Source organism: Vombatus ursinus, unplaced genomic scaffold (genome assembly GCF_900497805.2).
Source record: "Vombatus ursinus unplaced genomic scaffold, bare-nosed wombat genome assembly UNPS02011700.1, whole genome shotgun sequence".
Lineage (NCBI taxonomy): Eukaryota > Metazoa > Chordata > Mammalia > Diprotodontia > Vombatidae > Vombatus > Vombatus ursinus.
The window spans coordinates 1,575,589-1,647,677 of NW_020951478.1; the positions used below are offsets into that span (position 1 = coordinate 1,575,589).

Below are 72,089 nucleotides of genomic sequence, written 5' to 3' on the forward strand. Positions count from 1 at the left end.
AAGGAAGGTTCTATTATCACCATTTTACAGTTGAGGAAACTGAGGCAAACAGAACTCAGGTGCTTTCTTGTCACAAAACTAATAAATGTCTGAGGCCAGATTTTGAACTCAGGTCTTCTTGACTTCAGGCCCAGAGCTATAACTAGCTGTTATAGTTTTAAGATTAAAGTCCTTAAGCATGTTAGTGTCAAGAGCATTTGCCTCTTTGTTGGAAATACTTATAAGCCTTAGAGAATGGGGTAAGGTAGCAGTGAAGGGCTTGGAATCTGTCAGGTAAAGTTGTGAGATCTCTCTACCAGTAGATCCTACTTCAACATGTGGGACCTCTGTTGTAGTTGATGTGGTGTTAAAGGTGTTTGCAAATTTTCTTCTAAAAAGTTCATGCTTGTAGAGAAATAATTACCAATAGCTCTCCAAGGTTATTCAGACTTCTCCTTTACAGGATACAAGTTTGATTAAGGCTAGTCCCCTGGTATTTTATGTTCAACAATGGAATGAAACGAGGTGCTTCTAGATCATCAGCAGTCAACAAAAGGAGATTTACTTAACCATAGCAGGAGAAGAATACTTATTAAGGTTCTGCATGGAAAATATCTCTAGTTGTTTCAGATGAGGGAAACTCCCTTGCCTAAAATGTCCATTGTTTTCTACATGTCAAACATAAGAACTGATTGTTGTGACTGCTTTGTATTAAATGACCAGGAATTGATGTCAACAGCCAATGCTTTTAGTCCCTATGCTAACCAAATTTCAAGGATAGTTTCAATACTTATAAGGAAAACCTAGCCTAATTTGCGTAGGAGAAGAGGTTAGGATATTATTGTCACCTAGAAGCAAAACGCTTACTTTATGTTTTCTTCTGGTCTCCATTAAGTTGTTACTTGAAAAGGGAAAACAACTTGCTAATGACTAGAATTATCCAAAAGTGCTATGTGCTGACTCAGGAGATACTAAGTTCACTGAGAGATCTTCAAAAGGAAACTGGATGACCACTTGTTGGTAATGTTAAAAAGAGAATTCCTTCAAATATAGGCTTGACAGAAATGATGAATACATTTCAAGTATATTGGACAGATCAGCATGTCTAATTTTTAAAAGACCCCTGAAGTTCCATAGTTGTCCTTGGCAACCCATTATTCTGAGGGACAGCACCAACCACCAGGTTCATATACAGAGAAATAGATAGAGATAGATGTATCAATATATCACTCTCTGAAACATTTCCTTCTAAAGTCTTTCTTCCTCTAATCTCTTTGTTCAAAATTACCTTGTGTTCATTTAGCATGTACATATATTATGTATTTATATGTTCGTACATATATGTATATATACAGACATCTATACATATACATGCATATATATGCATATATACACTCTCTATGCTGAGAGAATATAAAGTCGTGAAGGCAGATATTACTTCATTTCTGTCTTTGTATCCCAGCAGCTTAGTACAATGTCTGGTGCATAGTGAATACCTAGCAAATACTTATTGATTAAGAAAGCCCATCCACTGGCCATATAGAGGATTTTGGGTACTTAAGAGACAGTAATGGAAAATTCAAGGTTTGTTTGGTTTTTTTTAAATCAACTTATGAACAAATAGGGAGTAGTTCTTCTGGTGTTAGAGTGGCCTCCTAGAGGTCAAAGGGAGAAAGAATATCAAAATTTGTAGATACTATTTTTTTTTGTGGAACAGGTGAAATATTAAGCTTTATTAATGTAACATAATATTACAACATCATAAGGAATGATAAATATGAAAAATTCAGAGAAACATAGGAAGACTTGGATGAAATGAGGTAGATTAAAGAAAGCAAAACCACTCATTAGGAAGATTGTATTTGCTAACTTTGACCTTTTTGTCCTCTTCACAACTATCATATTCCAAGTGCAGACATTATTTTAAACTTGGAGTTGGTGACAGGGACTGTTTTTGAAAATGGAGAGCAACACAGTCCTATTCACTGGGCATTATCATGTGAAACCTTAGGGCAGATGGAGAATGGCTTTGGTAAGGGGAGGTTTTCAGTCCATTTTCAAATCACAGGAAGAGTAATATATGGATAACTGTATCTCTGGCAAGACAGCAAAAACACTGGAGAACATTCTTTCTGCAACTGCCAAGAATGCTACCAATAAAAGATAAATATAACCTGGAAGAAAGTTTCTTCTTGACTGGGATTAATGTCTAGAGGTGCCCCCAGCAACGTCTGCAGACCTGTGGATGGTTGCTGAGGAACCATATAGAGATCAATGCCTGAATGGTGTGCTGTGGATAATGTGGAAGCATAGAAAATGTTTTGATGGACAATAAAACTTGATGTTACTCACTTACTTGGAACTCTAGGAGTTGGTTGTGACAACTGGAGAGAAGAGAAAAGAGTGTGAACAGACTTCATTATTTGTAACTTTAATGACTGAGAAAGAAATTATGTATTTGTGTAAATTTAACAGATTTCTCAAGTTATTCTTGAGGAAAAGATAGAGAGTTGGAAGCTATATAATCATAGAGTTAGATGGATTTGGAACTCATTCAATGTCTAAACTCTAAACTCCAAGAATGGTAATTAATGGCATGCTGACAATTTTAATGGTCTAAAATTTATTAATTTAAGAGACATCAAATACTCCACACATAAAGAACATAAAAAGCAAATTGCATATGAAACTACAAGCCTCTATTGTATATTATGTTTTTAAATTAGATTTTTGTCAATATCTTTTGTTTTTAAGTCCTCTAAATTTCATTGTATATCTGTTCTCATCTCACTCTCTCTTATAGAAAACCATCCTTCATTAAAAAGACTTAAAAAATAAAAAAAAAGGATTCATCAAAACCAACTAATCAATTGAAAAATCTGATATTATATACAAAAGCCTGCGCCTATGGCTTCCCCACCTCTACAGAAGAATGGGGGAGGTATCTTCTAATATCTTTTCTTTGGGCCCAAGCCTGGTCTTCACAATTTTGCAAAATTCATTTTTGATTGTTTTGTGTAGTAACTGTGTACTTAAATCACACCTTCTTGGAAGAACTGAGAGCTTGCAGACTCCTAGAACTAGTTCTGAAAAGAGCAGCATAGAAAACCCGAAGCTTGAGACAGTGTCCCCTCCACCTCAGGAACAGAGTTCAATTTTAACATAAAGTTAAAAATCAAGAAATAAGCTGGGGAAATGAGCAATCAACAACCTTTTTTTTTTTCTATCAGCCCCATACTTTTTGAGCCTGGGGCACAGGGGCACTGTCCCAAGTTTCTTGTGCTGGGGGCCAGGGACCTGGTCACTGGCTTTGTGCGCTAGGGCCTCAGGTGCTTGTAGCTTGCTCATTGCACTGAGGTGGCCCAGCCTGACAGGGCTGGAGGCCTCATGGCTGGCCTTCTGTGCCACTGGCCTGCTGAGTCAGCACTGAGTGGCTTCAGTTGATGATCTGTACTGGCAAAGAACCTCCCACTGGCTTGCCTAGAAACCACCTGTACCAGGCTCCACTCCCCTTTTACTCAAGTGAGACAGACCTTTCATAATGTCCTTCTAATTTATCTTAAGTTGGGAAGTTGGTTCACTTCATCTTTTTGTAGGTTCTGTCACTCCAGAATCCATTTAGATGCTTGATTTAATGTTGTTTCTAAGGGAAACTGAGAAGAGCTCAGGCAACATCCTGGCTTCTCTGTCATCTTGGTTCCACTAATATTATTATCATTTTTATTTTTATAAGAGAGACACTTGAAGCAGAGAGACACAAATGGAGTAAAAATAAGGGGCTGGAGCAGAACCAATGATGCTGCAGTTGAAATAAAAAAAAGGCAGGGGGAAGGTAGCAATCATGATCTCAGACAAAGTATAAGCAAAAATCGATCCAATTAAAGGAGATAACCAGGGAAACTATGTTTTGCTAAAAAGTACAAAAAATAATGAAGTAATATTAATACTAGACATACATATGCACCGAATGGTATAGCCTCCAAACTCTTAAAGCAAAAGTTGAATGAGTTGTAGGAGGAAATAGACAGTAAAATTATACTAGTGAGGGACTCCAACTTTCCCCTCTTAGCACTAGATAAATCTAACAAAAAAAAATAAACAAGAAGTTAAGGAAAGAAATAGAAATTTAGAAAAGCTAGATCTGATAGAACTCTAAAGAAAATTGAATGAGAATAGAAAGGAACATACTTTTTTTCTTAGTTGTACATGGAACCTACAAACAAATTGACCGTGCATGAGGACAATAAAAATCTCACACCTAGATGCAGAAAATCAAAGAAAAATTAACTGCATGCTTTTCAGGCCATAATGCAATAAAATTACATTCAATAAAGGGCTGTAGAAACATATTAAAATTATTTGGAAACTAAATAATCTAATTCTAAAGAATTAGTGGGTCAAAGAACAAATCCTGGAAATAATAAATAACTTTATTAAAGAGAATGATTACAATGAGACAACAAAAAAAATTTATGGGATGCAGCCAAAGCAGTACTTATGGGAAATTTAGTATCTCTAAACAGTTGCATCAATAAAATGGAGAGAGAACAGATCAATGACATTGACATACAACTAAAAAAAAAACAGAAAAAAGACAAATTATAAATCCGCAAGTAAATACCAAATCAGAAATCCTGAAAATCAAAGGAGAGATTAGTAAAATTGAAAGTAAGAAAACAGTTAAACCAATAAATAAAACTAGAAGCTGATTTTATGAAAAACCCAATGAAATAGATAAACATTTGGTAAAGTTGATTAAAAAAAGAAATAAGAAAAACAAATTATCAGTATCAAAAATGAAAATGCACAACCAATGAAGATGAAATTAAAGCAACTTTTAGGATCTATTTTGTCTAATTATATGCCAAAAAAATCTAACAACCTAAGTGAAAGGAGAGAATATTTACAAAAATAAAAATTGCCTAGATTAAAAAAAGAGGAGATAGAAAAATTATCCTATTTTAGAAAATGAAATTGAACTAGCCATCAATGGGCTCTTTAAGAAAAAATCACCAGGACCAGATGGATTCACAAGTGGATTCTACCAAACATTTAAAGAGCAATTAGTTCCAATACCATATAAATTATTTGAAAGAATAGGCAAAGGAGTTCTTATCAAATTCCTTTTACAATACAAATACGGTATTGATAACTAAACCAAGAAGAACAAAAACAGAGAAAGAAAACTGTAGACCCATTTCCTTAATGAATATCATTGCAAAAAATTTAAATAAGATACTAGCAATGAGATTACAACAATATATCACAAACATCAAACACTATGACCAGTTCATATAGCAAAAATGCAAGACTGCATCAATATTAGGAATTAAGATAATTGACCATATATATAAAAAAACCAACAAAAATCATATTATTATCTCAACAGTAGCAGGAAAAGCTTTTGACAAAATACAATACTCATTCCTATTAAAAATATTAGAAAGCATAGGAATGAATGGATCTTTCCTTAAAATGATAACTAGAAGCTACCAGAACCATCAGTAAGCATTATCTTTAATGGGGATAAGCTAAAATCCTTCCCAATAAGGTCAAGGGTGAAGTAAGGATGCCCATGATTACCACTATTATTCAATATTGTACTAGACATGTTAGAGAAGAAAAGTACATTGAAGGAATTAGAATAGACAATGAGGAAATTTAACTATTGCTCTGCAGATATGATGGTATACTTAGCAAATCATCTAAAAAACTCATTGAGAAATTTGATTCAAGTGTTTGTTCATTTCCCTTCTTATCTTAGATGCATTAATTTTATGAAAAATATTTTCTATTTTATGTAATCATAATGATCTACATTATTTTTTGTAATTGTCTCTAACACTTATTTGGTTAAAAATTCTCTTCTAGCTGGGAAAAGCATATGATTTGCTTCTCATTTACCCTTTCTATAGTATCATCTTCAATATTTATGAGACTTACCTATTTTAAATTCATTGTGATACTGAAGCCTTCTTTAAATATTAAAAAATATATTTAAACATTAAGTGTATTAAATATCTGAATATCTATCTATCTATTTATATCTATCTATCTACCTATCTATCTATCTATCTATCTACCTACCTATCTATCTATCTAAAGTACTTTTTAGTTCTTACCTGAGAGAAAGAAACTTATTCAAGGTTCTCAGGAATTGATGCCCTTCATGAAAATCCTTTCCCTTATATCTCTGAGGTTTAACCCCTTTCTTTTAGGAAAGTGTATGAAAGGATAAGAATAAAATGGATAGATATAGAACATATATATGTAATATATGTGTAACATATATATAATATGTAATAATATATAATAAGTGTATGTATATAGAGAGAGAAACAGAGAGAGAGAGAATAAAATGGATTAAGATTCATAATTAATTTAGAAGGAGAAATACCTTAAGTCTGGTAGATGATACTGCTTTTCCCTACTCCAAAAGGTATTAAGAAAATGATCTAGCAAACAGAAGGAAGGAGCCTCCTGAAATTTTCCTAGAGGGACTGGGTGGTTTAGTACAATGTTTCTCCAAGATTAAGTGATTATTTTTCTAGACTGATGAAGTAAAATGTCTATTTTTACCTTAATCTGAGGTGAATAACTACGTTCTATCATATTACAATGTTTTCCTTGTTAAATATATGTATAAATGTTATTCTAGAGAGAGGTATGACTGAGAGCAAGAAGGCACTGTCAATTTGGGCATGTAGAACATATCCATGTAAAACAGTGGTTTGACTCAGAATAATGATGAATTAGTGGAAAAAATTCTGGAAGGCTTATCCCTATAATACAAAGTATCACACCAATATTTTATGATTGTCAGCCTTGGTGTAAGATGTGAGTCTAGGCCTAATTTTTGCCACAATGTTTTCTAATTTCCCCGCCAGTCTTATCAAACAGGCAGTTCTTTCCTCAGTAATCTATATTTTCTGGTTTATTGAAACATTAGGTAATTAAATTCTATTATTTCTGGTTGTCTCTTGTCTGATCTGTTCCACTGAACTCTGTTTTTAAATACAGTACCAGTTTTTTTTTTATGATTGCTGTTATAGTAAAGGTTAAGGGTAGCATCTAATTTTGTAAAGTGTAAATTAAATTTACCATGATGGTACCAACATTGTCCTCTTTATCTTTGTCCTTTTCTGAACATCTTTCTACTCTGCTCTGTGTATTAAACACACACAGGCGCGTGCGCACACACACACACACACACACACACACACACAACATTGATTCTCTTTTCTTCTTTTTTTCATTGCCATCATTCCTCCTTCCACCCTGTCCATACAACTCCCTCAACCCAACATGAAAGCTCTGAATTGTAACAAATAAATATCATAAAGAAAAACTTCACACACACATTGGTCATGTCCTAAATGGATGTCTCATTTTTGTACTTACAGTTCTTTATTTCTATTGGAAAGGGGTGGGAAGTATGCTTCATTATCAGTCTTTTGGAGCTATGGTTGACCATTTCCTTGATCAGAATTCTTAAGTTTTTCAAAGTTATTTTCCCTTACAATGTATATGTATATGCACATGCAAAATTACATATGCATATATGTATATAATACTACTATATGTTTAGATATATACATACTCATTTATCTATGTGTACATACACACATGTATAGTATATATATATACTCTCTCTATATATATTCTATTCATCTATGCTATGTGTATGTATATTATGTATATGTGTACACTATGCATTTATATGTATATATGTATACTATAGACATGCACATATATCTTTATATTGTATTGTCAACAGGTAATCACAACTTCACAAAACTTATGTGAAAATTCAGTTTCTTACAAGAGGAATGAACATGCATGTGGAACCCAAACAGTTTATAATCCATACAGAAGTCTGAATATTTATGACAGTACAAAAAAGGAAGGAGGAGAAAACAAGAATCTCCACCTAAAGGGATGTGATATCGGAAGGGGAAAGGTGCAGTAAAGATGCGAAAAGGACAAAACCCCTCCCAAAGGGGAGGAGCAAGGCAATGGCAAAAGCCCATTTTTTTCTCTTGGGAATTAATAGACTATGAAGATAGGATGGTCCACATATCTGCAAGGGTCTGAGCTGCAGAAGCAATTTCTCAGGGTAGTGCAGACTGACTGATGCCTGTCTTGACTTTCAAGAATACACAGGGAGTCCAGTTTGTGATGCAAACAACAACTTATGTCAGCTGGGGTTGGGGGGAGGGAGAGTCTTTATCCTTGACACATTCAGGACTTCCTGTATACTCTGGGCCAAGTGTTTCTGGAAACTATGGCAACTCAGAAAGACAAGTTCAGGGGATGTCTTAACACTCCTTAATAGTATGTGTGTATGTATGTATGTATGCTTGTGTGTATATATGTAAAAATGTATATATATATATATATACATACACATACATACATGTGCATATACAGAGAATGCACTTACTATGTATATATGTTGTTATATTTGAACTTTTTGACAATATATGTGTGTATATGCACATACATTTTGTTCTAAATTTTCTTATTTCACTTTGCACCAGTTCATAAAAATATTCATAAAAAGAAAGAGTCTTCTTTCTCTCCATTCTTGTCTTTATTTGTTATGGAGCAAAAAAAAAATATTCCATTATGTTCACATATGTACAACTTGTTTATCCACTTCTCAGTTGGTGCGTGCCTACTTTATTTCCATTTCTTTGCTTCAATGAAACCTGTTACTACAAATATTTTTGTACATATGGATCCTTTCTCTCTGTCTTTGATCTTTTTGAATCATATGTCTGGCTTGGGTGGATTAAGTCAAGTCAAGAAGTATTTATTAAGATCTTACTATGTAGCAGGATTCTGCTAATTGCTGAGAATACAAATACAAGCAGAAAGAAAGACAATCTCTCCCCACAAGGAGATGTGAATGATTTTCTATTTGTCTGAAAACAAAAAAACAAAAAACAAGATTCAGCAGCATAATAAGTCCTCCACAAGGTCCTTCTTGATCCTCCCATATGTTAATGCTTATCCTCTAAAGAAACCACTTTTTATTTATTTTGTATGCATATTTACTTATCTGTGTACATATCATATCTCTCTATTAGACTGCAGCTCTTTTTGGTTAGGAACTGTCTGACTTTTGTCTTTGAATCCACAGGACCTAGCATAGCACTGTTTAATAAATCCTTGAGAAATTGGTAAACAAAATGAAAGTTATACAGGAGAATTATGAAAAAAGAGTCAACAGTTTGGAAAAAGAAGCACAAAAATTGACTGAAGAAAATAATTCTTTAAAAAATAGAATAGGCCAAATGGAAAAAAAAAGTCCACTGAAGAAAACAACTCCTTTAGAAGTAGAATTGGCCAAACAGAAGAGGAGGTACAAAAGGTAACTGAAGAAAATAATGTGTTAAAAATCAGACTTGGGCAAATGAAAACTAGTGACTCTATGAGGCATCAAGAATCAGTCAAATAAAATCAAAAGAATGAAAAGAAATAGATGAAAATGTAAAATACCCCATTGGAAAAACAACTGACCTGGAAAATAGATCCAAAATTTAAGAATTTTTGGACTACCTGAAAACCATGATCAATAAAAAGAGTCTGGAAAGCATCTTTAGATAAATTATCAGGGAAATCTGTTTTGATACCCTAAACTAGAGAAAAAAATATTCATTGAAAGAATCCAATGAACACCTCCTGAAAGAAATATCAAAATGAAAACTCCAAGGAATAATGTAGCCAAATTCTAGAACTATCAGGTCAAGGAGAAAATACTGTAAGCAACCAGAAAGAAACATTATCATCACTATTATTCAATATTGTACTAGAAATATTAGTGTAGCAATTAGAGAAGAAAAAGAAATTGGAGGGATTAGAATATGCAATGAAGAAACAAAACTATCACTTTTTGTAGATGATATATTGGTCTGCTTAGAGAATCCTAGGGAATAAACTAAAAAAGTACTTGAAATAATTAATAACTTTAGCAAAGTTGCAGGATATAAAATGAACACACATAAATTATTAGCATTTCTATTTATTACCAACAAAGCTCAGCAGCAGTAGACAGAAAGAGAAATTCCATTTAAAATAATTGTAGACTTTATAAAATATTTGGGAGTCTAATTGCCAAGGCAAACTCAGGAGGTATATAAACAGAATTACAAAACACTTTTAGCACAAATAAAGTCAGATCTAAACAATTGGAAAAATATCAATTATTCAAGGATAGGCCAAGTAATATAGTAAAAATGAGAATTCTACTGAAACTAATTTACTTATTCAATGTCATCCCAATCAAACTACCAAAAATTATTTTATAGAGCTAGAAAAATAATAATAAAATTCATCTGGAAAAACAAAAGATCAAGAATAGCGAGGAAATTAATGAAAAAATGCAAAGGAAGGTAGCTTAAGTATACTAGATCTAAAACTATATTATAAAGCAGCAATCATCAAAACTATTTGGTAATGCCTAAGAAATGGAGTGGTGGATTAATGGAATGTATTAGGTAAACAAGACACAGTAGTAAATGACTATATTAATCTACTGTTTCATAAACCCAAAGACTCCAGCTTCTGGGATGAGAACTCACTGTATGATGAAAACTACTGAAAAACTGGAAAATAGCATGGCAGAAACTAGACATAAATCAACATCTTACACTATATACCAAGATAAGGTCAAAATGGGTAACATGATTTAGACATAAAGGGTGATACCATAAGCAATTAGGAGAGCAAGGAATAATTTACTTGTCAGATCTATGGAGAAGGGAAGAATTTATGACAAAACAAGAGATATAGGACATTATGAAATATAAATTGGATAATTTTATAACATCAAATTAAAAAGTTTTTGCACAAACAAAACCAATGCAACCAAGATTAAAAAGGAAAGTAGAGCTGGGCAACAATCTTTATAGCAAGTGCCTCTAATAAAAGCCTCATTTCTCAAACATATCAAGAATTCAGTCAAATTTATGTGAAGACAAGCCATTCTCCAATTGATAAATGGTCAAAGGCAGTTTTCAGATGAAAAAATTAAAGGTATCTATAATCATATGAAAAATGTTCTAAACTGCTATGGGAAGAAATGCAAATTAAAACAAGTATGACGTACCACCTCACACCTATAAGATTGACTAATATGACAAAAAAGGGAAATGATAAATGTTGTAGAAAATAGGGGAAAATTGAGACACTAATGCCTTGGTGGTGGAGTTCTGAACTGATCCAAACACTCTGGAGAGCAATTTGGAACTATGCCCAAAGGGTTATAAAATGGTGCATACCCTTTGATTCAGCAATACCACTACTGGGTCTGTATCCCAAAGAGATGATAAAATTAGGAAAAGTACCTACATGTACAAAAATATTTATAGCAGCTCTTTTTGTGGTGGCAAAGAATTGGAAGTTAAGGGAATGCCTATCAATTGGGAAATGGCTAAACAAGTTGAGGTATATGAATGTAATGATGGTGTTATAAGAAATTATGAGCAAGCAGATTTTAGAAAAACCTGGAAAGACTTACATGAACTGATGCTGAGTGAAGTGAACAGAACCAGGACAACATTGTATACAGTAACAGCAACACTGTGTGATGATCAACTATGATTGACTTAGCTCTTCTGAACAATTTGATGATCCAAGATAATTCCAAAAGATTCATGATGGAAAATGCTATCCACATCCAGAGAAAGAACTGTGGAGTCTGAATGCAGATTGAAGCATACTATTTTCACTTGTGTGTGTGTATGTGTGTGTGTGTGTGTATGTGTGTATCTTTTCCCTTTTGTTCTATTTCTTCTTTTACTATATGACTAATGAGGAAATATATTTACATGGTTGCATATGTATAACCTGTATCATACTGCTTGCTATCTTGGGGAGGGAAGTTGGGAGGGAAGGACAAAAAAATTGGAATTCAAAATATCATTAAAAAATGAATGTTGAAAACTATCTTCCATGTAATTGGGGAAAAATGTTAAAGAAAATAATTATCTTCCATGATCATTACAGGGAAAATTCCTAGAGGAAATATTCTGCCCACCCCAAATTAATGCAGACACTAAATTCCTTTCAATATGAGTATCTTTGTGGTCTCCATATTCTGTGTGTAAGAGAGAGACAGAGAGACAGAGAGAGAGGCAGGAATAGAGAGACAGAGAGACAGAGAAAAACAGAGACAGAGACAGAGACAGAGAGAGACTCAGAGACAGAGACAGATATAGAGAGACAGAGACAGAGAGTGAGAGAGACAGAGAGAGGGACAGAGGGACAGAGAGAGACAGAGAGACAGTGAGACTGAGACAGAGAAAGAGAGAGGGAGGGAAGGAGAGAGAGCTCTTAACTTATTGATGGTAAGTAGCACAACCATTTTGATTTACTTTTCATGAACACTGACATTTTTACTGATCCTTCATTACATGTTTAATGCTTCTTCTGACTAGTATCCTATATAGTTGCAGACTCTATGGTAATGGACAGAGATGTGAATATGGTATGATATAGAATCAGATGACCTCCATTCAAGTCCTGATTCTCTCCACTTATTAACTGTGGGACCATAGGGAAATCATTTTATTTCTCTGAGCCTCAAGTTCTTTATCTCTAAAACAGGAGTAATATTGGAAAGGGTTCTTACAATGATCAAATGAGGGTGAGGACCTTATAACCTTTAAAGTGCTATATCTATCCACAAATATTATGATATAGATTTTAACTGTTATTAACCTATTCAAGATGACTTTCGCCAGCAAAGGATGCTGACTGTGAATGCAAAATAGACTTAATATTACTGATGCATGTGACTAAGGAATCCATACCTTTAGACTTCTAAACTCAGTATAAATAATTTACCCTACCAGTCACAAAGAGAATACCACTGCAGAGGAAACTAGATGTAATAGAGTATAGAGTCTTGGACTTGGAGTTAGCAAGGGGTTCAAAAACTGCTTCAGATTTGTACTAAGCTATATCACCTTGGGTAAGTCACTGAATCTTTCTCACACTCTGTTTTCCCACGTGCAAAATAGGAATAATAACAGCACTATAAGGTTATTGGGAGGATCAAATGAGATACTGTATGTAAATTGCTTTGTGAACCTTACTACTCTATATAAATGCTAGCTACTGTGGCTATTTTTATATAGGCAGAAGGATTCACGAGGCTAATCTTTTTTGATGATTAAGGAAAAAGTATAAAATTCAGGGCCTGAAATCTCTCAAAATTTGATATTGTTACCTTTATTTTTGATGACAAAACACTGTAGAAACAGGTAGTTAAGTGTCTATTTAACTGGCAAAATGAGAGATTCAAAATACATTCTTTTAAAGCACAATAAGCATTTTTATATATCATTTTATATTTGTTTGGTGATTTGGTATTTTTTCAAACTATCCAACTATTATTTATGTTAATGAATTCATAATTTTTTAATGTTGGAAGGGACATTTAAGACCATCTAGTACAACTCCTTAATTTTAATGATGACAAAAGTGAGGTATTTATAAATGAAGTGACTTGTCCAAGGTTATTCAACTGTTTAGTAGTAATGTTTTGACTGGGCCCCTGTTCTCTTAATTTTTACTCTATTGAACTTTCCACCATAGCACGTCACTTTTGATTCATAGATACTCCTGAAGGATGAGAACACCTGGACACACTCAATATGCTCTATTTATGTCTCCATTCTGATCACAGCCTTGTCAATACAAGGGACACTGAATTTAGTAAATTTCCTTTAATGAATATTTGTTTCAAATAGAGGTATAAAGTCATGTTCCCAACCCCAAACCACCTATTAAATTAAATCCTTGTAACTTCAAAACATTTTGAAGTAACTTCATTTGGACTTGACACATGGCTATATTGCAACATTCGAGATTAAAAATATACATATATATTGCAAGAAGCAAATGACAAACATTTCATGAGTACAAAACTAGCTATAAAAATGACATCATTTACAAATAAATCCACATTAGTATCAGAAATGAGCAAAGCATTTTTGATATAAAAATTTCCATATCAAGCACCTTTTTTTTGCAATTTAATTACCCATGCAGAGGTAAAATGTTTTCATGCATTCTGTATCTCCCTTACATGTGATTTATGACTCAAGCTTTTTAAAGGGATAACATTTCAAGATTCTAAGATTTACATTGAATTGAATTGGCTTCATTTGGCAAATACTTATGTTGTATGGTGTCTGAAATAAAGAGCTAACCAACACATTCACTTTGCAAATGAATTTTAGAAACTTCACCTGTAGTGCCAAAATATCCTAATCATCCAAATTTTCAGGAAATAGAAGAACATGATGGTGGCATTGGCATTTACCCACTATGCTGGATGCTGTTGGCATTAAGACCTGACAAAAATTTGCAAAGTTTGAAGATGCAATGAACTCTGCTAAACTGCATGTGCAAAGTACATACAGTTCATTTCCCTCTCACTATCCACATCCTTCCACAAACACAACTATTCATTCTTTTTTTAAAAAAACAATCTAATTTCATTTATATTTCTCATTTACAAGAAATAGTAAAATTTACATTCTGAATTGTTCCCTGCTTATTCTGCATGGGCTCATGGTTCAGTTTGTAAAGGGTTCTAAAATCAAAGTGGCTTTCACAATTTTTTCCTCAAAAGTTCAACTGTTGATTTAGAGTTGTATGAAGTCCGGTTTTTGGAGTATCACTGAGGACGGCCTTCTCTTGACCTTCTTCTTGTTCCTGAATGAGAGAAACAAAAGGTACTTTGTAAATCTGCACAAGTCAGCTAACTCTAATCATACGATAACCCATTTGTAACAAATCATTCTGAAGTGACAGGAAATCATTTCCATAGGAGAGAACATCAAGGTGTATGTTCTAGGGAATGAGTCATATTAATAATCAGAGCAAATAAATGAAGATGTATTCATGAGCTTTGTTTTAGAAATGTTTTGTATAAATTTTTTTCTTAGTAATTTGATTCATTTACATTCTAGAAGCTGGTGATTAAAAATAATTCTATGGTAAATTTTTTGGCAAGACTAGGGCTCCACAATATCCATTTTATTAGATCTTTTGGGTGCATATAAATGGTCAATTTTTAGGCAAGTCATATCAGTCTTGGAAAAATAAGCATTAGATTTGATTGGGTAGCTCTTAGAAACTTTAAAATTATATTACATTGCTTCTCCCCTCTTCATTTTTCTATTCTATCCTTCCTAACCCTAGTCTCTGGCCCTTCCAGTGTTAATATTTATAAAGCAATGAGAAGGTAAGTTTGCTGAAAAGGAGAATCTGAAAAATGTATATTTTTTTGTATGGTTGGGAGGTAATTCTAGGGTATTTGTCTTAAATTTAATATATGTATGTATGCATACACACACTTCATTAAATCATGATCTTTCTGAATAGTTACAATAAAATTTTTGCCTTAGCATATGCATAGCATTATGACTCATCATTATTTGTGCTTATTGAACAACTAATCCTAAGCATCTGAACTGACATTTATAGTTTGTCCTAGTTACAAGATTCTTAAAGGCTGTCAGCAAAGTTACACTTGCTTTGCTCTCTCTTCTTTACTTTAAGATTTATGAATTGATACTTGAACTCAATAAATGAAGGACAGACCAGTGACTAGATATTGTCTCCTGCTAGTTGCTACCTAATTGCTTTTCCTTAGATATTTGTATTTTTCGGTTCCCAATAATTTTACAGAAAACGATTAACATTATTTTTGTTTCACATGAAATTTTCTACTAAAAATCTCTCTTTTCAGGACTTATGCAAACTTTATGCTATGTAAAAGGCTAACATAGTAGACTACCTGGAGCTTCATTTTCTGTGATTACTGACAACTAAATAAAAATTTAAATGCTTACTATACATTAGACATCAAAATTTCTCAAGAAACTCAAATGTTTTGTTTTTGAAAGGATATACATATTTTTAATATGTTGTACCTTGTGTCCTTTTGTTGGCTGGTACTTTTCTGATTGGTCGGTCTAAAAATAAATAGTAATAGTTAGATATATTCCAAAAGTGTGCTTGGATGCAAAGTGGAGTACCTAGTTAAATGAGACCATACAAATCTTTGGTAGTAGACATTATGCTTTCACGACAGGAGCTTTAACAGTGGTAAATTTGTTAATGTGAATACCTAAAACAAAGAAGTTTTCATTCACAAAAAGAAACTATCACTTAATTCACAAATTAATATAAATGTTCATTACATGAATCATATGATGTTCCATTATGTGATTTAGAACACATCATAATGTCCCAACGGCTATATACATAGCATGGCCCCCCACTTCCCCTACCCTTTGCTATAGATGACATTGATTTGCGTTGCAAAGAGATAGCTGCTAAGTGGTATCCAATGTTTAGGAAAAGTAAATTATCACAGAGTTATTAAGTAGATATTCCCATATATAAAACCATTTTCTTTTCCAGTGCTAATATAAGGGACCTCTTTAAATCTCTGTAATATTTTTAGCTTTGACAATAAAGTTAAAAGCTATGTAACAATGATTGAGTATTGACTGGAAATTCCCAGGAGCAAAAAAACAAAGGAATTAAAAAACAAACAACTCTATATCTCTATGCCCAAGCATACTTTCCCAAGTCAACATGACTGCGTCCCCCAAATATTCTTGTACTTTTTTTAAAATTTGGCTTTTGCTAAAGTCCTCCTCTGATCCCTGAGTATGGCATAGATATGACCTTTGCTCTGAAAGGTCATGCCTATGAATAATAAGCTGTAGCTCAGAAGTTCTTAAGTTTTTTTTTATGTCATGAATCTTTTGCACTGTCTGGTGAAGCCTATGGACCCATTTTTTCAGAATAGTATTACAGTCAGTTAGTTGATAAACATTTACTAAGCACCTACTGAGTTCCAGGCTCTGAGCGAAGCAATGGGGATGAAAAGAAAGGAAAAAGAGAGTGAAATGGGGAAGACAACAAGCAGCAACTATGTACAAATAATCTACAGAATAAATTAGAAATAATCAATTAAGGGAAGGCACCAGAAATAAACAAATTAAAAATAAATAAGGAAAGGTTAAATTTCACTTAAAGATTTGTAAAAATGAAGTTGTTGGTTGTCCACCCAAGTTTATGGACCCCCTGAAATCTATCCATGATCTCCTTGGAAGACAATGGACCTCAGGTTAAGAACTGGTGCTCTAGAAGGTACTAACACATAGTAAAAGGCTTTAAATATAGGCTAAATGACACAGTTGTCTAAGGACCAAACTAGTTAAATCAGATAACTTCATCTCTAGGAAACTGCATAGTACATATCTTATATGAGCATAGTTGTTTGCATGTTGTCTCCCCCATTAGACAATGAGCTCCTAGAGGGTAAGAATCATGTTTTTGCTTTTCTTTGTGACCCCAGTGCTTAGCACAGGTCCTGACACATAGTGAGGACTTAATAAATGCTTGTTGTTGTTGATGAAGACTGGTCATCATCTGAAGGGCACTCACAGGAACAAAGGACCAGACTTACTCTGTTTGGATTCAGAGTGAATGAGGAGCCATAAATAGGTGTTACAAAAAGATCAAATTAGACTTTATGTCAGGAGAAATTTCTTAGCAACAAGAGCTGTCCAAAAGAGGAATGAGTTTGCTTAGGGAGGTGGTGGGTTTCTCCTTCCTGGAGATCTTCAAGTAGAGCAGGTTAACCATTTGTCAAGTACATAGAAGTTTGGTTTTCTTTGGTATAAAGGCAGGACTAGAAGGCAACAGAGGTCTCTTCCACTTCTCAAATTCTGTGATTCTGTGCTAGTTTGATTAGAAGCAATTTACTTTGGATCATGTTTGTATGCTGGATCATATTTTAATATTTCTGGCTTCTCTCCTCATTTTGAACTCATTTGATATCTCTACACATGGAAGCACTATCAAGTGGGAGCACAGCTTTTGGCCACCAATAAGTCAATATTTTCAATCTTTTTTTTTTTTTAACAGTATTTCTGGGAGTGTAGATCTGAAAAGAAAAATCGGTTTCTATACAAACACTACTTCCTGTTCTAGTTCATTCCCTAGAAAAATCGGAGTTTGTTGTCATTCATAATATCTTTATAGCTAGTGACCAAATGAACATTTCTCAATCTGGTTTGTGTTTTTTCCTAGTTTTTTGAAATAGCATAATTAATAGGGTTTGTGGCATTCATTCAGAGTCATTTATGGATTTTTCTCTTGGAGCTACAGAAATAGAACAGTTATATGGTTTGGGTTAATTCAATTTCCTATCATACACAGCACTATTCCAAAATGTCTTCCATTTAAGTACGAATAGTGGGCCATACATAATCATAGCATTACAATAAATTGCAGAAATACAGTGAAACCTCATTAATTTAGACTAAACCCAATGGATAGATAAAGTGCTTCCTGCCTCTGAATCTCATCCACAGGACAAAGAGATTGAAATAGAGGTTCTTCAAGTTTTCTTCTAACTCAAAGAATCTTTGATTTTGCATTTTACTTATAGACCATTTTCAAATAAATGCATTGTTCATTATTGTCAAGCACATAGTGCAGTGGCAAGGACATTGTTTTGTAAGTCTTTGGATCATAGATGTAGAGCTGAAATAGACCTCAGAGGCTATGTATTCTAACCCTTAATTTAAAATTTTAGGTAGAGGATCTAGGTTCCAATCCTATTTCTGTCACTTACAAATTATGTGACACTCGGCAAAACAATTCATCTTTCTGGAACTCATTTTTTTCCCTCTGTAAAAGGATCAGTTTGGACTACAATGACCTATTTCTCAATCACATAGTACTACTCAATAACACCAACACATGGCTAACAAAGAATTGCCAAGAAGAGATGATGACCTATTTTTAATAATAGCCAAGGATTACTAACAGGTTGTGCTTAAAGTGGAGAAAAATAGATTGTTGTCTTAACTAGTTTAAACATTTTCTCTGTAACATTATTTACCCATTTAATTTGCTAAATAAGAACAGAGACTGGGATAAGGATTGAACCTGTGTTTTCACTGATATTAGGAACTCCCTGGTGAAGAAATACTCTCTACCAGTGCAGGCTGCCATCTTCTTTGCAATTTACAGTCTTAATGAATTGCCTAGAGTACAAGTTACCTGCACATGATCACACAACCAATAAGGGTCACAGATGAGACTTGAACCCAGGTTTTCCTGTCTTCAAAGTCAGATATCTAGTCTTTACTACATGAAATCTTTCTATTTGCTAAGCATTTTAAAATAAATATGTGTAATAGGGAACTTATTTACTCCAACTCCAAATTCAATCCAATTAATGACAAATGAAGAATACATGAAGTCTGAATTAATGAAGTTTCAGTGAGTTATTAATTCATGATTTAGAAATTTGATAATGTGAAAATATGAAAGTAACTATTATGAAAGGTACAATATTATTTTAAATATTATTTCTAAACTTAAGGATACTCTCTGCCACTCAAAATGAAGGACCATTATGTTTGACCATGTTTGTAGATGTGAACTGAATGGATATTAAAAAATATTATCTGGATGCTCATAACCATAACATATTTTTGTTTGAAGCATTCACAATTGGAAGGTCCTAAACTGAATACATAAATTCAATCAATTTCTTCATGTGTGAACAACCTCCACTAAATTTCTACCCAGTGCTTCATCATGTCATTAAAGTGACCTTGAATTCTCAAGGGTTCTACTCATGGAAACAGAGTTCAGGAAAATCTAACCATGCCAGAGTGATGGGGACAGACATTCTGTCCTCTGAGGACCACCCTCACTATTGTTCCAGATTAGCTTCCATTGCAGCAGAAACATCCACTGAGTTTTAAAGGGGTTGCATGAAATCTGCTTCTGTGAAAGCTATTATCCAATAAAAGAAAAACAAATACTTGAAGTATTGATAGATGAATGATTTTAGGAAATACTGTTGACATTTCTAAAACCAAAACTATTTGACAGCAACTGAAGATAGGAACCTCAGGGCTATTAGAGGCAGAGACAAACTAACCTGCCTGGAGGACTTTCTTGGTTTCCGTTTCGATAATCTGGGGTTCACTCTCAATTACTTTAGTGAACTTGGTGTACTCAGTTCCAGCTAAGATAAGCATTAGAAACAAGTGATCACAGTTGTATAATTCAATATCAATTTTGAGAGAGCATTTCCTTGGGTGATGGAATTGGGGACATTTCAGAGGCGAGTGGTTGTGAGATATCATTACATAAAAAATGATGTATACTTTGTAAATCAAAGTATATAGGGTTAAACAATAGTAATTCAGAATATGGCAGTCTAGCACAACTAAGGCCTAAAGGTATCCATTAGGTTAGAATGAAATCCATTAGGTTTATCTACAGTCAAATTTTATAGACTTAATTCCTTCAATTATCTTATAAGTGTGTCTTTCTCAAAAACCAGGAAAGGGATTATGGGTGTCTTAGAGCAACAACGATGGGCTGCATGGTCATAAAATTAATCCATTGGCCTGTCAACAAGTTAAATATTGTACTTTGCAGTACAAATGAAAAGCAGCCTAGAAAAAAATATGTTTCAAAATGTACAGAATATAGTAATAGAAAATTAGACTTTATAGAAATACAGGACAAGTACATTTTGGTGAATAGACTCAAATCAGAGTCAAATCCCTTAAGGGAAGGATTCCATTTACTAGGGAAAAATAGAACATTATCATAACTAATAAAGAAGCCCATAAAATTCCATATACACATCTTGCCTTGGGCATGGATGTGGAGAGGAAAAGAAAAAATGATCAGAAGCTTAAAATTCCAATGAGATAATGTCTGCAAAGTGTGTTATGATCATAAATGCCATATAAATCATCAGTTAATAATAGGTTCTAAAGTTGGAATGGATCTTAGAAATGTTCTAGTCTAACCCACTTCTCCTTTTCACAGAGAAGGAAACTGAAGCTCCATGTAAGCTATTCATCTTAATAAATACATGAACAAATCAATAAATAAGAAATCTTACATTTGCATGATGAACTATTAGGAAATTATATCGTAAAATTTTATAAAACATACAAAACAACAGCAATAGTAAGGCTAAATGAATTAAAGCATTACAACAAGATGCAGCTACAAATTGATTCATTCTTTAATAAAGCAGTACTATTCTACAAAGCTGCCTATCATGGAATGGAAGAAAAAGGAATTCAAATAATATTTCACAACATAACTATCAGGTGTATAAGGACGTAATATACTTGGACTTGTTCTGTATTTGAAGACATTAGACTTTCACTATTATTAAACTTGGACCAAATTGTCCTCTATAGTCATCTCCTTCCAGGGAGATGGTTTTCCTGAACTCCCAAGCTACTTCATTGAAATTATGCTCACCTTGAGGAAAAATGTAGTTAATTCATTTTTAATATTTCAAAGTTGTCAACGAGTTTTTGAGGTAAGGATGAAAATAAGTAAGATCAAAGGATAAATAATAGCAAAAATCATCCAAAACAGATAAGTACACACCCTATGGGAAAGATAGGCATAGGACTAAAATATACATTACTTAAAACAGCTTGGAATAATTATTTTAAGCAAGACAGGCAACATTTTCTAGGGTATAGAGAGCTTGCCTTAAAACCAGGAAGACCTGAGTTCAGTTCCTATCTCTAACACATAGTGCCTATGTGACTTTGACCTAGTCACATACCTTTCAGTACATCTAGGCATAGACTCTAGTGAAAGTACTGACCTGCATTAGCAAAGGAAATTTCATCATCTGAAAGTTCCTTTTACCAGGGAAATAATTTTAGTCCCTATTCCACTTCTAATTCTAAGTCAATGACTAATTTCTCTTTCTATTTTTATAGGTTTGATTTTAGTTATTTAAAGTTTATTATATATATATATAATATATATACATATGTATTTAAATCAATCATTTTCAGTAATAATTTTTATAAAGAATAATCTTTCTGGATAAATTTGAGTTTATTTAGGCATAATTAAAAAAGGTTATGAAAATAGTATACCTGACCTAATTAGAAACACTCATGTTGGCTATGTATCTTGCTATGAGCTAACCAGTATTTAAAACTTAGATGATGGAACTTGAATTCCTTTTTTTTCCTCACACTGCTACCACAGGCAGTTCTACTTAATGCAACAAGCAGAAAACATTCCATATTGTTTTAGATTGGGATTAATTTCATGTGCAAAAATCATCTACACCCCCTACTACGGTTAGAAGAAATAGATATCACCATTCTCAAGAATGTAGCTTTGGAAAAGAAAGTTATCAAAGCATCAATTCTTGCTATTTCTATGCATATAAAGATTCTATTAACATGCTTGCTGCCCTGGAAGCAGTGAATACTCATTTCAGGCTGCTTGAAGAGTATGCTCTGTAGAATCTCTTTAAATTTTCAAATTTACCTGTTTTACAGTTTTTAAATGGAAAAAAAAAGTCTTTATATGTGAGTGAAAAAAAGTATTCATTGCTCCCCATGCTTTGTTCTAGGAAACCTTTTAAAGACTGTTGAAGCTGTTCATCATTTGGTCATTTTCATTTTGATTCACCAAAGCAAACCAATTGGTCTGTTAGAACAATCCATGGAGCTGCTTATAAAAATAAATATTAATCTGAAACTCATTCAGTCTTTAAAAAGCTGAGAGAAAATGTATTGTGAGAACTTGTCTCCAGTACCTGTTAAAAAGGTTAGTCATTACCCATTTACTAACCTCCCTGAAGCAGCCTTTTGATTTCTTCATCTTCAAGCAAATGAGCATCACCACCTTCAATGAATTTGGTGACCTTGGTGACCTCTGAGTGGATACATGTTCATAGCAGAAATTGGTTTATTCAAGATAATCACACAAAAATCAATTTCCTGAATACTTAAACAGTAATAATTTTGGGACCAACATTCTTTTTTTCTGTTACAAGACAATACAAGATGGTTTTGTTTTACCAAACAAATAAAACCAATATGACTGCTAAGTGATAGAAGACCAAATCTGTGATCCTTTTTGTTAAGGTGGGAGGGAACCTAAAGCAAAAAGAGAATTGCAGCAGAATGGACTTAAAAGCTTCAAGATTTTCATAAAAATGACTGATCTTGAGAGACCCGGATTCTTATTAGTGTAAAGATACATACCTTCCTGGAGCAACTTCTTTAATGTTTCTTCTGTCTCTCCAACATTACCAGAAGAAATTCTGGTATATTTTATTTCAGGACCTGAAGGAAAGAAAGAATTGGAATATAATATTTTAAACCTGGACTAATCCATTCAACTCAACAAGCACTTAGGCACTTAATATGTCTTTGTTGACTGAATCAATGCAAGATAAGAACAGGGGCTAGGGAGTAACCACAGTCAGGAAACTTAAAAATGTGATTATTAAAATACTCATACTAGATTTAAAAATACCAAATGGCATAATACGTAAACAGAAAGATCTTTCTCTGGGAACCTATATTAAAATATTCATACTAGATTAAAAAATACCAAATGCCCCAATACATAAACAGAAAGATCTTTCTCTGGGAACCTAATTTCTTTGTATTTACTCTTTTTATTTATTTATTTATTTTTTTAGGCAATTGGGGTTAAGTGACTTGCCCAGGGTCACACAGCTAGTAAGTGGTGTGAGGCGAGATTTGAACTCAGGTCCTCCTGACTTCAGGGTCAGTACTCTTTCCACTGTGCTACCTAGCTGCCCCTTGTATTTATTCTTTATAGACTCTTTTGTCTCTACTCATCTGTGTTCATGTTGTTTACTCCTAATAGAATGGAAACTCATTGAGAGCAAAGATCATTTCATCTTTTGTTTTTGCATCCCTAACACTTCACACATAGTAGGTACTTAATATATTCTTGTTGACTGAATCAATGAAAGATAATAACAAGGGGCAGGGAGTAGCTACAGTTAGGAAACTTGTGAATACATTTATTAAGCTTCTCATATTAAACTAAAAAATACCAAATTACTCAACATTCAATATGTAACTAGAGAAACCTTTCTCTGGAAAACTAAACTGAATATCTTCTAAATAATTCAGTTATTACTGTTTATTCATAATAGGGAAAATAAAGCCTCTTCATTTTGTACTAATGTAGTTCATATGAGATTAATATGCTCTTAAAATCATATAGCACAGTTCTATCTAATGGGAAGTATTTATATGGTGAACATTAAATTCCTTCTATTGCTGCTGTGGTACTAAGAAATACCTATTTAAATAGTTGTTTCCTGATTTAGAGGGGCAATATGACTGTGGATAGAGTTGACTTTGGAGTTAGGATGATGTGGGTTCAATGAAGTCCCACTTCTATTACACATTGGCTCTGTGAACCTGGGTAGGATCCCTTCATATAATTTTCTAAGACTAAAAGTTGCAGAAGAGATACTGAGAAGTTCCTCTCACCAATAAAATCACAGGTCTACACACATACACAGAGAGAGAGAGAGAGAGAGAGAGAGAAAGAGAGAGAGAAAGCGAGAGCATGAGTTTACTGGCCAGTGTATTTTGTTTGCCTTAACTAGTTTTTTTGCTACTAAGGACTACTTTCTCTCCATTGACAAAAATACATTGTAATGATAAATATTTCACTGTGCAGTGAAGATGTTGGCCATGTACAGAAATATCATTTACCTTTAATAATTCTTTCCTCTGTTGTCTCTTTTTCAGTTATTTCTACTGGTCTCCCACCAATAATTTTGGTATATTTTTTAATAATGGGCTCTGAAATGGATAAAAAAGACCAATAAATCCCTCAGTGGGTATTAGAATACTATTCACAAGGCAGTTGAATGTTTCAGTTTCTCACTGAAAACAATATCATTTAGACATTTAATCCAAAGATGAGCTTTATTAATAAACCAGCATTCTCCCTGATGTAAGTCCAGATCTACTTAGCATCAAGTTATGACAATGTTATCATGGATTTTGGGCAGTGGGAAAGACCAAACTAAACAACTGCTAGCACCTTGTTTTACTTTTTGACGACTAGATTTCTTATAAGTCTATTTATGAATTCCAATGAACCATACTAGATTCTATCTTGTACCTTAGAATAAGTTCTAAAGAAAGTTATGTCTTCATAGAAATAGTACCATGCAGGTACAGATTTGCCTGTTATTTGTTATTATAATAATCTTTATTATTTTTATCATGTAGTCTAAAATTTTCATTTCAGCTACAAAATGAAAGTTGAGTTTGGTACCCAAAGCAATCAATTATATGGAAGCTGTTAATTTCATTACCAATCTGGTTCAACTGTAGCCATTGACTGAGTCGCTTTCCCTAAGAGCTTCTCCCTATATACTTTCTGTGCAGTATGATCTCCTTAAGAGTTCTTACACCAGGACAAAAGAATCATATTTTTGAGCAGTTATCAAGCTATATATGATAAAATAATTCCAGTTTTCTTAAAAAGTAGGCCAAAAAAAACAACAGAAATAATGTCACTCTGAATTTCAAAGATGTTTCTAAAATAAGCCCAATGAAAATATTAAATCATGTTTAAAACACTCACCTCCATGAATCACTTGAGTTATTGTTTCACCCTCCTTAATCACTTGGAATTCAGAATCACCTTCAATTGTCATTGAAGGTCCTGAAAAATTGTTTTAAGACAAAGGGCCATATAAAAACTTTTCTTTATATGATTTTTTAATACCATCTGAAAGCCTGTTAGTCTAATATGAAGGGAAAATGTATTTCAAAACTAAATATATATTATTCAAACCTTTAGTTTTTGAAATTATCTCTAAGAACTCGTTTTGTGTAGATGGAGCTTTATTTTGGCATATGACTTAGGTAATGTGTTAACTCTTATTTCTTTACTCAAATCTGAAGATTAAATGGAAAAACAAACCAATCATATGCAAACATTTTTTATTTTATCTTGGCCTAGTGGCAAGATCACTGACTCTAGTGTCAAAGGATCTGAGTTCAAATCCTACCTGGAATGCTTACTAGCTGTGAGAACTTACTAGCTATGCAAGTCACTTAACTTCCCAAGGCCACAGTTTCTCCCTCCATAAAACGAGGGAGTTGACCTAGATGACCTTTGAGATTACCTCAAGGGCTAGATCTATGCATTTGTATATACATGAACATTGATAGAACTTGCTTTACAACACTATCTTGTTTGCTGCCTTTTTTTTCCCTAAATGATACAAAAGCCTCATAATCCACTTTACTTATTTAGTTTTTTATTCATGCATAGGATTGAGTGAAAAATCATAACTGTCACTGCTTTGGAACTACAGAAGGTGTGTGTGTGTGTTTGTGTGTATAATAATTATATGTAATAATACTCACCTGCTGCAGGAAGATGATAAATAGATTAGCTAATTAATTAGTGATCCCATTCCCCTTTAAAATACCAAAGGAAATGCCCAGGTATAGTTTACTTGCAAAATGTCTTTGCTTCATAAGCAAAGCATTTTGAATGTTAGGAAGTTGATTACTGCATTAGTTCACCAAAAATATCTCAGAGAGGAAGAAAGAAGGTTCAGTACATTTAACTCATACTATAAAACCTGATAATAGTAAAATGTGACTGCATCTTTTGTATTTGCACACTTTTTTTCCAGAAATTATCATTCCAAATCATTGCCTGGCTTTTAATTTTCTCAAACACTTGTGGAGCATAATCCCACAGAAACTAAAACCACACAGCAATGAAATTTAAATTAGAGGAAGAACTTAAGAAATATGGAAATGGACATTACAAATTGGTATATTATTTAATGTTTTAAAGTCTGCAAGAGGAGAAGGAAGCAAACTAATTTCAGATAAAAAACAATCAAATAAATAAACAAGTCCTCATTCCTATGCTGTTTTTAAAAGAGGGAAATGAGATTATATGAGACTAATTCTCATGTAAAGAATCCTCACATCACGGTTTTCTTTTAATCTACAGCTTGATAAAATATCATTAAGTTAGGAAATTATTGTTACTGTTTGGAAGGTTCTAAATACATGAGAGACAGTCATCAGATTTATGAAAGTGTGAAGTGTGGTATTTAAGATAAGACTGGAAGAACATCAGCAAAAGGAGATCAATACAAAGATCCATATCCCTTCGAATCATTGTTTTTGTTTCTCCATCTCACTGCAGGGACAGTGGTTGCTGCTGTTTTGAATTGATGAGTCAGATAAAGAAATTACTTGGCTTTGTGTTTCCATATGGATTTCCCATTTCATAAGTGCCACCCAACTATAGAATGAAGATCTTCTCCCCCTTAGCACAACATACATGAAGAAAAATTGTACCAGGGCAGAGTATTTCTAGCAGAGGTAGGAGGGTAAGATGGACAGCTAGAATGAAAAGAATGGTCATTGGAAGAATGGAGAAGACCCTTAGTACAGAAAATAAAGAGTTCCAAAGTGTGGTTTCAGATATAAGATGATGAAATATGTTTGAACTCTACCATGAATAATCAGGTTTTTTTCTTAATAATAAAAGAAATAATATTGACTTATGATTAAGGTTTGTTTGGACATTTTCAATGAAAATAGTAAACACTTTCTCAGTGAAAGGTTTCTGAAAGATAATTGTATACTACATAGACCCCTATTCCTTTTAGACAAAGGATGAAAACAATCAAATCATTACCAACACAATACTTAAAAGAATTGTGAGATGGGCAAATTTAGAGACATCTCCACTCCAAATGTTCATATGGACTATTTGTGCCTGACCTATGGTAGAGCCTTCTGAGTTCATATTGATCTGATCAGGCACAGTTGGGCACACTGTACCTTGACCTGAACACAGTGACGTCATTTTGGTCCTCTTCAAGAATGAAGAAAAATAACCAACCAACTTAAGAGAATAGGACCAGACATTTTCTCAGAACATTCAATAACTAGAAAATAACTTTACAATGAAGACAGTTAATTATTTATAAATATGACTTTCTCCCTTTATTACAAATGTTAATTTTTAATATAAGACTTAAGAGGAATAGAGAAAAGCTACTAGGCAACCCTTCACCTAATTTCATAGTATCTGAAACTAGCTACCAGAGAAGAGTAGAATATTTAAAATAACATCAAGAAGTTAAAAGCATATTTTGTGGAAGACTATGCTTCTGACCTGTATGTTTTATATGTTGTTCTTTCTTAAGTGAAAAAAAAAACATATCTCTTTAGAAAACGGTCTTTTCAAAAAGATCATTCATCACATTTGAGTACCTATAGGAGAAATTTCCTTTGAATATCAGAAATCCTAGAATGATGCCCTTCCAAGAAAAATAGTGAAAAGGAAAAATAATATAAAGGGCTACACTTGAAGATGATTTAAACAGGCAATAACAAGAACCTGTCTCATATAATTCTATCAATGGAGGAAAATGAAGAAATAAAAGTGATTGCTCGTATTAGAGCCTTTAATGTCCACCAAAGTCTAGCCTCTCTTTTCTCAAATCATGGTGCTCAAGGATCTTCAATGAAAGAGACCAATGATTTAGCAAATAGCTCTAACAGAGGTCAAAAGGGATGAATTTCAAGAAATGAACAAAGAGATTACATTTTTAAAAATAATTATAATTCATCAAAGAAATTTGAATTACAAAAATGCATAGGATTTGATTGCTTGATGAATGACTGGGTGCCAGAGCAGAGGCAGTGGTCACTTGAGTTTATTTTAAACTTAGCACAAGTAAATGTACTGAAGGGGTTAAGAACACATCATCCATTTACTATGCTACAGATTTTACATGTTGCATTCTGCGATCATAGCATCATGCCATTGGTTTAAAAGAATTTAGCATGTTAGTTTCAAAGAATGTAGTAACATTCATAGAAATCAATCTATTACGTAGATATTTTTCAAAATAAAAAGGAACCATCTATTAACAGATTGATTTTTACCTTCACTTTTGACAATAGGCTGAAGACTGCTTTCAATCACTTTAATTTTGGGTTCCACAACTTTTGTAATAATTTTAGTTGCTGAAAGTGTAGAAAGTGGAATATGAATCATGTATATATTAAAAAAAATAGCCAGAACATTGTCCTTTTAAGAATGGCCTTTAAATAGTTTTGAACAATCATATATAGTTCAAGTCCAGGGACTTAAAATTAAGGAATGTTAATGGTGTCAGATTAAGTATCTTCAGAAATCCAGATGTTGAAGACTTTGAATTTTCCTTGATATAATTGTGATCCGATTTAATTTCATATTCATTAAAGAACTTTTATATAGAGAACTAAGATTTTTAATTGCACCACTAAGCTCTTTCCCTTTGATTGTACTTCTTGAAAATAGGGGCTGCATGGTAATGGAAAATAAATAAACATAATTAAACTTATGCAATTTACCATATTTCAAATTGCATTCTTGGTTTTCATCCCTCTCAGGTAAAAGGAAAAAAATGAAAGAAAAAGGCTATGAAACATTTTTCATGCATTTGATTATAGTGACAGGAAAGAAAGATCAAGAAAAAAAAAGTTCAGTATATCTAAGAATCCAAATTAAACCTCAGCCAGTCAGATGTGGGCTCTATGCAACAAAATATTATATGTTGAGTATTTCAAACTGCAAAGTCAATGTCTTTGATTTTTCAACAATATCACAAACAAATATTACAAGTCCTAATAGTATTTCTTTTCTTGGTTCTAGAATTAAAATTATATTTAAGAACAATAATAAAAGATAAAAATATATTTTTTGCCTATGTAAACCAAAGTGGATTTGGGGAGTGGTAGAGATGCAATATCTAATAAAATTTTACCAAATTAGAAAACCAAGCTGTACAATTCAACACTGCCATCTCCAATCCCAAAATGGGATTTTGATGTAGCTTTCCTGGTTTGACTTCCTCAAATAACCTAGAAAATGACTAGCTCTCCCTTTCACTTTCTGCTACATAGGCCCAGCTACTGTTTCCTCCATTTCCTCATTACGGTATTAGAAAGATGGCTTCATTCAGTGATGTGCTAATGTTTACAATAAATCTGCCTGTGTATACATAGCATGGACATGTCAACACTAGAAAATCCAGCTGTTAGCATCGCCTGGTGGCTTTTCAGATTCTCACTTCTAATTCCCAAGAACTTTGACTGTGTAAACTGAGAGGCTGTATAGAGGAGTGTTGGGGTGGTGAAGGAGTATTGGCAGGATGAAGGAGTCTTAGTTAATATCTAGATTAAGCCACATTCCATTTTTTATGTCATGAAGACATGCTATGAAGCTCATCACATGTCACAATCAATCATGCTTGTGCCTATATACATTGTCCTGCCATGGAACAATTTGTTCCAATTAAAGAACAGACGTTCAGGGTTGTCTATCAGTTTTCATCATTTTAAGTTAACCATTTTGCATCAATTCCCACATCTTAAAAACAAAGAACTAAAACTTTTCTTCTTTGGATATTGTATATAGTCTTCAAATAAGAACAAATTGAATGGTGAGGGTAAAAGTGAATAAAGTGGTCACTTCTTTTCAAATCTTATACATCTTAACTAATAGAATCTATAAAAGATATTTTCAACACAATTTATAATTCAGGGGATATTTGAGGAAGCAAATTTCCTACAAGATAAATCAAGGGAATTAGATGATTTTGTTAGATAAAGGCAATAGACAAAGTTATACAGAATAATAAAGACAATACATTATTGATTTGAGTTGGACTTATATTTGAATTTTTTCAGTTATGTTTTCATCTTCATTTGAAATGATGCTGTTGAATAATAATATACTTATTTTGTGAGTGGTAACAGCAACATTGTTTATGAACACATGGGAAGAAGCTTGATGTAGTGGATAGAATATTGGACTAAAGACCAGAAGACTTAGATTCCTTATAATATTGTCTCATAAAAGTATTTGAAAGATGGACTCATTCAAATTGCAATAAATCTACCCATATACACATTGCATAGACTGTATCAGCATGAACAAATTCAATAATGAAAATAACCTCCTTTCTTTTTATGATCTCAATTCTAATTCCTAAAACATTTGGCTGAGTACATTAGAACTTGGCTTCATAGTACTATTGAGAGAGGTAAGGTAAGCCATTTAATGTGATTTTCTTCCTTTGTAAAATGAGGATAATGGTAACTACTCTGTATGCCTCTTGATAATATGAAATTCAAATGAGGTAACTTTGAAGAACTTTGGACATTGTAAAGCACCATACAAGGGTGCAGCATTACAATGATTACATCCCAGGAAGATCTAAGAATGGATAACCAATTTTTAAAAGTTTTTTTGATGTCATAAAATGGAGCTTATGTTTGGGATCTAAGGAATTGGGTTTTCTAAAAAACAAATGGTGAAAATAAGGACACTACTATAATACTATATGTTCATTAGCTTATCCTAAGCACGATATTGCATCGAATTATTTAGGAAATCTTTGATGAACTAATATTGAATAAATCAGAAAGATGAGTAAAAATCATGCAGATCTTTATAATGGGTAAAGGTCATATAACATTTCTGATGAATAGAGCCCATAAAGACTTCTTTCATAAGATGAATTAAACAATAATGAATACCTCTAGAACAGAATTCATAACATTGAAGAATTTTACCCTTCCTTTAGAATCCTTAAGTATAATGTTGAGCTGGACTGAGTTATATGACTTTATAAGTGACTATTTTATTTCTTATTTAAGTTAAATCAGGCAGAGCAACAGACATTTTGTTTCGCTTCTGATGCTGAACTTATTCCATTAAAATTTTGGAGGAGTTTAGAAAGAGTTACACTGTTCAAATCATTGAAAAATCAGGACTTGGAGTAATTTTTCTAGCAAAAATAACTGTGCAAATTGAATTTCATATTTTTTGCTACAGATATATTTTGTGGGTTTATTTGTAAAGCCAAACAAAATGAAAATCTTCTGCTCCTAAAAGCTCTGGTGAAAGGAAGAATAAAAAAAAGTAGAATAAGATATAAAGAAGAAAAAGAAACCTTTCCCATTACAACCTATACTTACACACTAGCAGTATAATCTAGAGGTATCTTTCTTTAAGGGATGCAATTAGAATGCTTACAGTTTGGCCAGATTGGAATTAAACATTCTGAGATTTGGGAATCAGTCATTCTTAGAAGTGGCAGCCAAGCTTTGCAGCTGCACATGTAGAGAATGGCAAATAAACCAGGAACTGTCAAACACTGGTTTACTTGGTTTTGTTTGTTTTCATATTTGTTTTTGTTTGTTATTTCTGTTCTTGGGACAGCTCAGTGTTGAGATGGGAAGGAGTGTTGAAGAGTAGTCACTCCTGAAAGCACTCACTGCTTCAGAGTGTCCTCTTGGGCTCCTTCTAGTTTGTCCAGCTCACCTCCACTTTCCCAGTCCCACCTTTTTTTGCCATTTTTCCCACTCTTTATACTTTCCCCTTCAAAGCCCAAAGTGGTAGATGAATGAGGAATATGAATGGATCTAAAAGGTGCAATCAGGAAGAAGTGATTTTCTCCACACTCTTCTTAACCCTGGAGTGACTGAGAAGTGATTTGCCTGCCAGTGTTTGAGAGTTCGAGTACCAAATCACCAATGATTTGTGGCTCAGACCAAAACAAAACCACCTAATTTTCTTTTCTCATCAATATTTCCCCCTATGTTTGAAAAGGTTCACAGTGTACTTACTATAAACGGTTACAGGGATTTCTTTGAAGGTGCTGCCACGGACAAACTAAAAATCATAAATGTTTAAATTTAGTAGAAGGAAATATGGTACCTTTGCCAACAAAATCAAACATTGCCATCATTCTCACTAACCTATTAGCCTAACAGAAGGGAACATTCCTCACATTTCTTAGAAGTAGAAGGAGGTTCCCAGAGAGCTTGTATCTTTAACTCCCTGCTAAGCAGGCCAGATTATACCAAAAGTATTCATGAAGTGCAGAAAGAGATGTTTTAAATGGAATAGGATCATCAACAGTTTCTATTCACATAGAATTGTTCAGGTTGGAAGAGGACTTAGACATTATTTAGCACCTCTTATAAAGGGGAGGAATGTATTCCAGCAAGGTCAAATGACTCACTTCCTGAAACAAGGTGATATGATATTTTACAATAAAATAGTTTGTATTTTTCTACTGTCTATAAATAACATGCTAAATAATAGAAAACATAAATCTTGTTGGTTTTATGACAACTTTATAGGTCAGCCATTTAGAAGATCGTTGAAGAGTTAAATCCAATTCTTTCGGTATTTGATTGCTCGTGCAGACATTTTAGGGCGTGTCTTCTAAATCATAAGCTTTTGCCAAGCATATTAAAAAGAAAGGCATTAAAACCAAGTATTTTTACCTTAATTTGAATGTATTTAATCAATTTATTGAGGATCTCCAGCAGCTGATCATTTCCAACAGGTATGTCTATAAAGAAGAACACAGTTAGGAATCAGAAGTAGTTAAGAATTTATAGGCAGTTTTAAATTAAAGATCCTCAAGTATATACTTAAAGGGAACCTGATCCTTTTATTTTTTTTTTAATTTAAAAACGTCATAAATCAACGCAGAGAAGACTGTATGTGCTTCATTTCTTTATAAATTAAACTTAGGTCTCAGATCAACAATTCTTAGCTGGAAAAGAATTGTATTTTAAATGCTTAGGCAAGTATCAAGTGTAATAATTCCCTCTGAATTAAACATTTCACTCAGATTCAATTAATTAATTTCTTAAATTAAATAGCATGAATTTCTATTGGAAAGGAATCATCCATAAAATTAATTCTAAGAAGAAAACTTTACAAAGCATTATTGCATATTTTCTCATAATTGAAATTTCAGGGAATACCTTTCCCCCCCTTAAAAAGCTTATGTTCAATAGATTAGATTAAGTCATTTATCATAGCTGTGGATATACTAACTAACCTGCAGGGTAGAGCAGTTTGTCTACAACATGAATGACACCATTAGTTGTCATGACATCAGATTCTTTCGATTTTACTTCATTCACCAGAAGTGTATTATTTACCTATAAGGGTGAAAAAGGGGGAAATGAAAGATCATGGTATTGGTTTTGATGAAAGCTATACATAAAATCTCCAAATTTAATTATAATATGAATTTATTTCAAATCACTATTGGAAACTATGAAATGAAGGACTTACGCCTTTCAGGAAGATTTTGCTTCCTTGTGTCGTCTTAAGAATGTTTGTGACTCCAGGTTCAAATCCTTTTCCAATGAAAACTCCTGGTGTCAAGTGATAAAGGATAATGTTCTGAAGAGCATTTTTGTCCCCTAGGGAAAATATGAAAGATATTCAAGAAATGTCATTGGAAGGTCATTGTAAGTTGTATTTTCTAAACTCTAACACCATAAGTGGAATTGTCATAACAGAACCTTTCTGTGCTCTTTAAATGGGGTTCAAGTATGTGTCTTTTTGTACAGTACCACTGTATCATAATCAATACTCAAACCCAGTCAGTATTATGAATTTTTTTTCCTAAAATATCATCCCACTGTGTTGGACTTGGATGTGCAAAACAGGAGTAAACTCTCCCCAAAGCAATATTATAGCATATTATACCAAACCACAGTCAAGTAACAAAATTTATGGGAGGGACATTAAGGTCAGTTCAATTCACTTGAATATATGCATATATTATATACACAAATGCATAATAAAATGTATATATGGCCACATTATATATAGATATTCACATGTATATATGTGTATGTATTTGAGTGTATTTCCAGAGGCAGCATGGTGCAGTAGATAGAGAATTGACTTTGAAGCCAGGAAAAACTGGGTTCAAGTCCTGCCTATGATATATACTAACTATATGACCCAGGGTACGTCATTTACCTCTCAGTTCCCTTGGCAATACTGTAAGATTTTAAGTTGCCATGAAAGTATTGACTCATACGATAGAGTTTCTTCACCTAGCAGTTTCCAATACTAATTAAATCAATAGTTCTGACACTACAAATATAAAAGATCCTATACTCATTGAATTTTTATTGCTGAGCAGCAAATGTAGACTGTTATCTGCTCTGATGAACCATGGTGGTGAATTAAAAAACAAACAAACAAACAAACAAGCAAGTTTGAAAAAAATAGACTCTTCCACTCTTAACTTTTGTCCTCTTCCTCACCATTCTGCTACTTTAAAGAAAAAAGAGAAAAGGAAATTGAAGTCAAATCAAATAAAGTCAAGTTCCTATAGGTGAGGAAAACATTAAAGCTGGAAATTAACATGAAAAATGTTGAATACTTCATTGGACTTTTGAAAATGCTATAATTTTAAATCACTTAAAATTGAAGAATAATATGAAAAAGTCAGAAGTAGACAGAAAACAAATGGTGTAATATTTGGCATTCTATAAATTATAGTAATTTTATTCATAGTATATTTGAAAACTGGTCATATTTGATGCTTAAAGTTAACTTATGGCCAGAATCCAGGTGAACACAGGGGGAGGATAAGGTTTGGTATAATTAAAAGGACACACTGGGTTATTAGTCTAGAGAACTGGGTTTTTGTTTCAGTACTCCTATGACCTGGCTTTCTGACATTGGACAGGGTCATTTCCTTATATGCAAAATAAGTGCAAGTATATTTTCCATCTCTAAAATTCCATTTTTACAAAATTGCTAACTATGTTAAAGAGTGATAAAGAATTTCTAATTGTAGAAGTGGAGGACTATATAGGAAGGGAGTAAAAGACTCAAAGGACTCACTGTAGGCAACATGGTTTATTGAGAAGAGTCAAATGAACTGGTCTGAATATTTGACTCTCCTATTCACTAACAATATGTCTGACCTTGGACAAGTCCTTATACTTCTCTGATATTCAATATCCTCATCTCTAAAATGAGATGAGGTGCATTAAGTTAACTTCTAGTTCATTTTAACTTTAAACTGATGCGTATTTGCCCACAACACTGTTTTACATTCTCTAACACACTCTACTAACCATTTAGTTATCTGTGTAAGTATTATATCCCTTAATAATTATACACACCATGGCTATGACTGTTTTATCTAACCATTATATTTTCTGTACAGTAGGTTTTTAAATAAATACTTGCTGAATCAAGGAGTTCTTAAACTTGAGAAGCTCTATCATGAAAAGTTCATTTTTTTTATACTCACGGATCAGTATTTCTTTTTCTTCATTTGTCAGTCCCTTAAAAGCATCATTGGTTGGCACAAACAAGGTCCATTCTCCTGGTTGTGTCAGAATATCTTTCAAATCTGCAGCTTCAAGTAGGTTGAGGAAAATGCTAAAGTAAAAGAAAAATACATATCCTCAAGTTCTGATTTACTAAGATTTAGTAATGCTCATTAAACAATGCATTTATTCATACAAAATCTTTTATCAAAAGAAGCATCAGAGTCTTTCATGCAATTTTATGTTTATGATATAAGACTTGGGTAATACTTAAGTTGTTTAGGGAAGGGTAGTGGCTATGTATACTATAAATCTTTTTTGGTTTTGAACTTCTTTTCCTATAAAATTTGGTCAGTTAATAACCTTACAAAATGAAAACATGTTGGCTCTTTACAAAGGAACTATTTGCCAACATTTCTTGCCATTATTGACTTAACCATAATAAAAATGAGGAGAAATTGGCTGAAGTGCATTTGCTAGTTTTCTCTTTCATCTTCTCCAATCATTCTGTTCTGAGAAAATAAAAGAATACTAGAAGACTCATTTCACTTTGAAAACATTTTCATAGATTCCTCATTTTTAGCTCAGCAGGAGGCTGATGGTTTTTTGAGTAATAATATGAATGTCAAGGCTGAATACTCACCCTTTGAGGAGGTAATGTTAATAACCTCTTACCTAAAGCGCTTATCCTGTTTCAATGTTTCATGCAGGGATTTTTCAGCGGGTTTGATAATCTCTTGGAATACATGAATTGCACCATTCCTTCCTTGTTTACTTCCTCGAAGCATACATGCATTTTCAATGCAGATGGCCTGACAATGAAATGAAAAACAAATGTTAACCAAACTTCTCTGAAAATTTCAATTTGAAAACTTTTGAGGTGATTTGATTTCTGGATTAACCTTCATAAAGTTACATAAAACCAAGACCAGGAACAAAAATTTCCATCTTACTTCCTTTATTTCTTTCTTTAAAAACTATTTTCTATCTTCTAAAAACTATTTTTACATGACCTTCATTTCCAAGTATATGCCTCTTCTCTCCCCTACCCAGCAAGCCATTCCTAATAAGAAACATCTGAAAAGGGGGGGAGGAGTAGTTCAGCAAAACTCAAAATATCCATTTTGTATGGTGACATTTGATATATTCTGTACCCAGGGTTCCAGAGTCTGCTCCCACCATCTCCTACCTCTTCAAAAAGAAAAGGAAACTCATTCCTTACTTTCTAAGTTATCCACAAACTGGCTCCAACTTGCTTGTCTGATTTAATTAGTTATCCTTCCTCAAGTGATATCTCAAATTCCAGATTCACTCACTGAAGCATTCAGATGAAGGTATGAGCCTTCACACATCTTTCTACTCTTGTCCCTCCAATTAGGAGCATTTATTAGCAGAGTCTCAATTATAATCTCTACACAAATGTATTCATATTTATATATTCTGCCCTAATACCTCCCCAGAACTCTAGCTCTGCATCATCAAGGGCTTATTAAATATCTCCACGTGAATGTTACATACCTCTATCTCAAACCCAATGTGTCCAAAAGAGAACTAATCATCTTCCTCCTATACCTTCTTCACACTTCCCTATTTCTGTTGAGGGCATCAACACTCTTTCAGTCACCCAAGTTCTTAAGTTTAGGGTCATACGACACTCTTTTCTTTCACTACTGGTATTTAATCATTTGTGAACTCCTTTTCATTCCTCCTCTATAACTTATCTCTCATCATTGCATTCCTTTCCAAACACATCAGCCTAGTTTAGGCCCACATTGCCTTTTGCCCAGATTACTGCAATAGCCACTATCAAAATAGCTTTCCTCTTCTAATTTCTCCCCTCTCCAGAGATCCCTTCTATACAACCATGAAAATAATATTCCTAAGGCAGAAGTCTGAGCTTGCCACTTCTGTGTTTGAAACTTTTCAGTAACTACATATTGACTCAAAAAATAAAATGAAAAACTATTTGTTGACATTTAAGAGCCTCCACATTCTGGCTCCAACCTATCTTTCAAGCCCATTTTCATATAACTTCCTTTCATGCACTTTGTCTTTTGGACAAATTGGACCATTAAATAAATGTTTTTTGAACTCAACATTCTGTCTCCCTCCTTCATACACTTGCTCATGCTATTTATTCCATGCTCATCTTGTACTTCCTTCTCAACCCCACCTCTCTGAATCCCTTGAAGTGCTCTTTTCTTTGTGAATCCTTTCTAATGACCTTTGTGTTTTTTTTATCTTTTATTCCTATTACATAGTACAATTTATAAAAATAATTCAACAAGCACTAATCATGCACCTCTTGTGTTCCAGGCATTATAATAGACTTTGAGGCTAAAAATAGAAAAATGACAATATTTTGTGCCTTTAAGGAACATATTCGAGGAAGCAATATTTGCATAAGTCTATGAATATGTATGTATACTTTTTATATATGGATATACTATGCATATATATAGTATAATCTGTACATATATAGGTATATATACAACATACACATACATTTATAAAATAATAATTAAAATGGAGGTAACTATTATGAGGTTCAGGAGAAAGCCTACGTAGGACATGTCCCTTGATATGTCTTGACAGGAGCTAGAGATTCCAGGAAGAGAAGATGAGAAGAGAGGACACTGGGTCTGTGCACAGTGCTGGACACAGAGTTGGCATGCAATAAATATTTACAGATTTATTTGTTATTAAATTATATGGCAGTATAAAATAGTATCATAGAGGCAGATATGCATTTGTAATAGGAATTAATTAAAAATAAAACCTCAGCTTACTCTAATGACATTTGGGAGTTGTCTTGATTGTGGGAAGTTTCAATTCTATGTAATTCTTCTCTTCTCTGCTAAAGCTTATAACTATGCCATTTTACTCATATTATATTTTTTCATAAGTTGTAAATGGCTATAATTTCCTTCCTAAATAGGCTGTAAAGCAATCCCTATATAATATGATATGAAATTGGACATGATAGATCCATCTTGGATTAAATGAAAAAATGAAATTTTGTTTGCATATTTTGGTTGCATAAGAGGACCTATGTTAAGAGAGTTTCACTTATACATGGTTGCATCACATGGCATGTGAAGATTAGTATAGTAAAGCTTTAGTGTAGTTAGTAGGGTCAATTAATTCTAATGAATGAATGTGAATAAGCAGTCTGAGAAGTTAAAATCTAAGATGAATCACTCTGTTAATTCTGTCAACTATATACTTAAGACTCAATTTCATAGAACACTCATATCCATACTTCCTATTTCCTTGTTCCTTTTTCAAATATTTGCTATCAGAGTGACCTTAATGAAACTTTTGAGAAAGCTTTAATGGGACACCCTCCTCTCAAATGGTTGCCTTTTTCTTAATCCATGGGTTTTCTTTATAGGTACATAAAATATTAAGAATTAGAATCCCAACAGATAGTGTGGTCCAGCATATACCTAAAGCATGATTCTCTCTAGATACCCCACAAATTGTCATCCAGACTCTACTTAATGATCCTCAGTAATGAGAACTTGCCAGAAATGCGGGTATGTATAATGGAAAAATCCCCCACCAAATAGATCATGGTGCTCTAATAAATCATTAAAACCACAATCTTTTCTTAGAGTTATAAACCCATTATAGACATGCTTTTCATTTTACAAGTTTTAGGTTCTATATTACTAAAATAATCAGAGACTATATATATATATATTTGGATTTATTTTTTACTTGTGAAATCTGAGATGATTGACCTAAGATACACTAATATAAATATACCCTAAAATATATCCAACATACTATGTTCCACTGGGGCTGTCATCATCATCTGGTATTGCCACTTTTTCCTTTACCCACATTCCTTTCTTTATTCTTTTGATGAATATTATCCCTGATAGGACCACACTATTTTTGTTAGTTTGTCTGAGAAATCAAACACCTTTGATTCCAGTTTTTAACCTCATTTACTCCCTTCCCCACCACAATCTCCCTTACCGTGCGATAGACAAAAACTCTGAGCTTCTTGCCTCCCAGGGTCTCCAAATGCTGTCCATTGTAAAGCTCATTAAGGCCAACTTTCACTTCCAAAATGTGGTTTTGAAGAATTAATTTAAGAAGGTGCTGATCCATGCTCAGGGTATCATCTACAAATACATTTATTAAGAAAATGAAGACATAGTTCATGCAGAGAATATTAAGCATGATTGGAGTGCAAATTTTTGTGTAGAGTGTAATGCATTCATCTCCACATCCTCAGCATTTTAATTCACCTAATGGACAAAGTAATGGCTGGTTGTCTCAGTTGACTTGGAATTTAAAGAGACAGAAAGACTTGTATACAATGATGGAGAGTTAAGTGAGCAGAACAGAACTATTTATAGTATAATATTAATAAAAATGAACAATTGTGAAGATTTTTAGAAATTGATGAAGAATGACATAGGCAGAACTTGGAAGACAATTTATCCAATAAGTCCAACACTATAAAGACAAACAATTTTGAAAGTTGTAAGAACAAAATGACCACCCCTACATATATTTGCACACATATCTTTATATTGTGCATATGCGTATATGTGTATATATTTGTATAAAGTCAGTCAGGGAATTTATTTTGCTTCACTATGAATATGTGTTAGAAAGATTTTTTTTTCTTTTCTTTTTCTCTTTCTTTTAATTAGTTGGGAAGTGAGAGGGAAAGAAACTAGATTTGTTATTAAAAATAATAATAGAGAAAGGGTGCTATAGATGTGAAATGTTGCATTCATTTTCAGATGAGGTCACTCTATTGTTAGTCTTACTTAATTGTTTTTACTTTGTTAGAAGAGACCTCTTATAGAGAAAGGACAATCTGTGAATGTTTGTAATGTAAAAAACAAAAGACATCAATAAAACTTTCAAAAAACTAAAGTCAGGACTAATTTAGGATGGAATCTTAACTATTTCTTTTATGAATTAGTCTAGCTGTCCATAGGATAAAATCTGAATGGATAAAAATTTATCTTTGTTTTTTCCCCCCATAGAATGCAAGTTGTTAAGCAGAACACTTCTATTCATATAAGATATGGAAAAGAAAAGCACGTGAACATTTGTGATCATCTTAAAAGTTCTAAGTCTTTTTAATCAATTTCTTTTACTCTTCCAAACTCAATTTAATTAAGCAAAATGCGCATGCAGTTATGAATACAATTTTAATATTGGAGCCAGGGAGTAAGGAGAAACATACATCATGGGTTGTAGAGTACAGAGAAGAATCATACTGCACTATATACAGAGACAAGACTTGGACCACAGAGTAATTGAATCCAAAGTTTTTATCTCAGTGGGACAATTTGTAATGAAAATTCAAGAAACTAAAATGAAGAATAATTTAATAAAGATAAAACTTTAATAAGCCACCATATATGAACTCCAAAGCATAAGCAATATATAGAAATTAAATTATCCTTTTGTTAAACTTTTATCATTTTTTATCACAAGAAAGAAGTAGGAGTGTAATCAAATGGGGGGGGGGGAGCAACATAATACTCACCAGTAAAAGCATTATTTGTAGGAGCCAACAAAGTGTACTCTCCATCAGGCTTTAGACGAGAAGCCAAGCCTAGCTGGGCCATGAGATCTGTGAAAGTGGTTTGCTGTTTCCCAGCAAGTTCAATAACTTGCTTGGCTGTAATATTAATGAATACCATCATTAGATAGCTGACTACTTTCCTTTAAGTTGTCTTCAGGCTAATATTCCTAGCCATTTATTTTATCTTTTCTCCTATAACAAAGTTCCTTCTCCCCCTCCACCCCCCACCCCACATATCACCCATGCCTAGTGAGTGATTCCTTGGTCATATTTTTTGGTGTTTTACTGTCACTAGCAAGGAAACTAGAGGAAAAAAAAAACTTCTTTAAGAGCAGAGAGTGTTTTTTAATTTGTGTTTCTGGAGCCTAGAATAGTGTCTTACACATAGTAGACATAGATAAATACTTATTATGAACACAAGGAAGATGCGCTCCTGCTTGTCTGTCCACCATTCTTCATGTTTGTCCCCTGTCTGAGATTCCTTAGTTGCTATGACTATAGCAGTCTTTAATTTCTCATCATTCTGAGCCATACCCTATCAATTTTCACTCACTTTGGACCCAAAGATGGCTATAATCACTGGTTTTTATAATGCTGCTATAAAGACTGGAAGTATAATCCAAAATTAATTTACACTAATAGACCTGCAAAGCCTAGGAAAGTTATATGCAAGGACGTGCTGGTAAATGTTTGATAACAAGGCTCTCAGGGGGAAAATGTATGCATGTATGCTATTAAGTTTAATCTCTATATTGACACTTTCTTAAATCCAGATAATGAACAAGAAATCAAGTCCCAGTATAAAATGATTGCTCTTCTCTAAGGTGTAAAATGCTCACACTGAAAATTTATCAATCAGCTCTCATAGGTAAGTTAAAGCTGACTCCAGGTCCTTATGCTTTGGGTTATACAGAGAGCATATCCATACATGGAATATCCTGTAATACTATCTAAATAAAGCATCCATAACATTTATTTCACTGTTTAAGTCATGGAGGTCATTATAAAATGACCACTTATTTGACTTTCTGTCAGATATTTTACCTGACTTTTTATGACCCGGATGATACAGTGGAAAGAATGTTGGATTTGGAGTCAGAGAATCTAGGTTCAAATCTTACGTTTGTCTCTTAATGTGAATTTAGACAACTATGGGGCAAAGATTCTTCATTTGTAAAACAAGAGGGTTGGACTAGATGTTTTTTGAAAGTCCCACTCACTCTAAATCTATGATCTTTCTTATGGTTTTTTAAACCCTGAGAAATACTCAGTGGCTAAAATATGACCTCAAATTATTCCCCTGAGTTCTAATGTTACTAACTAATATTACTCATAATTATATCTGTAGCTCTTATTACAGATACAATCATTTTAAATTCCCATTTCTTCCTTTGCTATCTTGCCTTTTTCATTTTTCCTTCTTCCCAGTTGGCCCAACCCACATTTGGTTAACCATATAATGTTTTAAAGAGCTTTTCTGACAGAATCCCAATAGGCTGGATAACACAAGCAATATTATCTCTATTTTGTAGATGAGAAGATAGGTGAAGCAAATTGTTCATGGACATACAGCTTGTACAAAATAAGCAGAGACTTCTGTTTTTGTCTTGGTATTTCTAGTTCCCAGTAGCATAGAGTGGACAGCTAATTCTTTTTAATTGGATTGTTAGTTTGTATTCTATCAGGATTTGAACCTGGCCTCTTCTGACTACAAGTCCAGTGCTCTGTTGACTATACCATGTTGCCTTTCCAACCATAAGAATAGTAAGCAAAACCAATTCTTACCAGAATCAGGAATTAGCACCTGGTCAATTAAATGGATGACCCCATTATTTGTGACAATATCCTTGCGGTTTACCATTTTGACCCCATTGACTGTCAGACTTTCACCATCACAGCCAATTTCAATTGTATTTCCTTCCAGGGTCTCAAACACTGCACCACCCATGATGGCTTCAGAACATTGCAGAGTGTTTAAAATATGGTATTTCAGGAGAGCTAGAGGCCAAGCAAGAAAAAAGAAGAAACATTTAAATAATAGAATATGATACTAAAGACTTAACTGCCATTCAGAAAGAAAATTCTGTATGCCAAATAGCTGAAATCAGTAGATCATATGTACATATCGATTAATACAGGCTTTCCGATTATGCCTAACTTTTTCTAGGATAGTTATTTTCATCAACTAGAACAAAAAAAGAACTTAGATTAGTAAACAGTGGGAAGAATATAGACTCAGGAAATGACTACTGGTCCCAGGCTTTGTGTGTGGGAGTGGTGTGGGGAAAGAGGAGTAAAGTTCTAGCTGCCATGATAAAAATATTGCTAAATTAGTAATATAAAAGCAGGAGAAATTGTCTTCCAGCAAGGCCTTTAAGGGTGGAATTACTAATTAGTGATCCCAGTTCTGAAATATTCAACATCTGTAGACAGTCTGTGAAAAGGCTGAGACTGAGAAGAGATCATTGCTGTCTATGAATGCAAATAGCTTCCCCAAGGACCAAAGTTGACCTCTGGAATGTGGCATGTGGATACTTTTACATAAATAACAAGGGAATTGTTGTTGAACCTGAAGGAGTGTGTCATATTCATATGGATATGAGTGCATGAGTGTATTCTATAAAAAATGGGCATATGTACTTTAGCTTTTACTTGGGAATATCTCCATGCAAATATGTAAATTTGTTTACACATTTCTTGAGCTTAAGACCTGCAGTCCCTTTGAGAAAGTAGAAAGCTTGTAGTCTGTAAAGCCTCTCTCTGGTCTTCTAATAGTTCTTCCTACTGCATTAAATACAGTGAGGTCAAGTAAAAAAAAGGATGAATTGTATCAGACAAAATATCTTAAATTCAAATTGAAATAGGGAAAGTGACAGATAAGCCAATTTTCATTAGTGCCTGAAGAACAGGCTGGTAACTTGTTTAAGCCCTGAGGGAACCACCTGCAAGGCTAAATTCTATTTTCTAACAAAAATGAAATTTGATCAATGTGTCTAAGTGATTAGCACTCATTTAAAAAATGAATATGAGATGATTTAACATTTCTTAAAAATTCTTGCTTATCCTTTTAAAATAGTTACAGTTTATTTCTATGAAGATAATTGTGAAGGCTATGAATCCTAGGATTTGCTTTTATTTTTCTTTGAAAAAAGGTATCATTTTATTCATACATTTAAAAAGTTGTACATTGAAACTTAAAATACAGTTCCATAAAAGCTATTTATCACTGGAAAAACTGCTAGGGAAAAGGGAGGGTGTTTCCTTTTTCTGTTGATCATTAGGAAGAGTTAGAGGAATAAGCAAAAAGATAGTAATTTTTTATTTTTAATTTAAGGAACTTTTTCTAGGTACAAATTTTATAAATAAAAAAACAAATTCACAAATTTCATTGAATATTAAATAAAAAATCTACTTAACAAATTCCAACAGAATACCTCCAGCTAGCAATGGTATAGCACTTTTACTGATATGTTAAAAATTACAGTGTTCAAAGCATGCACTCATAAAATATTTCTTAGTCATTTACAATTTTTAAACTGTGCTAAAGTAGATTTCATTTATATTGATAAAACCCTCACAATGCCACAGTCTAGAAAAAAAGTAAAAGATGAAAAATAAGTCAAAGGTGTAGAAATAATTATTTTTGCAAGATACTTGGACACATGAATTATCTTTAAAATATGTAAAAACCTCTGTAAACCAGTGCTGCTGTGTCCAAGACATCTATTAAACAAAATTGTAGTAAAGGAAATCTTTTCTACCTTCTCCTGAGTGCTTAACATTAAAATAGTGCTAGGACTTACTTTTAATTCAACATTAATAGTCCATCTGCATTTCAAGGGTTTGTTTGTTTGTTTGTTTGTTTGTTTAAATGTACTTAAGAGGTTACTTAAGGAGAATGTTTTTTATGGTCCATACCCAGGCAAAGTCAAAATACTATGGGTTGTACAAGTTCATCTCATTTCTATTTCTTCCTAGAATGGCTAAGTGTGATAAAGCGAAAGAAAATTTCAGTACCTTCAGAAGCTACTTTATCCCCCATGATCCTTTCCAGCACACCTCTTGGGAGCTTTTCAAAAGCTTCATTAGTGGGAGCAAAGAGTGTGAAGTGACCATCCCTTCCAAGTGCTTCCAGTAGGTCTGATGTGATGGCAGCTGCCTAAAACACAAATGTAGGGATGACTAAAACACAAAACGTAGGAATAACCTCCTATGGCATAGTAAAATCTGATTTGATTGGCATAGTTACAAATCCTTTGGGGATTTGTTCTGTGAAGTTTGGATTCAGTCAAAGGCCCCCACCCAAGGACCTAGATGGCCACAAGTGGCCTCAAGGCTTCAGGTTCCCCACCCTTGTGTAACTAAGCCAATCAAATCAGCTTTCTTCGGTTCCTCTAATGCCTACTTTTCTCTCTTTTGTTCCTTTCTCTTTTCCTTTTCTTCCTCTTATTTTGAATCCCACTCAGTAATAAGGTATTCAATCAATACTTGCTGTATTGAATTGAATTATCATTATTATTGATCACCCAGAGGTTACTTCTTGTTCTATGATCCAATGAGAGAGGGTGAAGGATAAGAATGACACTTATCATTTCATTAATATGGGGAATCTCTAGATGAGCAAATTCCCTCCATCAATGTAGATCAATACCTTTAGTCTTAGGGAATTGCTTAGAACACTGGGAAGTTAAGTGACTTGTCCTGGTTCATTCAGCCACTTTGTGTCAGAGATTGTATTTTGAACCTGGGTCTTTCTAAGTCTTAGGCCATATCTTTACCCACTATATCAGAGCTGCCTCTAAAGATAATAATACAAAACATTTTCCAAACATTAAAACACTATACAAATGTGAGCTATTATTATGATGATGATAATTCACTTTTTATTATTTTGTTCTTATAATTTTATCTTTGAAAATGATACTATGACTTCAATTCAGGAAAAGATTTTCCTTGTTCACAGGGAAAAAAAAAAGGATGCAATTTCAAAAAATGTATTAGAAATCGTGACCAAATTTAGCAATGTTCTTAATTCCAAAAGAATTTTTAAAAGTAATTAAGATGAAAGACAATTTATTTATTGTGTTTTTCCTTATCTCCTTCCTCCACTGTCCACCCACACACACACACACTTACTCGAAAAGATGAAAGGTCATCTTCTGCCTCAAGGAAATCTTGGATGGAAGTACCAATCTGTGTTAGGACACGGTCAATAACATGGACAACACCATTTGTTGCAATCTGGTTGCCATGGATAATTCGAGCACAGTTAACTGTAACAACCTATAATTTATTATGAAAAAAAGGGCAGAATTCAGAGACACCATTAACTACCAGGCAGAATAGTTTTTGCCAATTTCTTATTGAATATATCTTAGTAAATAGTACCTCACAAAATGTTATGAAAATACCAAAGGAAATAAAATCTTTCAGTCTATTTATGAAGGCATATGTCCCTGTATGTCTACAGAAGTAAAAGGGTATAATGGAAACAACTTTCCAAATAATTCAGATGCCAGGTTGCCACTTTTGAAGACTCCATATAATTGAAATAAACATGTTTGCTTGCTTGAATTACTCAGATAATTGCCTTGATTCTTTGTTTGTCTTTATAAAGATATCAGCTATGACATTATTTTAAAATTGTTTTGTTTTCAAGAACAAAAATTTTCAATTACATCCCTTCCCTGCCATTCACATGGTCACAAGCTATTCTAAAATGATGTTTTGGCTGGTGCTCCACAAGAAGCAGCAATTAATTTACCAGGTTAACAAAGACTAAGATAAGAAACCTATCCCCAGGAAAATATAACTGGCTTTTCTGGCCACAGCTTAATTATCATGGCCCCATCACTGCTCCTCAACCTTCCTGAGATGTACTTGTTGTAGGATCCTCTGGGACATCATGTCTCACTTTCCAATAATATCTCCTTTCAAACACACAAGTTGTCATTATATAGAATGGAGAAAAAAAATGGGGATGAAAAGTACCACATTCCATCTCTGGCATTTTCACTAGGTGTGTAAAATGTTTGTCTCAGAAGTATTAACTACAACAGCTGTAGGTTCCCTGTTAAAAAAGTAATCCAATTTCACATTGATAGTGTTGCAGAAGGCAAGAGATGTGATATGTTATTAAATGTTAAATCATCATAAGGCAGAATTCAATGATTTCTTGATAATCATTTGTTAACATCAAGCTTTTATTACATTATACTTGCAATCTATATATTAAAATTAAGATGAAGAATCATGACACAACTCCAAATATCCTCACATTGATTCTTTTGAATATATCCAAACATATGCATAGGCTAGGAACTAACAATCCAGAAAAGTGTAAGACATTTAAATCAAACTTACTCCGTTAGAATAATGATTAATAAAGAGCCCAAGATTGTTGTACATAGAGGGAACAATCATCCCATTTTTCAAATCCTTGGTCAACATTCTTTTGTTTACCATATGGCTATGTAAAGCATTCAACAATTCAACATTGACATTGCTCTCCAAACCCCTACGGATATCCTGGAGAAAGAACAAAATGGTAGAAATGTGGTTTATTAATGATTATTAAAATTTTTGACATGTAAATCATACTAGTTCTGGTCTTTTATTTTTGATTGCAGCATTCATTTGTTAAAGTAAAATTGACATAAATATAATTTAAAATTACATAAGAATGCTCACTCCAATTAGCAAAAATCAGTAACTACATTTACAACTTGTTAAAATTGGCCTATTACAGTGCCTGGCACATGATATGCACTCAAGGAATGGCTACTTAATAAATCTGAGTATAAGATAAGCACTCATAAAGGAGAGTTAATTCTTTTGTGCTAAATGAGAAAAATATTGATAATAATTTTTTATTATTATATTTATTATATTATTGTATAGAAACTTAATGATAATTTTATTGTTATAGTATTTTATAGTTTTCAAAGACCTTTCACTTACAGTATCTCAGATGTGAATTCAGGGACCTGTGAACCCTAAGAATCTGCTTAGGTATTATCTAATGATTATAAATAGCTTTAATCTAACTCATTTTTATCTGGAGTGGTGAAGATAAGATATTTTAACTCCATTTTATAGATATGATGCATAGATTCTTAAACTCTATGTCAATGTTTTTAAATGAAGATATCTAAGACAAAAATTCAGGACTTCTGACTACCTAAATAAATTACTATATGCTATTTAGCCTCCCTCATTTTTTACCTATACACGTTTTTTGACCTGACCTATGAATTCACTTGTATAAGGAACTCCCAGTAAAGAAACTACCTCTGCCAATACAGGTTCACCTGATCTGAAACTTACAATCTCAAAGACTTCCTTGGGTAACTGGGGATTGAATGATCCCTGCATTATGCAGCTATTTTTTGAGAGAAACAGGACTTGAACTCATATCTTCTTGAATCCAAAGCTTGCTCTCTAGCCATTATCTGACATAACCTCTCATCTATATGCACATTCAAAAACCTTGCAATTAGGTTATTTTCTAAAAATACCGTGTTTTCAAAATTTATTTGTCCTGAAAAATATGTATTGAACTAATTATACCTTATTAATACCTTCTAATTAGTACTTCAGCTGCTTAGTAAAATTACATCAAAAGCCTCTATAAACATCTCCCCCCTACCCCAAAACAACAACAACAACAAAATTAACCAAGAAGAAGAAATACAGATAAAATTTCCTTTGGGTAAACTCTCTGGCTTTTTCTTTGCTCTACCATTTTCATCCTATAGGCCCTGAACATGTAGACGCTTTCCTTTTTTTTTTTTTTTTTCAATCTTTGTTAAAGGTATGCAACTGTCTGTCTATATACCTTTGTGTTTGTGGATGTTCACCTATGTGCATATCACAAATTTTAAAATATGAAATTCAAGTATTTTTTAGTTTCAGGTTTATACATTATTGTAATTTTTTGTTTGTTTTGGAGACAGTTAGGTTAAGTGATTTGCCTAGGGTCATACAGTTAGTGTCTGAGGCCAGATTTGAACTCAAGTCCTCCTGATTCCAGGGCTAGTGCTCTATCCACTGTGCTACCTAGCTGCCCTCATCATTATTAAATATATAAATTAAACATCATTGAATGTCAAGAAGCATTAGTAGTAATAGTAATAGTAATAATAATAACAAAAACAATAATAATAATAAAGATAAGCAATTACAGAATCCAAGTTGTCCCAAGCTTCATTACTTGGTGCAAAGAAAGTAAAGGATCCTTTTCCTTCAATCTCTTCTCTCAGTTTTGACACATCAGAATATCCTTGAGTTGTAGTAGCTCCCACAATGCCCAGGGTGCCATAAACATGGTCAATAGGCAAAACTGAAAAAAATTTAAGATAATAACATGCACTTTAGTATAGTATTGATAAAGCATTCTACTACTATTATCTTAACTTTATCTCATGTAACAAAATTCATTTAATTTTATCTGCTTCAACAATAAATCATACTTAGCATGAAATGAAAGTTGGCCTCTTGCCTTTACATTAAAAAAATGTCATATGGAACTGTAAGCAGAATTTGAATGAAGACAGAGATGACATATATATCAAACATATAGACAACACAAATTGCGGGCCGTAGCTAATACACCGAATGACAGAGTCAAGAATTAATAAGGTCTTGCTGGAATGAAATAATGGGATCAAAATCAACAAGATGAAACCTGACAGGGATGATAGAATGGGAGCTCGAAGGGACCTTAGCAGTCTCCTAGTCAAGTCATCTAATGTTCAAATAAAGAAACTGAATCCCAGAATGCTAAAGTGACACAGGCAGTGCATTTCTAAGGCAGGATTCGAGGCCAGACCCAGGCCCTCTGATCCCAAAGCCAATGCTCTTTTTACCATATCATTTTCCCATCCTTAATATCAAGTTCAAGACCACGATTAGGCTAAAAAATGAATTACAGAAGAAATAAATGAGCCAGACCTGAATCAATAGTCATTCATATGAAAAGAAAGTCCTAGTGTTTTTAACCGATAAGAAGTTCAGTAGGAGATAAAGTTATGACATAACTTGTAGAAAACTTAATATGTAGTCCCCAGGACAAGGGAAGTACTTATCTCTGTACTCTTCATTAGTCACACAACAGCTGTACTTGTCTGTCACATTTTAATCGGTGCCCTGACAATCCAGAGCCTATCTTAAAGTGTCTGACTGGCTTGCTGAGGATAAATCATGATATGAGTATCAGTATGGATTCGAGCAACTAGGTGTTGCAGTGGATAGAGTACTGGCTTTGGAATCAAGAAGATCCAGATTCAAATCTAGCCTCAGATACCCACTAGTTGTGGGACCCTAAATACTTCACTTAACTGCTCTCCGTCTCAGTTTCTGCATATGTAAGATGGGGGTAATAATAGTACCTACTTTCTAGGCTTGTTGTAAGGATAAAATTAGTTAATATTCATAAAGAACTTTATAATAAATAATACTAAATATTGTTATTGTTTGCCTATCTTCAAATATCTGAGAGACTTATATAGAAGAAGAAATAGGTGTATTTGTTGGGGTTTTTTTTCTGGAAGGTAGAACTAGGTGATCTATGAAAATTATAAGGAAGCATATTTTGGTTTGATAAAGTCTAACAATAAAAATATTTTTAAAAAAAGAACAGGGTACTTTATTAAATAATAGATTCCCTGTCATTATACGTGGTCAAAGATTGTCAGGAAGTCTCACTGCCTGGTGTATTTTATTTAGATCGTTTCTGCATTGGGAAGGTGATTGTATGAGATGACCTACAAGGTTTTTGTTGGAATGTAAGGCCCTTGAGAATAGCCATTGTTTCATTCTTTGACTTTGTATTCTTAGGTCGTAGCATAGTACCTGACACCTTGTAGTTACTTACTAAATGCTTGTTGCTTTAATAAATGATATTTAATGAATTTGAAACAAAATGAAAATTAATCATTTGATTCAGAATGAGAAGGCAAAAAGTAAGTATAATCTCTAATAACCATACCAATGGAATCACAGATAAATCTGATTGACAAAGCTAAAGCCTCCACTCAAAGTCTGGGCAAAATTGACTCAATATACACAATGTCTCAAAGATTTCACATTCTGAAATGCATAGTGTGATTATTTCATTCGTGGAAAAGTCTATCTAGCTTTTCCTCCCCAAATGACATTGGCTTTGTATATTCCTCAATTTCCCCCGCAAGATCTACTCCATGTTGAAATTCTGTAATTGATATTTTACCTGCTGGGCAGCCTTCCATGCCTTCCATTTTCATGTAGCCAGGGCAACATTCATATACCACAGTCCTGTATGCAAGAGAAAGGGAAGAAATCAAATAGGGGAAAAACTAGAATTGGCTTCATGAGCATTTTTTGCCCCATGGTTTTAGTTGACAAGTTAGGTAACATTTTTGTCCCTCTCTAGTACATAAATTACTTTGCTCTAGTACATTTAAAACTTAAGAAGGAACATTGACTTTTCAGGACAGCAGAACATCTTTTAACAATAAAATATCATGAGGAAGAACAAGTTAGTTCCTAAAGTGGATTAGTTGATTTCAATAATTCAAACTCATTATCAGTATTTAGAGCTTAAAGAGAGACAACAAATATATCTCTATTCAGCTGTATTTGTATAGAAAAAGTGAGAAAACCAAATGGCAGATGAAATTTAAAACTGACTAAAGAGCAATAAACTTCAAGAAAATGCTTTGATGTTCAATATCAACAAATTAAATTGTGCTTAGTTCAAAGGGAATTCATAGAATTAGGTAATAGACATAATTCAAACATGAATATTTAATGTTGTTGCAACTTTCTGGTTATTTCAGGTAAAATTATTGTTTCCCAGAATAAAACAAATAGTGGTTACAATTCTCCATTTCTTTCTACTAATACAGAGCTGACCTTTAGTTTATTAAATTCCATTTGTTAACTAAATCCCTGGGGATTTTAAGGGCCTAACCTAGAAAATTTACTTTTAATTATAATGAAACTGCATTTTTGACAGTTAATAGAAACTTGGAGTGGGATGATGCATCAGTACATAATTACACGAGGAGGGAATATTGATGCATAAGGAAAAAATACAAAAATCCTCTTGGGAAAGAAAAAGAAAAATTTCTGTAAGTCACTATGCTAGAAAAGTCTTTGTAGATTCAACACTACATCAATAATTTAATATATTTTGTTCATTTATAGTTTCATTGTTCTTTGCTTGTTGATTAACTGATTGAATTGTTCTACAGCATATCAGTGATTGCTATTAATAGTGCCATGTTAACAAGAGATTTGAAGCATTTGGAAGAAAAATAGCAAAAATATTCTCATTAATAAACTTCAATAAAATAAGGAAAGTGTCATTTGTAATGGTAACAGCTCATTTAGCTGTTATCAGATAGCACCAGTTATAACAGCTGTTTTTCTTTTAATAGCAATAAAGAAGGTCAATAGATTAATGTTCTCCAAATTGGGGGGGTAGGGTTAATTATGCTACTCCTAGCAATTTAGAGCTCCTTGTCTGAGCCTTGATCTGGTTTTGTGTCTGTCTTTTCTTAGCTGTAGTGGTTTTATGTAAAACATCTGGAACAATTAGAGTGGATGGGTGAAGAAGACGGGGAGGGGAAGAAAATCAGCACATTGCAACATACATCTTACACTGTAACTCTAATTTGAGAATTCCCTGAGTTTAAACTACATTGTGAAAACATAAAACATATATGTAAACCCAATGCAATATTGTTTTGGCCCTCTGAACTATTATGTGAATACAGGGGTTCATCTGTATGCACCAAATAACTGGATGAAACACTCATTAGCTTTGGACTAAACAACTCATTAAATCTGTTTTCTTTTGAGTGGATGGAGAAGCCATTCTAAGAGGTGACTAAATGTTGGAGATTCAAAGATGTAGTTTCTACTTAAAGTACAACATTGAAAAAACGTCATAAGATGCTATTATCTTTTGAAAATACATACATACACACACATACATATATACATACACATTTATGAATACATACACTTTCTCCTATATTTGAATTCCCATGTATTGCCCCAGAGGAGTTAAGGTTCATTGTGAGTTCTTTGCTACTTTCTGGAAAGCTCTAGATACCTAAGTCTCTATTTTAAGGAAAAAAAAAAGAATTCCAGTGCCTTTGGAGCGAGGAGTTTTTAAGCAACATGAGGCCAGTGAGGTCAATGTTGATAAGGAAAATCAACCTCAACCTTCATTTAGCATCATATAAGAGGTACAGTGAAAGGAACAAATGAGGATCTAGGCTCAAATCTTTCCTCTGACACTAGATGACTTGGGGATGAAGAGGGGGTACCTTGACGCCTCTGGGCCTCATTTGTAAAATAAGGGACCTAGCCTAGGTGGCTTCTAGACTCTCTCCTGTTATTAAATTCAAGACTCCATGATCCCAGAGATATTTATTAGTTTTCTGAAGATTCTACAAAACCTCATGAGAAGATTTTCCCAAAAGGCTTATGTCATGTACTAAGTCCACATAGACTTTTTCGCCATTATATAATGTTAGGTGAGTATATTGAATCTTTGAAGACCTTGCCTGTATTATAAAACATGGAAGATCTTGATTTAGCTTTACTCCCAAATTTTCCAAATGTGAATTCAAGCAGAAGTCTTCCATTTATGTCACCTTGTGTTTTGTATCACATCCTAAAGATGTCTTTGAAAACTTGAATATAAGTTAATGGATACCAAACACTGAAATATTGCTATCAGTATTGTTTATTTCTTCTGTTTTGTAAATTTGGATGTACATTAAAGCATGGGTTTTAATGTGCTCATGAAAAAGACATGGTTTCTCTGAAGCTCTTGGCATAATCAAGAAAAGAGACAGAGTGAAAAAATGAACAAAGAAGACACTGTTTTTATTTTGGAAAAATGCCTGACTCTCAAGCAGTCCTTTGATGGAAAGCAAGATTGTATTTTGGCATTTGCTTTATTCAAATCTTGGCATTTTTGCTGTATTTACATGATAGGAGTGAGATTATACCATACCTCAATATCTTCTGGGCAGAGTACCATAAAGATTTCTCTTTATAGAATGTTTTATCTTTCTTATCTAGTAGTTGAGTTTTCCAAGTAAGGCTCATGCCATTCAAGAATAAAGAGTAAGGAAAAATCCAAAACCCAGTATTTGACAATAGAACCTGAACTAGCAGTAACAAGTCCAATTTCATTCTATTCAGGCACTTAAAATGGTCTGTTTGATTTCTCAAACTAGACTAGAATTCTTTGGTGATATAAGAATAATTCCAGGGCCAGAGGTCTGTTAGTTGAAACCCTAAGAGGTCCTTGGTTAAAAAAAAAAGTTTGAAAATGTAATAAAAATCCTATAGTGCTCTTGACTTGACCTTTATCATTTGTCTTTCATCCCTCTGGACAGGTATGTACAAAAAAATATGAGGTATAGGGGAATAGGGAATTACTTATACTGTACTACTTGGGGAAACTTGTTTGCTGAACACTCAGGTACAATGTTATCAGAAAGTCACAGAAACATGAAATAACAATTTCTAGGTTCTTCCATCTTTCACTTTTGAAGTTCAAAAAAGTTAAGAATTTTAAAGTACATTTCTATTTGTTGATTACAAATGGGCATGTGTCTATTAAATGACCTTTAGCCAATTAATTTTTAAAATGTATTTGTGGTAATATTCTCTGAATTTTAAAAATTAGAACTTATGAGGCAGGCTAGCTGGTGAAGTGGGCAGAGCACTGTGCTTAAAGTCATGAAGACCTGAGTTAAAATCTGGCCTCAGACTAACTATATGAATATGGGCAAGTCACTTAACCTCTGTTTCCTCCTCTGTAAAATGAATATAATAGCACTTACGTCCCAGGGCTGTTGTGAGGATCAAATGAGATAGTATTTGTAAAGCAGTTAATAGTGCCTGGCACATGGTGTTATATAAATGTTAACTATTATTATATTCAAAACATAACTACAATAGTATATAGTCTTCTGTCTTGTATTATGAATGCTCCCCCAGCAACTGAAAATTTCTTCCTGTTTGCTAAATGTAATACCTATTTTTGCCTTGGCAGTTTTGAAGAGAGGAGATAAAATAAAACCATGAATCTTCCTCAATTAAGGTTAAGGATTTGGTATTTTACAAACTGTATTAATTTTCTGTTTAAATTTATTAATAGGAATGGTAGTGGCCAAGGCAATAATGTGGAACACATATATCGCAAAATGTGATCTCTCAGGAGATTTGTATTTGTATATCATTGTGTTTGTATTTGTATATCAATGTACAAAGGAGATTTATGTTTGTATATCAATGTACATTTTCTTTCCATTGAAGCATGTAAGTCACTTAATACTATGCCATTAAGAAACTGATGTCACTCTTTCTTCACATATGTAGGTTTATGATAACTGACATTTATATAGTCCTACTCCCCAAAACTATAAGTTGCGGAACAGCTGTTGGTAGAGGGAATTTCACAGATCTGATCCAAAAAATTTTTTTAAATGATCAAATTAATCAATCATCCACCTTTCCTCTTCATTTGAGGATATGTGAATGTATCTCAATTATCTCAGTGTTAGAGATTTTGAATTAAAGTTCACCTTAGAGGTGATTTTTATAATACTAAGAAGCAAGTAAATGCATATTGCATTCATTAGAGTATTTTAAATTCAGTTCAATTTATCATCTTTCTGCTGAATAAAATTGCACTGAACAGTTTGAGTAGCCCCACTGGAATTGTCATAGAACATAATAATGGCAATGGAGAAGAGTTCACTACACTCAGGATGAATGTTGGGATAGCGAGTAGTACTTTGAATTTAAGGTATGTTGCAATTTAATGAAAAACTAATAAGATGATCACTTTTTGCAGTTGTGATTACTAGGATACAATTTTAAGGGTAAGAGGAGCAAATGAATCTTCATCACTCAGAAATGGATGGTACAATTCTGAACCAAGAGCTCTCCTTTTCATTGTCAGAACTATCTGTTATACTGTGATTAATAATATCCCATAGAATAAATGTAAATATGTATGCATATCATAATAATGAATGTGATGGGCATCATTAAACCCCAAATTAGACCTTATCCTTACCCAAAGAAATGTGGTAAATGGAGCAACACATAAAAGCATATTGAAAAGGTTTTTTATTTTCTTAACAACATTTCATTGGCATAGGGGAGTCCTGTTAGAGAAATTCCCTATACCAGGGGTGGGGAACCTGTGACCTCCAGGCCACATGTAGCCCTTTAGATCCTCAAGTGCGGCCCTTTGACCAAATCCAAACTTCACAGAACAAATCTCCTTAATAAAAGGATTTGTTCTGTAAAACTTGGACTTAGTCAAAGGCTGCACCTAAGGATTAGAAGGCCACAGGTGGCCTCGAGGTCTCAGGTTCCCCACCCCTGCCCTATACCAAAGATCAACCATTGTTCTGCAACCTAAAGTTTTTACCTGGGCCACTGAGAGGTGGAATGACTTATTTACCCCGGATTAAATAGCCAGGATGCATCAGATGCTTTACTTGAACCTAGGACTTCTTGATTCTGAGACTAGTTTCTATATTTTCTGGGCCACGCTTCTTAGATTTGAAAGTATACAAAAGTATACACTGAAATAATTTACTAATTACTATATTCTAATGCCTTGAACATAGTAGAATTTAATAAATACGTGTTGAATTTAATTAAAGAGAACAGTCCATTTTGAGTTTTGGAGTTGTTCTACCTCTCCAAGGAATTCTGGAGGACCCATCTATATCCACTGTGTACTATATTAAAGAATTCAGTAAGAAGTTATTTTATTAAGGTAAGAAATTTAGCTTAAGAAAGTTTGGCAAAATATTAAAAGTCTCTCTTTTTGGAAATAACTTTAACTCCTATTCAGCCTGATACTCAGAGTGAATGGGTTGTAATAAAATCCTAAGAGGAAGTCTCTTTCAATTTTCATAGTAGCACACATGGGCTATGATCCAAGGCAAGAACGCAGCAGAGTTTAACATATATAGCTCATCGGATCATACATTTAGATTTGAAAGGGACTAGAGAGTGGTCATCTAGTCCAATCTCCTTATTTTACAGATGTGAAAATTGGGGTCCAGACTTGCTCAAGATCACATATGTAGTAAAACTCAGACGTAGAAATTGAACCAAGTTCCCTTGACTACAAAGCCCCTAGTCTCTTATGATTTTTTCTCTGATGGAATGATACTAATTCATCCAGAAGTACTGATAAGCACTTCTTTCCTGATTATCATAATAACTTTTTTCTGAAGGATCTCTAACACTTAAAATGCTCTGAGACTGTAGGAGCATAGATTCAGAGCTTGGAGGGATGGTATAGGTCATCTTATTCAACCTCCTCATTCTACAGATGTAAATAATTAGAGTTAGAGATATTAAACAACTTTTTCAAGGTCACAACAGGTAGTAAGTGGCAAAGTCAAACTTTGAATCCTGATCTTTTGACTTCAAAGTCAGTGTGATTTCTACTGTACTGCAATGAATCATTCTCATTCCTAGTAGTTTGAAAATTTGCTTGAAAAGTGAAAAAAAATCAATGAAGGCATTATACATCATATGTATTATATGTAGATTATATGTATGTATGTATAAAAAAGAATCCTAGGTAATTCTATTGAAACTTCTTATCACAATTTTATTTTGCCTCAATTGTCTGTATAATTGCTTCAGCACTTATTTTAGAATCTGTACGAATGAATACTGGTCTTGTTTATAGAACAGCTCTTGAAGACAAAGAATCTCTTTGAATCTCTTTTGCTTCAGTCTATTATTTCAGGTAAATTGATATTTGGTCCAAATATCTGTATCATTATTCAATCAGAAAAAAAAAGGAATGGAAGTGAAGTTAGTGACCATTTTAGAGGAGAGAAAACTGAGGCACAAAAACTTTTTGTGACTTATCCAGCGTCATTATCCATAACTAATAGCAAATCAAGGGTTAAGGGATTCAGGTGTCCTGAACTGAGCCCAGGACTTTTTGTCCTAAGCCATATGACTTCTGTCACTCTACATCTCCATTCTGGGAGAAATCTGACTTCCATTAATATCATTCATAGTGATGTTTTTGTCTGAAAACTGGCATTTATTTTTGCATTTGGGAGTGAATGTGGGGGCTTGTTCAATATATTTTAAAAGTATAGTGTGCCCTCCATCCCTTTTCTTTGAAATGCATTCTGCCAAACTGGCTCATTGTGAAAGACATGCAACTTACGTTTTCTTCCCACAGATGGCTCCTTGATACCAGTTTCTGCAAGTGCTGAAGTATTTCTTTTTAGTGCCCAGGATCTGTTGAAGGGCACAGACATTTGGGCTAGAGAATGAAGGAAAGAAAAGAGAGTTAAAGTCACAGTGCCATCCATTTCATCTCAAACTCTGGCACTAAAAACTAACATGTGGCTTTCATTTCCAAAAGCAGATGGGATATTCACCCCAGCACAGTTGCAGCTCTTGACACTATCCTGCTGGACCCCTAGAAGAATTGTCCCTTCTCAGAGGGGAGGAGACAATTTCCCTGCTGAGACAGAGTACTACTGCAAAGACTGTCAGGTCTGAACAATCTGGTTGTCTCATGTATTGTGCATTTTATTTTCACATACGATGTGTGCTTGCATTTCTGTGTATGTATGTATGTATGTAGGTGTAGACACACACACACATTGCTGAGAATCTCAGCTATTGCATTTGAGTTTAAAAGAAAAAAAATATGATTAGTACTGTGGCTCTGGAACAACCAGATGGCAATGGAAGACACATGAACTCTTTCAATGTTTCCAAAGATATCATGCTCCTTGATTTAGGCAGATTGCCTCTGCGAGGAAAACCACATATTTCCAAATAAATGGTCAACTGTTCGTGGAGGAGCTAGTGGAAAGCCAATAGGAATATTTAGGTCAGAAGCTTCATAATGGGAAAACCTTTATAACACTGCTGGTTCAAGCAGAAAATGAATGTTTCTTTTTGACATGCATACAATGGATCAGAAAATATTCTGTTGCTATTTTCTGTTCCAAATGGATTTCTCATCTGAAGCTCTGATATCATCTCTTCGGCAGAATTAGTGAACATGTGAGCACTCTGAAAAATCCCTCTGCGACATAGTCAGCAGTGTTCAATTCCATTTCAAGTCGAAAAGTCATCATTTTCTTGGTTCCCTTGTCATATTAAACTGCCTAATTTGAAAAGAAGGGCCAAGTCAAATTTGAGTGCCATGGCAGGAAACGTGACTTACTTGTATTGTTTTTCTTGGACAGGGGCTTTTTAACTTCTTCAAATTCAACGCAGGCAAAAACTCAGAGGAAGCTAGTTATATTGCACTATCCTGTTCTCTTCACACACACATAGCCTGCTAAAACAAGGCAAAGAAACTCTAGCCTATTATAACCTTTCCTTAAAATGAAGTGAAAAAACTTAGATGTTTGTAAAAGCAGATTCTTATGCAGGTTTTTAGTTTGATACTCCATCCAAGGTTTTCAGAAAGAATTAAAAATTAGACCTTTTTTATAGTGGAAAGATATATGTTGTTAATTAGATTTAAGAACCACACAACATTTCCTAAAAATGTGTTCATCTTAAAGTCTCCGGATGTAATTTTTAAAACATGAATTAAACACACTAAGTACAGTCGTAAATTGGCATTTTTCCTTTCAAGGATTAAACTAGAGTATAGGAAAGAAATTTTACTTTCTTCCTCTACTTTACTTTTTGCATGGAATAAGGTAAAACAATAATAACAATAATTAAATATTAACTTACCCTTGTTTCTGACCCCTGATACGACTATGGAGTAAAATCTTGTCATAATGAGCAGTGGAGTCTGCAAACTCAAGTGTAGACAATAAGAGTGTGAACAATATGGGTAGAAGAAGTATCATCTTTAGTCGCCTTGTCGCTTCAGTTAGTCAAGAAAGAGAACTGGCACTGAGTTTTGGAGAGCTCAGGGTTTATATACATGTCAGAGAGTTGTGGGAGGGAGCAGAGTATCAACCTGAGACTCTGAACACTCTCCAAGAAACATCAGCAACTTCCAACTGCCAGTTTCAATCAGCTTAAGTTAGCTGCACTCACTAACCATACACAGTTTTCTTTCCCCCTCCTGGTGACTATGAAGTTTTCCCCTTTGCAATCAGAACTTCATGTGACTGCATGTTTAAATCTGTGCTCAGACTTTTGTACTGTATTGGGATTTTGCAAAGGGAAAGCTTTTTGGAACAGTTCAGCACACTATTCTACATAATTCTATTGTTTTTGGATATGTGGGGATGCTCCAGGGAATAATCATTGGACCAGAGGTGGAAGTGTATTTTTATCCCTTCCATCTTCTAGATAACTCCTCATCCTTGAAATGTTTTGCCATGTTGGCCAGCAGAGATCAAAGATAGGTGGTAAGTCTTTTGATCCTAATTGGAAGACATGTAAAAAATTAATTTTAAACTTCATATTCTTTCCTCATGCTCTTTTAGCCTACTATCTTTTTAAAGTTGACTGAAAACCAAATCCAAGATTTTCTACTTCACAGTAAATGGGAAAGGGGAGGAGGGATGGGAGAAATCTCTAAATGTAACTTACCCTGGGAAAGTATAATCCAGGCAATAAACAGTTAATGAATATCCACAAGGACAGTTAGATGGCACAGTGGATAGAATACTGGGCCTGATGTCAGGAAGATGAATCTTCCTGAGTTCAAATTTGGCCTCAGACCTTAGCTGTATGACTTGAGGCAAGTCATTTACCCCAATTTGCCTCAGTTTCCTCAACTGTAAAATGAGCTGGAGAAGAAAATGGCTAATCACTCCATTATTTTTGGCCAAGAAAACCCCAAATGGGGTCACAGAGAATCAGACGTGACTGAAATGAATGAACAATAGGACACCTACATCTGCCATTTTTTCCTGAATTAGGAAATGAGGCAGAAGGGATTTTACCTTATATTATGTTTTATAACTTATTTCCCATAAACTTTATACCATTCAGCTTGAACACACACGCTGACAGTCACTGGACAAAATCAGGCCTGGTCTAACACAAATATTAGTAATCTAAATAGCAGAGTGAGCCAAGATGGGATAAAATATGACAAAGGGAGTAATAAAAATAAAAAAATCACTTCTCCATTGGGTTGTGTCCAACAGTGCAACTCTTCTACATTAACCCTTTTAGGCTCCTGACAAGGGAATATGCATATGCCTTGCCACTTAGTTTGTCATCGCTGGTGTTGATAAGCAAGGTTTGTAAACTCAACTACCTGCCAAGAGAGACAAGACGTCATTAAATTCACAACAGCTGATTTTTATCAGACTATTCCTTATTTACCCTATAAATTTAGTTCCTATACCTAAAAATACTTATTGAAATAAGTTATTTTTAAATTAAACCTTAATTTATGAATACGTCCCTCCCCAACCAGACAACTCATGATAGTCTTACTGCATTTTTTTTCAAAATTTTCTCTGTGGAAACATGCTTACAAGGATTATCCTTGCTGTTGTTCACTTGGTATTTGTTTCTTCTATGTCATGTGATGTACTTCAGCAGGGAAGAAGCGATGGTACAGGAACTATTCTTCCATACCTTCTCCATTCAAAAGGCCCAAAAGAGAAAACAAGGCCAAGCGGAGGCTGATAACCCATGTTGTCAACAGGTTTAGGGAGTAAGGACAGTTAAAATCCAAGATTCTTAATTGGAAATCTTGCCCTTCAGTTTCTGAAAAGCTAAGGGCGCTATTTAGCGTAGCCCCAAAGTGATAAAATTGCTGCTTGTATGTCTGGGTTCTCTTTTCTTGAAAAATGATAGTTTCAAAAATATGCATCTGCCTCCCAAGGAAAGCTAGTGAGAGAGAGAGGAATAAGGGAGACAGTTATGAAAGTAAGGAGTACAGCAAGTCCCTTCTGTATATTGTGTGAATCACAACTGGTTAGAGAATCTTACTGTATACATGCCACTCTGGATTGCTGTTTTTTTTTTTCCAAGCCATACTAGGTTAATTATTCCTCTCTTTTAATTTCCCATAGGACTTTGATACTAATTTTTCCCTTTCATTAAGTGGAGATATTATCTTCGTTAAGCCTAAGAATCATTTGTCATTTTTATCCTTCTTGTTCCATCCCTTTCCCCTCCCCACACACTAAATGTGCTATTTTGCAAACAGTAGGTACTTAATAAACTCTGGTTGAATGACTTACTAGTGGATTGTAAAAATCAAAGCTATGAATATGCAGTACTTTTACTGTTTGTTTGGTGCTTGGTAAAATACATACATAATCCGGAATTTCTAAAATTTCCCCCTCAAATATAGAGCCATAGAATTAGAATTGAAAATTTGTTAGCCATCATCTAGACTCACTTCCTTCCTAATGGAAGAAGTCAGTCTACAACATCCCTAGTAGGGGATTGTGCAGCTTCCACTTGAATATTCTCAGGGGTGGAGGACCTTGTGACGCTGTCAATTCCACAGTTAGTCTGAATTGTTTGAAACTTCTTCCATACACTGATTTGAAGTCAGTTATAACTGTGATATACATAAAACCTAATTATTAGGTGCTAGAAAAAGGAGCAAAAGGGAAGTCCAGGGTCACACAATGCATCTATCAATGACAGAGATGGAATAAAATTCTCTTCAAATGAAGCCCAACACACTGACAACTCCCATGTAGCAGCCAGAAGATTCACGAATTTTCAGCTGTGTTTGGGCTTTTCATAAAAACACTAGTAGCAAAATTGGAAATCAATTGGCAATTTCGCAAAACCAAATTCCATATCAAGATTATTTCATAATTGTACCTCGAGCCTGAAAACTCATAGTTGCTTTGGCCTTTGGAAACAGTGCCTTTTCCCTTCACCCTATCTCTCCTTCCCAGTAGATAAGGGATGTAGGGAACTTTTCCATTTCTGTAGTCTTTTTGTGCTGACTTCTTACACCTGCCATGACAAAGGTAGGTGATACATGAAACTTCAATGCGTCCACAGTGAATAGGGCCACAGGGCTACTAAGCACTGGAATGCCCATTTGTGACCAGGCAACTTCAAAAGCCTTGAAGGAGGCTTTCTACCCTCTCTTAACAGAGAGGAATAAACACTGACAATGTATCACATTCTCTATGAGAGAACTGATAAATTCATTGTCCTATCTTCATTGAAATAGTTACTAAAAGAGTAAACATTTAAAAGTTGTAATAAAACATATTAAAAGTTCAGAGTTACTAGCAATTGGTTTTCCTAAGATACTGAGTAATTAATTTAATTGGATAAGTATCCCCCTTTCAAAGACATTCTCCATCTTTTAGGGGAATAAGAAGTATTAAAGGGACTCCCATTTGGGAGAAAGAATCAACCTGCTATTCATTCATTCAATAACAAGGATAGTAAATCCATTTTTATTTCCCTTTATCCTCAGGGGCCACATTTTGACCTCCCAGGGTTGGAAAAGCTTAGCCCAATGATGTTCACCACTTAGGAAAAATAAATTCTCTATTATGTGAGAGGGAAGAATAATGTGTCTGAAAAACAGGAACATTTTTTTTTCCAACAGCCAGATGTCATTTCCATCAATTATCTCTTGGATCCTAAGCAGGCCTGGTGGCCTTAGAGTTTTTGTCATGCTGGGTTTCACTTCACCAGCTTACAGGCGATCTGCAGCTACCTCTGTACAATCTGAATTCAAGTAGAGGGTTGATGATTGTCTGGTGACCTTGGATTATCAAAACTAGGTAACTCAGAAATCAAAGGGGATTTTTTTTCTTTATTTATGCATCTGAGGGAAAAAAATGACTGTTACAGTGGCATCTTGGGCCTTAAGGGGACTGTTGGTAGTTCCTGAACTTCCACATTGCTGTCTGCTATAAAGGCAGGATGGGAGGTCTCTGGAAGAGTTCTAATTTATTTTACCCTCTATTCTTCCCAATTTAGAGCTTGTGACTGTGAGTATTTTAAAGTTTGAAGTCAATAGTATAAATTTTAGAGATAAAGCCCTTCAAACAGAGTCCAGAAGAGTTATTTCTGTACCTAGTATAGTACTAACACAGTCTAGAACAAGTGCTAGAAAATATAATCTTTAGCTAGAATATAGAAATGATCCTGGGGCAGCTAAATAGAATATTGATGAAAAAAGCTACTGGGAGTGGGAAGAGGGTTGGGAAAGGGAGCAAATCAGGGTCAGGCACAGGAAGCAAATGATCTGATATGTAACCAGAAGGAAAGTGCTCTCTGGAATCATCCTTTTTTCACACTGTCTTGCTAAGTGCTAAACTCTGTTATTTCTTCCACTGAAGGAATACAATTTATCAGTAACCTCTAAACTTATCACCTTGGAACAAAGTCCTAGTGGCCTTGTCCTAGGTAACAACTTTGTCTCTAAGCACTTCAAACCAATCCTCAACTAGTTCTTTGATTATTAGTTTGGGGATTTTAGAACTCCCTCTTGTCTGACATCCTGGCTCAAAACCCTCTTCTCCCAGGGAGAGTAGGAAAGTGTTTATTGAAATGAAGAAATTAGTCCTCTCTTTAGGGCCATTCCTGGCTGGAGGGGGAATAAGTTATGAAGCAGATCATATTATGTTACTGACCTCCTTCCACACATATAAATATTTTAGTCCAGGTGAAGTAAAAATGCATAACAAAACAATGCATAGCTTGAAGTAGTGTATGCAGAAGGAGAGGAGGGGGCTGTTCAAAGTCCATCAAAGTCCATCAACTTGTCCCTTGGTGATGTGTTAGTGATATCACAAAGCGAATATAATGATAGGAACGTAGGCTCACTTGCCAATCTCCCTACCTTCTTGCTACTGATTGCCACCTTGAGTTATTTCCCTTAAGCATTACCCTGGAGCCCAGGGTAGTCAGCCCAGTTTGTAAATGTTCACTATTTCTTCCATCTTATTCTATTTTTCTGGCCTACTATAAATAAAAATAAACTTACTTAGAGAAAAAAGGAAATGTTTTTCCCCTCCCAAAATGGAGGATGAAAGAGACTCTTTAATAACAATGAATGAATACTTCCAGAAAGGAAAATGTGATAACTTTGGGATTTTATACCATCTCTTACAGCAAAAAATCAGAGTGGTTATCCCTGTAAAAGCCAATCCAATAACAGACCAAACAGATTAATTGACACAATTTAAATAATTATTATTACTTGAATAACTACTGATGAAACTTTAATGCTCCCTGGTATGATAATATTACCAGCAATATTACTTGTATTTCTCTGGAGACATCTAGTGGAGAAAACTCTGCAAATCATTTTTCCAGAAAAACAGAAGACTTATTTGGAAAGCGTTTTAATTTTTGATTAAAGAAATGGCAGTGGTGGTGAGGGTGTCATAAAATCATTTACTTAATGTGAACCACAAATGTTTGAATTTTAAATGGTAGAAAAACGCCTAATTTTTAGTTACACCATTTCCATAAGTAAGATTTGGAATAAGGGAGTTCTAACAGTTATAACAAGTGGAGCTGAATATAAATATTTTTCATTCATTGATAGCTAATTCTCATAGAGTTTTCTCTTCTGGTATACCTAATGATAAACATCTAGATAAGAAATGAAATATTCTAAATATCTGTTGTTATATTCATAATATATTTGGATTGTGAACAAGGTACATCACTTACCATAGGGAAATAGTGTTGACCAAGCATAGATGGAAACAGTCATCCCAACCCCCCAGAAACTAACAAATTTCACAACATGTCACCTTGTCTGGTCTTCAATTATATTTTTCTGTGATTTGCTCCTGTGACACCTGACTCACATCCTTTTTTTTTTTCTTGCCATATTAAGTTGTCTCTTAAAACTCTCATGGGGGCAGCTAGGTGGTGCAGTGAATAGAGCTCCAGCCTTGGAGTCAGGAGGGCCTGAGCTCAAATCTGGCCTCAGACACTTGATGCTTACTACCTGTGTGACCTTGGGCAACTCACTTAACCCCATTGCGTAACCAAAAAAAAACAAAAACAAAAAAAACTCTTGTCATTCTTGTCTTCCTTTTTTTTTTTGCTAAGACCTTGAAAATTTCTTTATAGAGAATATTGAAGCTGTGCAGTGCTCATCTTATCCCTATATAAAAGCAAATCAACCCTTGTATCAATAAGTAATCTATGAGGGAGTTTGAGTTTGGTGCATATTTTGGAATTCTGTAATGGCACTTCTTTCTTCAAAAATCCCCCAGGCCTATTTGCTCTATTTGGACTGTTGAAAGCAAGAGATTGTGCTGGCACCCCTCTATTCGCTATCCTCTATGAAATTCTCCCTCATACCTTTAAGCTTAAGTTGTTAGTTGGCCTACTTATCCATTCCTAATTCTCTCCTAGTTATACTTCTTAATTTTCAAGTGTTTGAAACATGTGCTACGTACCTACTCTCTCCTTTCCTACTTGCTCCATGAGTGGACGAAAGCAGAATGCTTCTTATATTTGCTTTTAGGAGAATGCACAAGAGCTTTCACTTCAGCTTCATACACAAGGAAATATGAAAATAGAAAGGGGAGGCAAGGACAAGAGGTTATGTTTATAGGGATGTCCTTTCTAGAGGTTTTCACCTAAGGTATAATTGGGAATTTTAGTACCAGGGAAAATTCTGATGAACTAAATGAGTAGTATTTATTTCAAATTATGACCACTTCTGTGGTCCAGATAAACTAGTAACAGAGACTTTTGAATTTCTGCAGATTATGGAAGAAGGAGGCTAGTCTACTCAAAAGGGATAAGGATTAGAATGGAAAGAAAGACTACAATTCAGATACTGAACTTACTGGGAAGGGGGGAGAGTGACTTAGAGGTTCGTAAATGTCAAGAAAAAGGATTTTGACAGCATGGAGTGAATTTTAAAGGAGAAGTGGATGCTGAGTGATGGTGCCAGAAGAAGGGTATGAAAGTTGCAGAGTATTTTAATTCCTTCCCATGACCCCCTTTCAGGTGAGAGAAGGAAGAGGCAGCATTGGAGAAAGTTGCAAGAGGTATAGTGTCTTCCAGAGCAAGCTAGATTTCAGTGCGCTCCAGACAAAGGGAGAAAAATATCTAGCATGATGGGACCACAGATTTAAGGCTGAACAGGACTTTGGAAGTCATATAATCCAACCTATTGATATTAGAGATAGTTAAATTAAGGCACAAAGGGAGTGAAATGACTAACTCAAGGTCACAGTGGTAGTCAAAGGCAGAGCCCTGATTTGAATTCAGATTCTCTATGATAAATACAGAGGTTTTAAAAGTTCAAAAGCAGAAGATGATTCTTACAGTAAAATGGAAGGACAGAGGACAATTATGATCAAGGAAAGACTTGCTCTGGCAGTACCAAGGTCCTGGCTAGTGTGTCCAATATCAAATAGCCTTTGCCATTGATTCCTCACCCCCTCCTTTTCCCCCCACCAACTGATTTCACATTCATCCTTGGCTTCCACTAGTCCAAGTACTTCAGGAGTTGGGGGCAATCCGTACTGCCCTGGTGGGAAGTCATCCAGGTACAAGACCATAGCAGTCACAGACTCTTACAGGACTGACAGCCTAGACCCACAAGGAGGGTGAGTAAGGAGGCTGGTACATGGAGGAGGGTACAGGTGGGAGGTGCTTCCTTCTCCCCCTCAGAAGAATTGAACCCATGGGGTACTGGCAGATACACTGTGATGTATTAGAGTATTGACCTTAGTCAGGAAGACCTAGGCTCAAATTTTACCTTGGACATTTCCTAGCTGTGTGATGCTGGGCAAGTCATTTATCCTCTTCATTTTTTAGTGTGCTTCTCTGTAAAATGAGAAGGTTGAATGGATGGCGTATAAGGTCCCTTCAAGCTCTAAATGTATGATCCTACGTGGGATCAGTCCCAGCCACCCCAAACTTGCTGCCAGTTCAGGCTATGACTCACATGGTGGCTGCCCAATAAGTTATAAATGACAAGATCAATAGAGAATGGCATCAGCATCAAATCAACTATGGGGCAAAAAAAGTATTAGTGTGGAAGTGTGGAGATGTGATGCAGCCTTGCTTCAGGCAAAATATCGACAGCTGGCATTGGGAGCTGGCAAATACAGAGAGAGCTTTGGCTTTACTGGAGAGAAAATTGCAGTGGGTTTTATTAGATGTGACTGGAGAAAATACTTCATAACCTTGTAGAAGGTTAATACAAATGATATATTTCTTCCTTTCTTCAATTTTCCCTCACCCCATTATTTTTTTCTACCAATCCAAGAAAACAGTAAATACTTAATCACAATAAGGTTGCTTTATTTAAAACAAAAGAAAAGAAAAAAAGCCTTTTCTTCTTAAAAGAACTCTAAATATCTAGCTCAAATACTGCCTCCTCTAGAAGATCTTTTCTAATTCCTCTCATTGAAAAGTGAGCTTTCCTTCCTTGACCTTGAATTGTACTTTGTGGCTGTCTTATCTACTTATCATACTTTATTTTGTATAAAACCTACTTTCTGGTGCACATTGGAAACGATAGAAAGTGCCCTGACCTTGGAGGCAGAAATCTGGGATGAAACCCCAGCTCTGTCAGTATCTGTGTGACCTTAGAAAAGTCTCTTAACTTCTCTGAGCTTAAATTTCATTGTCAGAAAGAAAAAGCAAAATGATGTAATGACCTCTCCAGTTCTAAACCTATGAAACTCAGATACTACAAGGTGACTTGATTGGGGGTCCTCTGGGGTTTGCATATATTATATGGCTCATGGGTATTGGGCTTCAGAGTTTCCCCAAAATATTCACATACATCATTCAATTATTCAATTATTTATTTTATTAATTTAATTTAATATAATAATTCAATTTATTTATTATTCAATAACCCTTATTACAATCCTATAAGGCGGGCAAGGCAAGTGTAATAACATTTAATATTGCATTTGTATTTATATTAAATAGTAACATTTATAGATGAGGAAACTGAAGCCCAGGGAAGTTAGTTGACTTCCCCAGTCTTACATAGCTGCTGAGTGGGCAAACTGGAATTAAACCCAGGTCTATTATGTGTATTATGCATATTTTCACCCATGGTAGATTATAAGCTTTTAGAGGGCAGGGAACATACTTTACTTTTCTTCATATCTACCCCAGAACTTAGCAGAATGGTTTGTGCATAAGTTGATCTTTAATAATTCTTAATTATTTAATTTATGTTACAGAGAAAAGAGTATTGGATATGGAGTCAGATAACCATGACTCTGCTACTTAATACATATGTAATCTTGAACAAATCATACACGGTGATAAATTTGGGGTCAGAAGACTTGGGTTCAAACGTTTCTGTCATTAATAACTGTGTGACTTCCAATAACCTTTTGGAGCCCCAGTTTCTTCTTTTATGAGGCAAAGTTTTGAATTAGATTTTCTACCAGTTCTTTTCTAGCTTAAACTTCAGTGATCAACCCTGTACTCAGTGAAGGTAATGTGTGGGAGGGAAATCATTTTGTTTTCAGGGAGCACATAGGTACAAAGAGAACTTTAAAAACATCAAAATAAAATACAACCAAAATGTATTTTAATATTTGGTAGCTAAAAGAAAGTGGGAATATGAAGTTTGTGAAATGAACAATTCTTTAGCTTTGGAGGCCTACTTTAGAGCCCTCAGGGGTTCCATTTATTATATATGAGCTTTGCAGAGGCATTTTAAAATCTAACAGCACGTTACCTGCTACAGAGTATTTTCTTTCCTGTTCCACAGTTGTGTGGGCACTTGACAGGAGAGCACTTGACAATGGGCACTTGAAAAATGTAAGCAGTGGTTCTTGAGCTAGAGAACTGAAGGCTCCCCTTGGTGCAGGGAATTGGCCCTTCTGTCCAACAATGGTCTAGGTCATGGGCGACATATGGTTCGTGACTCTGGAAAGCTGCATATAGACTATGAAGGCTCTTGAAAGGACCATTTCCAGGCAGAGTTATAGAGAGGCAAAAGCACAAGATTTCCCTAAATCAAAATATTCTGTGGACTGGCAAAACATCTAAATTGTAAATTACATGCTACTCTGTCTTCCATGATTCTAGCCCCGGAGGTCTTGGCACCTGAGGAGGCAGGAACCCATACCTGGTGAGAAGGATGCAGGGAGGAGAAGTCAGGGTATTTTTTTTTAAAAGATTTAGAAGTTTAAGAAGGGAAAAAAATGAACAAAGGAATATAGTATTTATTAAATATTCACTATATGAAAATCATTGTGCTAAGTATGAGGAATATAAATAGAAAAGCAAGACATTTCCCTGTCTCAAGGACCTTCCATTCTTGTAACTGAGACAACACATAAGGAAGTTTTCAATATGCCAAATGGAAAGGTCCCATGGTCTTTAGGTTCCAGGAAGAAGGCAGATGGTAATGCCTCTTCTTTATGACATTTCCATTGATTAAATCAAATCAGTTTCTGATGCCGACCTAGTTGATATCGTTAAGGACTTTGGTAACAAGAAATTTTTTCTTTCTTCTGCTGTAGCAGCTGCAGAAGTTTCCAGGCTGCATCTCCATCAGGATTACTTTTACTGGAAGATGGCTATGGCCAGTGAGCTAGAAGGATTACTTTTCTCAAGGCTCACAAGTTCAGGGTCCTAGGCTATTTCCATTAGAGTCTGAAGGGAGATGGTGGTCAGTATGGTACTGGTGGTGGTTCATTTGCTTGGCAAATGCTGCCTCCTGTCTTTCATAGTAAAAATTATTTGAACTGGTAAAAATGCCATAGACTGGTATCAGGATGTGGGGAAGGCCCTGGCAAACATTTATTAAATATGGGGATTTTTAACCTAGAGTCCATGAATCTATGGGCAGGGGGGTTGCTCCATGAATAAATTTCAGGAGGTCTGTGGACTTGGATGGGAAAAATGCATTTTATTTTCATTAATATCTAATGGAAACATAGCATTTACTTTAATTTCAATTTAAATTACTTTAATTTACTTAAAAAATCTTACTCTGATAATTGTTCCATAGGAGTCAGCAGAGCCTGTAACACACACACACACACACACAAAGATGAAGAATTTCTAATATAGTGCATGCATAAGGAATTACTTGAGGGATATTGCGGATCATTTTCCCCTCCCAAATTGTCCAGTAAGTAACGACAAGGATAACAACAACAACGGTTATTTGTTATTATAAAGGTTTCATATAGCTATTTAAGGTTTATATATATTAACTCATTTGATGCCCACAACACTTCTGTGAGACAGGTGCTATTATTTTATCCCTATTTTATCCCTATTTATTTAGGGATAAATAAAAATCCTTTATATTTATAAAAAAATATTTGAAATAAGGAAACTGAGACATTCAGAGGTTAAGTGACTTGCCAGAGTTACCTGGCTAGTGAATGTCTGAAGTTGGTTTTGAAATCAGGTCTTCCTCACCCTAAATCCCACACTCCACGTACCTGCCTCCTACCACGTCCTTTGGTTGTGCAGTTGAGGATAAATTATGTTCATATCATCCTTCCCACCAGTACAAAGCAGAGAGCTGGGGTCAATATCTGAGATGGTTTTGAATTTTCCTGGGAGAGAATGAC

The 72,089-nt window shown here is 34.2% G+C and overlaps 1 protein-coding gene across 9 annotated transcripts; it reads right to left on the bottom strand.

Annotated features, from left to right (window-relative positions):
* Positions 1 to 13,700: 13,700 nt before the first annotated feature.
* On the bottom strand, positions 13,701 to 60,650 carry POSTN (periostin). Of its 9 annotated transcripts, XM_027856866.1 has the most exons (24): positions 60,373 to 60,650; positions 58,832 to 58,930; positions 51,830 to 51,894; positions 49,785 to 49,942; positions 47,965 to 48,129; positions 46,738 to 46,884; positions 45,619 to 45,760; positions 43,387 to 43,599; positions 41,563 to 41,697; positions 40,026 to 40,174; positions 36,714 to 36,850; positions 36,020 to 36,150; positions 34,030 to 34,160; positions 33,791 to 33,893; positions 33,225 to 33,292; positions 32,559 to 32,604; positions 28,827 to 28,907; positions 25,477 to 25,557; positions 24,594 to 24,683; positions 23,094 to 23,174; positions 22,678 to 22,761; positions 19,979 to 20,065; positions 15,933 to 15,974; positions 13,701 to 14,709 (listed from the first exon to the last, which is right to left on the bottom strand). In XM_027856866.1, the coding sequence occupies exons 1-24, from the start codon at positions 60,489 to 60,491 to the stop codon at positions 14,672 to 14,674; spliced, it is 2,592 nt and encodes an 863-aa protein (XP_027712667.1). In that variant the 5' UTR covers positions 60,492 to 60,650; the 3' UTR covers positions 13,701 to 14,671. The 9 variants fall into 9 exon arrangements, with proteins under 9 accessions (XP_027712667.1, XP_027712669.1, XP_027712668.1 ...); XM_027856868.1 differs by lacking the exon at positions 19,979 to 20,065 and having other exon boundaries at positions 60,373 to 60,649; XM_027856867.1 differs by lacking the exon at positions 28,827 to 28,907 and having other exon boundaries at positions 60,373 to 60,646.
* Positions 60,651 to 72,089: the final 11,439 nt, after the last annotated feature.

Excerpts from the sequence above, each read along its gene's own strand:
- POSTN (XM_027856866.1), bottom strand. The coding sequence starts at position 60,491 with ATGATACTTCTTCTACCCATATTGTTCACACTCTTATTGTCTACACTT. Across the intron at positions 43,600-45,618 it reads GGATAAAGTAGCTTCTGAAG|CTCTCCTGAAATACCATATT; the intron begins GTACTGAAATTT and ends CTTGGCCTCTAG. Across the intron at positions 36,151-36,713 it reads AAACAGGATAAGCGCTTTAG|CATTTTCCTCAACCTACTTG; the intron begins GTAAGAGGTTAT and ends CTTTTACTTTAG.